This window comes from Macaca mulatta, chromosome 1 (genome assembly GCF_049350105.2).
Source record: "Macaca mulatta isolate MMU2019108-1 chromosome 1, T2T-MMU8v2.0, whole genome shotgun sequence".
NCBI lineage: Eukaryota > Metazoa > Chordata > Mammalia > Primates > Cercopithecidae > Macaca > Macaca mulatta.
The window spans coordinates 149,429,165-149,501,253 of record NC_133406.1 but is presented as its reverse complement, the minus strand read 5'-3'; the positions used below and the strand labels follow the sequence as shown (position 1 = coordinate 149,501,253).

At 42.8% G+C, this 72,089-nt stretch overlaps 1 long non-coding RNA gene across 1 annotated transcript; it reads left to right on the top strand.

Moving 5' to 3' along the window:
* Positions 1 to 43,064: 43,064 nt before the first annotated feature.
* LOC144338435 (uncharacterized) lies at positions 43,065 to 71,806 on the top strand. Its single transcript, XR_013412564.1, has 3 exons — positions 43,065 to 43,314; positions 44,599 to 44,677; positions 70,287 to 71,806. It is a non-coding gene; the product is annotated as an uncharacterized LOC144338435 (long non-coding RNA).
* Positions 71,807 to 72,089: the final 283 nt, after the last annotated feature.

Genomic DNA, 72,089 nt, shown 5'->3' with positions numbered 1-72,089 from the left:
ACAGTAGAGCAGGTATTGTGGTGACAGCAGCTGACCAACTGGGCGTAAAATGTGTCCCCTCTGGGGACACTTGCAGGTGTGGACTTAGGTCATACTATTAAAAAAATGGAGGCAATCAAGCAGTAGATGTAGACCTATGATAATTATAATTACCATTTAGTGACTGCTTGCTATAGGGTACCACGCCCTACATGAATTACAGACAGTTTCTCATTTCACCTATGAATAAGAACTCCTCAAAAGCAAGTAGCTTTGGCTGGCACAGTGTGTGTTTTGCTGGGAGCTGGTGGAAGTGGATGACACTGGGGGAAGAAAATGAAGGAAATGAGTCTTGCTTCGTTCCCAGATCGTGTGTAGCTAAAACCAAGAAATGCCATATAAACCAAATTAGAATTTAAAAAAATAAAGAAAGAAAAGAAAAATGCCGATTTCTACATTTAGCGGGAGAAAATGTCCTTAGGATTTCATTGGTCATTATCATTGCTTTAGCTTGTCAATCTAGGAGAAGTTCTCAAGACTATTTTATCCAGATCCTTCCCACGCATGGATGAAGAAACTGTAACTTGGGTGGAGAGTGTAGTGATGTGCCCATGCTCACAGTCAGCTACTGCGTCACCTGCAGAGAATACCTGCTGGAGAACCATTTGCTTGGCAGGTGGAGGGTCCATCCTTGGTCACAGCCAGACAGAATGTTCTCTACAGCCCTATCAGTGCTCATCAGCATGTTTGTTGCCTTTGAATTCTAGAGCTGGAAAGTCAGGTTTCTCAAGTCTAAAAATCCCACAGTCTATTCTTCATTTCCCCGGCCCTGCCTCAGGAAATAGGCTTCCGACACCTGAACTCTGTTGAGATTGATTTGTAAACAGCAAAGCTAATAATTTACAACCGGATGCAGACTATTTCAGAATCTCTTTACCTGCTAGTAGGTTTCCTTGTGAAATCAAAAACATGATTGGAAGATTATCTGATGGGCAGAGAATTATACAACAGGAAGAATAGGCCTATATCCAATACTGAGGCTGGGAAAATCTACTGTTACCATTTTTATTTCCCCATGGAAAGAGTTGCATCTTGGGTTGAATTCTAACTCTGATGTTATTAGCGATGTGGTGTTGGGCAAGTTGTTTAATCCCTCTGATACTTTATTTCTCCATAGATCTAATGAGAATACCTGCCAAATATAGTGTCTTTCCCTTAGATGTAGCTGAATGCACTGAGACTTAGATTCTCAAATGCTGCTAAAAGGACCATAATTTTCACCATTCCTTTGCCAGGTGAAAAAAGGATAATGTAGAGAGTTTTCTTCCTGCTAAATTCATTAAAATATTTGATGTTTAAATATCCTTTATTTCATTACATGATGGTGATAAAAAATATATTTTTAAAATAGTATCTTTACCTTGCAATATAAGAAGTCGGCCTCTTAATCCGTTCACTCAGGATTTCTGCCAGCATAGCCAGGAATATTTGGATTAGGTGACTCCAGCAAAATTAGAGGTGTATTCTCTTTGGTTTTCAGCTCTTCTATTTGGTTTGTGGTTTCAGTTAATTTAGGAACAAGAACTGAAATGTGTAAAACAGAATATTAAAGTCCATGCTATTCAATCTTGTTCTTATCATTTGTTTCAAGAGAGAACATTAGCATTTGATGGCATCCAGGTTTTTGTGGATTTTCTTCCTCATCTGCCCACCACATCTACCTTTGTTGCCCTTTGATTACTTGGGTGTCTGCTGACATGGGTTACAGGAGACCTTTGATTGCAACTGAACCTGGTTAGAGTCCCTTTTTTTCTGTTTAGAGGTTTGTCCAACAGGCAGAGCCAGGAGAAGGGAACTTTGGAGCCAGCACATCAATGTCCCACTCTGCCCAAGGGTCAGTGACTTCCAGAATCAGCAGGAGGGATGGGTGAGGCAGCTGAGAAAGACTACTTTATATGAAGAGAAAAGCAAAAAGAAAAGAGAGAGTGAGAGGAAGGAAGGGAGGAGGGAAGGAAGGAAAGGAGGGAAAAGAAGGAGGGAGAGAAAAAAGAAGGGGTAATTATCTGAGCCAGACAAGCCATTTTTTAAAAATTCCTATGGCTCTCTGGAGAAAAATACAAAACAGTTAAAATGTGGGAGCTACATTGTGAGGGACACCTGTTGTTGTATTTAGAGGCAGAATTATTTAAATAGCAGCACCCCAGGCACCACTTCAGGTATATACAAGCTGTTATTTTGCACGGAAACTTGAGCCGTGGGGAGGAAGAAGGAAAAAGAGCCTGGGTAAACTAGCTAAATCTAAGGTCGGGTAGACAAAGGGAATGGCTGTCTGCTGCTGCAAGTCTTGGATACCTGGTAACTTCAGCAAAAGGGCCCTGAGTAGGCACTCTCGCTCAGTCTCTCATCCCTGCCAGACAGTCATCTGGTTCCATTTTGAGCCAGCTAGCAAAAGCCGAGGTTTCACCGCTTCATAAGTTTGCAAAGTCTTTAGTAGAACCTGTAGTTGTAGAGCCTGTAACTATTTTGATTCTTGTGAATCTTTTCATGTAAATCAGAAATGGCTAAAAACCCAAGCAGGGCCTTTGTAGCAGCTTTCTGGGCTGCCCGCTTCCTGGAAGAGTTGAGAAGAAATATTATGCCAGAATATCTGAGGTGTTTGCAAACGTGGCACTAGGAAGATGAGCTAATTGTGGAAGAGAATCTCTTTGCCTATCCTTACGGGAAATAGGCCCATGTTTTTTGGACTGGAAGCAAGACTGTGGATGGAAGGGGGGAGATAGCCAGACCTCTCACCCTCATATATTATAGTAATAGCAGGAAAAATCTTGATGATATGCAGTGTTGGTGGTAGTTGTATTTGTGGTGTAGGCAGGAGGTTTTAGTCACTGAAATGCAGTTTGTGACTAAATGTTGGAGTTAGCTCCAGCTGTATGCTCAAAGGAGTGGAAAGTTTAAGCTACAAATGTCTTATGTCTGGAGTAGCCTCCCAAATAGTTTTCTTGCCTCCGGGCAAGAAAGGCTGAAGGCTGCTTTAATGGCTCATAACAGCCAATTGTGCATGCCTCTTCATAACTGTGTTCAGTGACATCAAATTTGCAAGCTTGAAATTGGCCATGGTGGAAATATTTGCACTACAGAAATTGGCAAGCACCATGAGTCAAGGCATTTGGTTTTCCCTGAAGATCTGATTTGTCAGCACAGCACTTCACTATGTGCACTCCCACCCCCCTACATTTTATTCCACAGCTGCAGTGATCTATCCAAAGATAAAGCTGATCGTTGTCACCAATTGTTTAAACCGTTCATTGTCTTCCCATTGCTCTGAAAAAGCCCACAATCTTTACCACAGCTTATGAGACCAGCCTACACGATCTGGCCCTAGAAGTCTCCTCAGCCTATATCTGCATTACATTTTTTTAAAAATTACACTTTAAGTTCTAGGGTACATGTGCACAACATGCAGTTTCGTTACATATGTATACATGTGCCATGTTGGTGTGCTGCACCCATTAACTCATCATTTACATTAGGTATATCTCCTAATGCTATCCCTCCCCCCGCCCCACCCCACGACAGGCCCTGGTGTGTGATGTTCCCCTTCCCATGTCCAAGTGTTCTCACTGTTCAATTCCCACCTATGAGTGAGAACATGAGGTGTTTGGTTTTCTGTCATTGTGATAGCATGCTGAGAATGATGTTTTCCAGCTGCATCCATGTCCCTACAAAGGACATGAACTCATCCTTTTTTATGGCTGCATAGTATTCCATGGTGTATATGTGCCACATTTTCTTAATCCAGTCTATCACTGATGGACATTTGGGTTGGTTCCAAGTCTTTGCTATTGTGAATAGTGCCGCAATAAACAAACGTGTGCATGTGTCTTTATAGCAGCATGATTTATAATCCTTTGGGTATATACCCAGTAATGGGATGGCTGGGTCAAATGGTATTTCTAGTTCCAGATCCTTGAAGAATCGCCACACTGTCTTCCACAATGGTTGAACTAGTTTACAATCCCACCAACAGTGTAAAAGTGTTCCTATTTGTCCACATCCTCTCCAGCACCTGTTGTTTCCTGACTTTTTAATGATCGCCATTCGAACTGGTGTGAGATGGTATCTTATTGTGGTTTTGATTTGCATTTCTCTGATGGCAAGTGATGATGAGCATTTTTTCATGTGTCTGTTGGCTGCATAAATGTCTTCTTTTGAGAAGTGTATGTTCATATCCTTTGCCCACTTTTTGATGGGGTTGTTTGATTTTTTCTTGTAAATCTGCATTACATCTTATCTCACTATATGTGCTCCATCAGTTCATTCAATGGAACTACAGTTTCTCACCACACATTCTTTGCACATAGTGTTTACAGCCATTTGTGGCTCACCAAATATTTGTCTCACATTTTCTAGCCCACTTGCAGTTGGGTGGGGCCATGTGACCAGTTCTGCCAAGTGAGCAGTGAGTGGCAGTGACACACAGAAGAATATTGAGTCTTGTGCCATCTTCCAGCTTTGTCTTTTGCAGCTGTAATCGTGAAGGCTGTGTGTTCAGACAGCAGAACTGCACAGTGGAGTAACCCGGATTGCTGACTCAGCATGTGGAAGGCAGCTGAAAGTTGCCTGATGGTGTATGAGTGGGAAATAAACATTTGTGGTGTTAAACCACTGAAATTCAAGACACCTTTGTTACTGCAAAACAATTTATCCCAGTAGTTCTCAAACATTTTCGTCTCAGGATCCCCTTAAACCCTTAAAAATTATTGATGATCCCAAAGAGCTTTTGTTTATGTGGGTTACATGTATCAATATTTCCATATCAGAAATCAAAACTGAGAAAATTTTAAGATGTGTATATATTAATTTTAAAATAACAATAATAAAACAATTACAGTTTAACCTAAATATTTTTATGAAAAACAGCTAGCTGCCATAACAAACCCATGGCAGTGTTTTAGATTTTTGCAAATCTCCGGATTAATTGAAGACAGCTGAATTCTGATATCTGCTTCTGCATTTAATCAATTGCAGTCTGTTTTGTTGTTGTTTTTGTTGTTGAGCTATATGAAGAAAATCTGGCCTCACACAGATAACATAGTTGAAAAGAAGTGTATTTTAATAGCCTCTTCTGATAATCATGGATATTCTTTTTGGATACTGCATCAAAACTCTTTAAGTGGTAGTTCCTTTTTTTTTCTTTCTTTCTTTTTTTTTTGTCTTGTCTTTTTTTTTTTTTTAATTGAGACAGAGTCTCACTTGGTTGCCCAGGCCGGAGTGTAATGGTGCAATCTCGGCTCTCTGCAACCTCTGCCACTTGGGTTCCATCGATTCTCATGCCTCACCTCCTGAGTAGCTGGGATTACAGGTGCCCACCACCATGCCCGGCTAATTTTTTTGTATTTTTAGTAGAGACAGGATTTCACCATGTTGGCCAGGCTGTTCTCGAACTCCTGTCCTCAGGTGATCCTCCTACCTCGGCCTCCCAAAGTCCTGGGATTACAAGTATGAGCCACCATGCCTGGCCAAAGTGGTAGTTTCTTAAAAGTTAGTTACAATGTAGAATCTGAAATCATGTCAATGAACTTTTCATGCTCTGCTACATTAAAATCTGTTAGGCTGTCTTGCACTTTGAAAGGATCCTTTATCCATACATGGTCTTATAACCTCATGATGGGTTATTTGGAAAAGATTAGTTCACTGAGTTACACAGATCTTCCAAATGTTAACATATTTCCTTATACAATATTTTTAAAAATCACATTAATTAATATCACCATCAATCTTATTGGAGTCTTTAAGTACTGGAAGCTGTCTAGCTGATAGTGGTGGCTACAAGTTTTCTAACATTCCAATTTTTGTTTGAAAGCTTGCATTTTATCTTTAGCAACAAACACTGTCAGTCATTTTTCTTGAAGTGACAGGCTCACTTTATTCATTTTCAAGAAAATGTCTGCCAACTACCCAAGTTTGAATAACTAGAGTTTGTCAGTTTTTTCAAGTAAAAATGTCATTCCATGATAAAAGCAGCTAGTTCCGTTTGCAACTGAAAAAAATCAAACAAGTGCTTTTCCTCGAGACAACCATCATAGTTCGGTATGCAGTAGAAGGGTTTTATGCATACTTCTCATTTGTCACAGAGAATATTAAACAGATGTGTACTCTCCTGGGTAGTGACTTAATGAGAGAAATAACTTTTACACTTAATCAGAGGCATTTTAAAGTAAAACAGGTTTTGTTTTTTTGTTTTTCTCCTGCAAGTGCATGGGGTAAAGAATACAAATACAAAGATAATTAGTGCAGTTTGATTCATGCTCAGGCACCAGAAGTTTTACCCACCAGTGCTTTTGTATCATCAGTGCAAATGTCAATCAAATGAAAAGGGTAGTAACATCTTAGTGTCATTATAAAAACAGTTTTGACCTTATAAAACCTCTGGAGGCATCTCTGGAACTCCCGTGGTCTGAGATCTCTTTGAGAATCACCAATCCAACCCATTCTCACTAATTCACTCACTCCGTTCCTTCTGGCTGGAATGTGCCCCACTCCTGGTGCCCACCCTCTTCACCAGGCCATCACACTCTGTGCCCTAGAGCCTGGGTTCATGATCAGCTTCTCAGGGGTCCTTCCCTGACTTCCTATGTTCCCCCTTTAACATTCTCACATGCCTCATGTACATCTTCTTACTGCAACAGTAATTTTAAATTGATTATCTATCTTCCTTGCTAGATTTTAAGCACCACTAGAGATTTTTTTTGGCTTACTATTTCATTTCCAGTGTCTAGGATGGTGTCCAGCGCATAATAGGACTCAAATTTTGAATAAATGTAGGGGTCTGGAGCGATCCTGTGAAAAGGCCTAATGAGCTCAGTGGGAAGCTCTTGTTAATTTGGGACTAACTAGAGGGACTCTGGGGCCTTGCTTAAACTTAGCTCACCCAGGTGTTTCTACAAACAGGTTCTGTATAAAAAAAAAGGTAGCAGGCCTGTGACTGGTGTGTAAAATATCTATGTTTAGCTCTTTCCGGTTTTGGAAGGTGTGTGTGTATGTGTGTATGTGTACCACATATGTGAATGGATCTAGAGAAGGGATATTGATAACTCTTTATTACTTCTATAATGGGGCAAAGCACCAATAATCCTTCAAAATGTTGTGAAATATGACATTTTTATCTCACCCCATGGAACCTTTAATATGTGCTATAAATAAGTAGGAAACTGATTTCCATACCACTGCATTTGCTTTCCCTAGGGAAGGTTAGTAAGCTCTTTGAGGATAAGGATCATGTCTTTCTCTTCCTTTCTTTTTCCTAATGGTGCTCAGCCCAGTGCCTGGCATATAGAAGACATACAATAAATGTTCATTAAATTGTCACATGGCAAGAAGTAAGGCAATGTGACAGGAAGAAGGAAAAGCAAAGGCCTTGTGTTGGGAGCTGAAAACCTAGGATTATCAACACCAGCATGTTCCCCGTTCCTTAATAAAATTGGGCATGTTGGGCTACCCAATGGTTGCTCTTGGTCACAGTTAGCAGTTCTCAGATTCACCTCCTTCTGTTCCATTTTCCATATCCAAAATGTCCAGCAGGACCAAATCACTCCATCTGCTACAGAATCACCCAGCCGGAGAAGGATGGGGGCCACACCCATGGTTCTCAACTTGGGCTGCACATTAGGTCCTCCCAAGGAGCTTGTGAAAAGTACCATCTCTTGAGGGAGGGGCCCAAGAATCAGTATTTTAAGAGTTCCCTAGGTTATTCTGAAATGCAGCCAGGAAACAGAACTACAGGGCTAGACAGGGAGTGGGACACTCAGGTGTTCATGGGACTCCCCTTTCCTCTATGGGGACAAGTTAAAAACCAGGTGATGCGTCCCTAGAAAATTAACATATGGCAGCCCATGGCCATGATGACTGTCACTGCTAGAGAAGAGTGCATGGGATTGGAACCAGCTCCCAGTCTGCTTCCTGAGCCATGGAACCATCCCAGAGTGGTCTCAGCCCTGTGCTGCTTGGGGGCTCTTTGCATAATCTACTTTTAAAGCACTAGGATCTCAAAATCAGTTGTTCACACCTTTCAGTTACTTGAATAAGAGGCAAGTGGAGTGGCACGATGCCCTAGAAGGACAGGTGTGCAATTAAATTCTGCTTACAGTGAAACTCCCAAAGGAGATCACATGCTGAGAGTACTGGGAGTGGTGCTTATAACAAGCCCTTGTTTATAGTGCAATCAGAGTTCAACAGCTTACAGACACCTATGTCCCCCTTCTGCTCCCCAGCTTCCCACCCAATGGCTTCCCCTAATAAGGTTCTTTAAGCTACTCTGTAATGGTGGGTTGGGTACACAACCAGTTATACTTTAATGGTGTTTACACAGTCAAAGCAGCTCAGCTTGTTAGACCATCGAGCTGCCAGGACAGCAGAGCATCAGTTCAGGGCTCTGTGAAATTAACCTTTAGTCAGTTTGCCCTAATTGATCCCATGCTTCAATCTCAGGGCATTCTAAGTATTTAAAAGCATGTAATGAAAGATCTGACTAGCCTGTAACCATGGTGGTTAAGAGAACTGCTACAGTATTCCTTTTGAAATATCCCGGTGAATTAGAAGTTATTTAGAAGATATTTGACTGAACATAAATTATTTCATTTTGGGTGAAATTAGTCTCTAAACTTAGGCCAAATATGTATTTACATAAAAGAACTTCTTTTACACTCAAGGAAGAGTTGAGGCAATGCTGATGTCTTCACTTGATCAGAATGCTGGTGGGAGTCGGTATCCCCCGCAGGTTATATTAATAGAGGAGCACACTTGGTGACCTTTGCCTCAACATGTCAACAAATGGAGGTTAAACTTCAGAGGTGTGTAAACTTCAGAGAACTGTTGCAGGCTGTAATTGGGTTTCAGCTCTGGCCAGAATTTTGCCAGTCAGAGGACGATGGAGTGGACAGCATAGGATCTGGAATGGAAAAGACCCAGGTTAAAATCTCAGCTCTCACATTTCCTGGCTTTGTGACCTAGGTCAGTCTCTTAATGCCTTTAAGCTACCTTTTCACATCTGGGAAATGGAGATGATAATAGTACCTACCTCTCAGAGTTGCTGTGAGATTTAGCACAGATAACACGTGCCAAATGCTTAGTACACTATTTGGCAAGTAGTAAGTATATGATAAATATTAGCAAAACAAAATGAAACAAAACAACAAAAGCAGGACAAGAAGCCCTGAAGAGCTTGTAAAGTTGTTTAGCTGCTTGACACTGCCTTTTCACCCTTGTCTGCAAACATGCTAATTACAGTGAATGTCAAAGAAAGTTATATTTAAACAAATATGTTATAGAGACTTAAAGTTCAAGTGCTCATAGTATGCTTAGGACAAAATTGCAATCTGGGAACTAGTCCCAGAAAATATTTCTAGAACTTGTCCCGGAATAGACTTCTAGAACTGACAAATGTCTATGAGAGCTCTTCTTCCTGAGCACACAGTTTGACAATGTCTCTTCAACCTCCTGTGCAATTAGATGTAGCCACCAGATTGAGTTCTGGACAGTGGAAATGGGTGAGAGTGAGGTGTGCCACTTTCAGGCCTGGCCTGTAAACCCCTCTCAGTATAATCCTGCCTCTCTTTTTTTCATTTACTGGTGAAATAGAATACCAAGGACACCAAGAGCCTAAGAGAGGGCCGGCCCAGAGGGAAGAGAAGAGGTTCACCTCTTTCCCTCTTCCCTACATCAGACTGTGATGTAAATGAGAAATAAATTCTTATTGTGTCAAGCTACTGATACTTTAATTAAATAGTTGTGGTGGTGGTTGTAGCAGCTTGCCTATTCTAATAGGTACAATGAGCTTTTCCAGGTTATGCTGGTCTCTGAAGGTTTACTAAAGCATCAGATAGGCTGTCAGGAGAGCTGCTCATAGTCTGGGCTCTACCTGTCTCTTTCTGATGGATCTGAATACCGTTAAAAACATGAAGAGCATTTAGAGAGTCTAAGAAAGTCAGGCTGAGCATGGTGGCTCACACCTGTAATTTCAGGACTTTAGGAGGCCAAGGCAAGAGGATTGCTTGAGGCCAAGAGTCAAGACCAGCCTGGGTAAAATAGCAAGACCCTGTTTCTACAAAAATAGAAAATTTAAAAAAGGGTGGCTGGAAAGATGACCAAATAGGAACAGCTAGGGTCTGCACCTCCCAGCGAAATCAACACAGAAGGCAGATGATTTTTGCCTTTCCAGCTGAGGTACCCAGCTCATCTCATTGGGACTGGTTAGACAGCAGGTGCAGCCCATGGAGGGTGAGCTGAAGCAGGGTGGGGCATCACCTCATCTGGGAAGTGCAAGGGGTCGGGGAACTCCCTTCCCTAGCCAAGGGAAGCTGTGAGGGACTGTGCTGTGAGGAACAACGGTGCACTCTGGCCCAGACACTATGCTTTTCTCATGCTCTTTGTAACCCACAGACCAGGATATTCCTTTGGGTGCCTACACCACCAGGGCCCTGGGTTTCAAGCACAAAAATGGGTGGCCATTTGGGCAGACACCAAGCTAGCTGCAGGAGTTTTTTTCTCATACTCCAGTGGAGCCTGGAAGGCCAGCGAGACATAACCATTCACTACCCTGGAAAGGGGGCTGAAGCCAGGGAGCCAAGTGGTCTAGCTCAGCAGATCCCACTCCCACAAAGCCCAGCAAGCTAAGATCCACTGGCTTGAAATTCTTGCTGCCAGCACAGCAGTGTGAAGTCAACCTGGGATGCTTGAGCTTGGTTGGGGGAGGGGCATCTGCCATTACTGAGGCTTGAGTAGGCGGTTTTTCCCTCACATTGTCAACAAAGCCCGGGAAATTCGACCTGGGCGGAGCCCACTGCAGCTCCGCAAAGCCACTGTAGCCAGACTGACTCTCTAGATTCTTCCTCTCTGGGCAGGGCATCTCTGAAAGAAAGGCAATAGCCCCAATCAAGGGCTTATAGATAAAACTCCCATCTCCCTGGGACAGAATACCTGGGGGAAAGGGCGACTGTGGGTGCAGTTTCATCTAACGTAAACGTTCCTGCCTGCTGGCTCTGAAGAAATCAGCGGATCTCCCAGCACAGGGCTCGAGCTCTGTTAAGGGACAGACTGCCTCCTCAAGTGGGTCCCTGGCCACCACGCCTCCTGATTGGGAGACACCTCCCAGCAGGGGTCGACAGACACCTCATACAGGAGGGCTCTGGCTGGCATCTGGTGGGCGACCCTCTGGGATGAAGCTTCCAGCGGAAGGAACAGGCAGTAATCTTTGCTGTTCTGCAGCCTCCACTGGTGATACCCAGGCAAACAGGGTCTGGGGTGGACCTCTAGCAAACTCCAGCAGACCTGCAGCAGAGGGGCCTGACTGTTGGAAGGAAAACTAACAAACAGAAAAGGATAGCATCAACATCAACAAAAAGGACATCCACACAAAAACCCCATGAGAAGGTCACTAACATCCAAGACCAAAGGTAGAGAAATCCACAAAGATGAGGAAAAACCAGCGTAAAAAGGCTGAAAATTCCAAAACCAGAATACCTCTTCTCCTCCAAAGTATCACAACTCCTTGCCAGCAAGGAAACAAAACTGGACAGAGAATGAGTTTGACAAAGTGACAGAAGTAGGCTTCAGAAGGTGGGTAATAACAAACTCCTCCGAGCTAAAGGAGCACATTCTAACCCAATGCCAGGAAGCTAAAAACCTTGAAAAGTGGTTAGAGGAATTGCTAACTAGAATAACCCCTTTAGAGAAGAACATAAATGACCTGATGGAGCTGAAAAACACCGCATGAGAATTTCATGAAGCATACACAAGTATCAATAGACAAACTGATCAAGCAGCAGAAAGGATATCAGAGATTGAAGATCAACTTAATGAAATAAAGTGTGAAGACAAGACTAGAGGAAATAGAATGAAAAGGAAGGAATGAAGCCTCCAAGAAATATGGGACTATGTGAAAAGACCAAACCTACATTTGATTGGTGTACCTAAAAGTAACAGGGAGAATTGAACCAAGTTAGAAAACAATCTTCAGGATATTATCCAGGAGAACTTCCCCAAACTAGCAAGACAGGCCAATATTTAAATTCAGGAAATACAGACAACATCACAAAGACACTCCTCAAGAAGAGCAATCCCAAGACACGTAATTCTCAGATTCACCATGGTTGAAATGAAGGAAAAAATGTTAAGGGCAGTCAGAGAGATAGGTCATTCTCAGCAAACTAACACAGGAACAGAAAACCAAACACCGCATGTTCTCACTCATGCGTGGGAGTTGAACAATGAGAACACATGGACACAGGGAAGGGAACATCACACACTGGGGCCTGTTGGGGGATGAGGGGTAGGGGAGGGATAGCATTAGAAGAAATACCTAATGTAGATGATGGGTTGATGGGTGCAGCAAACCACCATGGCACATGTATACCTATGTAACAAACCTACACATTCTGCACATGTATCCCAGAACTTAAAGTATAATTAAAAAAAAAAGAAAGAAAAGAAAAAAAGAAGGTCAGTGATTCCGTCCTCTCCGATGATGACATAATTGCCTCTCTGCCTATGCAGAGACTTGGCCAAGAAAAGGGATTTGCTAAGCCCTTGGAGGGACATGGCAGCCACCTTTCCCTTCCTTTTTCTCCTGGAACTTAACTTATGAGTAGGCTCTGCAGTTCAGCACACTGAAAATATGATTTGGTTATCATTTAAACTAATTTTATTACTTTGGTCAGTGTTCCTTAACCACTTTGTGCATCAGTTTCTTTGTCCACATAAGGGGAACAATGATGCACCTACCAAATAGAGTTCTAGTGAGAAGTAGAAATAGTTTCTGTAAAGCGTCGATCACAGTGCCTGGCACTAGTAGTTCACACAATAAAGGGTTGTTGCTATTAAATTCGTGTGCTCAATACTTGATTTATTTCGCAAACATTTGTGGAGCTCTTGCTATGGCCAAGCAAATTGCTAGAATTACACAGACAGAGTGGACAAAACCTCTGCCCTCAATGTATTTAGGCTTTAGTCCTGGCATCCTCTGACCTCCTCTTGCCATCCCTACCTCTCACCCCAAATACACACATAGGCACGACATGGCAATATGAAGTGGAAAACAAAGAAATGAATTTTGGAAAGGACAAATGCAAAAAGAGCCTGGGGCCGGACTTCTGTTCTTCCTCTAGGTTGTTACATGGGATCAGGTAGTCCTTCCTTAAGGAATTTCTCCCTCTAAGTCCAAGGGTTGGCAAAATTCTGTAGTTAGACCCTGGACAGGAGAAGTCAAATCTCAGAGGTCTCTTAGGAGAGAAGCGAATCTTCAGCTGAAGCTTCTGCCTGACTCCCATGGGCTGAAGGAGCCTGGGGAGAAGGGAGAGGTCAGAGTTCAGATTCATTGCTCTGCTTCTCTGGAGTGGAGATAAGGGAAGCTGAAGTCTTACAAAGTGTTAAGAAGGGGCACAGATAATTAATTATATGTCCACACACGCATTGCTATTCTGATTGTAAAATCTCCAATAGTCATTCCACACACAACACAGCAAAGCCTTTAAGGACAAGCTTAAGAAGGATTACTTTACAAATACCCAACAACTGGAAACCTCTAAAATCGCCTAAAGGAAAAAATGACACTCAAAATCACAGAGTTTAAGAGCTGGAAAGACCCTCAAAGGTCATCTAATGCAGATTCTAAAATGCCAATCTATGACGAAATTTCCACTGGTCCATGATGAAAACAATTAACAATTTTTTGTCTTTCCATGCAATACCTTTTATTCATTTTAAATGATTTATCTTTTATTCTAACATTATGGTCATCCTAGTTTTTGGGTGTTGAAATATTCCTTGTATTACAGAATGATGATAGTATCTTAGATGGTAGTTTGTTTTTATTTTTTATTTTTTGTACATGGATTTTTAAAAATCTCTACCTTTAAAACCAAAAAGTTGGTAATTCTATATCATCTCCAATTTTTTTGAAATTTTATTGTTTGCTGAAATTCAAAACCTAGAAATGACTCATCAAACACAACCACCATGTATAATATACTAACCCTTATCTCGTTTGCCCTGAAAATTCTTGCCGTGACACTTGAGGCTGCTCCATTTACCCTGAGATAACTTTGCCACGAAATATCTAGGTTTTAGTATTATTTTAGTATTGCTCTAGTACATGAATTTGGAAAAAAAAAAAGACATCGTTCTATTTATAGCATTCTGGTTTTAGCAGTAGTATTTCCATTTACAAAATACAGTGATTCTCGATTGCTAAAAATGTCAAATCCTAGAAAACATAGCATTTCTATATACGTGATGTTAACATGGTTCTCGAACAGTTGTTGATGGAAGATTCATTTTATGAATCTGATTTTTCCAAAATAGACGATTTTGATGTTAGTTCTGTTTAGAAATAACTCCAATAAAAGTTTTTATATTTTATTTTCACATTGAAAATTAGTCGAACTTGCTTCAGCCTCAAAGAGTGTGTTTATGTAAAATTAAGTGAGCACTGGCAGCGAGCTGCACTTTTTTTTCCTAAACGGGAAAAGATTAAGAAATTAATTCCTGAAAAGTTACATAATTTCTCCAAGTTTTGAGAATATATCTGAATATGGAAGCTGGCTTTGATAAATGAAAAGAAGAAACAACTCCCTCAAGGAAAATGAACCTGGTTTTCATTGTTGTCTGAAGATAGCATTTCTGCAGATGCTAATAAAAGTGACCTAAAAGATATAAACATATAAACTTATTGTGATGGTTAACATTAGGTGTCAACTTGACTGGATTCAGGGATTCCTAGATAGCTGGTAAAGTCTTGTATCTGGGTGTGTCTGTGCGGGAATTTCCGGAGAAGATTGACATTTGAATGGTGCACTGGGAGAGGAAGACCCACCCTCAATGTGTGTGGGCTCTATCCAATCGGCTGCAAGCGCGGCTGAAACAAAGCCAGCGAAGAAGGGGAATCAGCCTGCTTGCTGCATCTTCTGTATCGCTGTCTACCGGAGCTGGACTCTTGCTTCCTCTCCTCCTGCCCGTGGACTCCAGATTCTTCGGCCTTTGGACTCTGGGACTGCACCAGTGGCTTGCAGGGGGGTCTCAGGCCTTCACCACTGACTACAGACTGCACTGTCGGCTTCCTGGTTTTGAGGCTTCTGTTTCCTCAGCTTACAGACGGCTATCCTGGGACTTCACCTTGTAATTGTGTGAGCCAGTTCTTCCTAATAAACTCATATCTATATCTATCTATATCTGTCTGTCTGTCTATCTATCTATCTATCTATCTATCTATCTATCTATCTATCTATCGGTCTGTCTCTCTGGAGAACCCTAATACACTTATAAAGTATAATAGAAAATCCCTGAAATGAAAGCAGTGTCGTGGTTCTAGTCCTTGTTGTGCTCTAACAGTATTTGCAATCTGGGTAAAATCATTTCACTTGCCTGGGCTTCAGTTTCTCCATCTGTGAAAGGAGCCAGTGGGGGCAAGTTGATCTTCTAGGCCATTAGTTAGCGGTTAGTCTAGTTAGTGTTAATGGCAGAAATTTGAGGCTGTAGAAGAGACACCCTGGTTTGAATACTGATTCTGATACTAACTGACCAAGGGACCTTGGGTAAATTACTTAATATCTCTGTGCCTTAGTTTCTTCATTAATTAAGTGGGGATAATGGGGAAACATGCTTCATGAGGGCTAAATTAGATAAAATTTACAGAGCACTTAGCATAGGGTCTGATATTTTAAAAACTCTCAATAAATGCTAGCTAGTATTAGTAACAGTCTATGCTTTTTCTAAATGAAATGTTTTGTGCTCATCTCTTGGTAATATGATTGTTCTGCATAAATTGGACTACAGCACAGAGCAGCCTGCTCTGAAAGGATAAGCAGCTCAGGAGATTGCCAAGAGGATTTCAAATGGCGAAATATAATAATACATACATTATTTTTTAGACTGGACACAGTGGTTCATGCCTGTAATCCTAGTGCTTTGGGAGGCTGAGGCAGGAGGATCCTTTGGGGTCAGGAGTTCAAGACCAGCCTGGGCAACTAGTAAGATCCTGTCTCTACAAAAAGTAAAAACATTGGCTGGGTATAGTGGCACATGCCTGTAGTCCTAGCTACTCAGAAAGCTGAGGAGGGAGAATCTCTTGAGCCTAGGAGTTGGAGGCTACAGTGAGCTATGATCATGCCATTGCACTCTAGCCTGGATGACAGAGCAAGACCCCGTCTCAAATAAATAAATAAATAAGCTATTCAGAACACTTTACATATATTTAGTCCTCACAACAAATCTCTCAGATAAGTAGAATATGTTGGTTCCTTAGCCATAGTCCAAACCAAAAGCTCATTACAGGCAACCCTCCACTTTGCCTGCATCATGAATCTCCTCTCTTGAGGGTTGAGGGTAAGGGATGGAGTATTGAGAGGGTAGAGCAAGGGGTGCTGGCAAATTACAGCCAGCAGAGAAGACACCTCTTCCTCTGAGCAGTAGGTGCTGAGCCACAGCAGAGCGGGTCATGGGAAAGGGGAAGCTGGCCTGGGGCAGGTGGTGGGAACTGGAGAATGGAGCCAAGGGATTATGGAAGGCCAGCTGGAAGTCAGTGTAGGTGGAGAGCTGTTACTGGAGCTGTGGACCAAGGTTGTTTTTTAGGTACTTCCTATGTAAGTAGGCCTGCCCCATTTAAAGGGCTAGGAATGGGGTGGACACTGGGCAGCAGCTTATAGATCTAGGAATAGGTAAAACAAGTTTCTAAAAATCTCTGATATCGTTCTAGGATAGTGCTTGAAAGATCACTATAGGACCAGGTGTGGTTGCTCACTCCCATAATCCCAGCACTTTGGGTGGCTGATGCAGGCGAATCACCTGAGGTCAGGAGTTCGAGACCAGCCTGACCAACATGGTGAAACCCCATCTCTACTAAAAATACAAAATTAGCCCACATGCTGGTGGTGCACATGCCTGTAATCCCAGCTACTTGGGAGGCTGAGGCAGGAGAATCACTTGAACCCGCGAGGCAGAGGTTGCAGTGAGCTGAGATTGCGCCACTGCACTCCACCCTGGGCAACAACAGCAAAACTCTGTCTCAAAAAAAAAAGCAAGATCATTGTGAATCCTCTGCCTTACAACATATGAAGCACGTAAGAACTACGGTCTTCCATCTTCTGTCCACAAAAGTAATACTCACAGGGCCAAACTTAGAAACTTGGTGCATCAGAGATATCTGGCAAGATTCCCCCCCGGCCCTTTATGCCCTTATGAAGGGCATCTGCCCTCCCACACGATTCTGTTGTAGAAAGCAGTGTCTTAGACAGGGATTGAAACAAGGGTGGCCACTGGAGTGGACCAGTTTGGGGCAGCCAACAAAGGCAGCCAATCCTGGGATTGGGCACATGTGTATGAGATAGTCCTATCTGAGGAGCTCTGCCTGGGAGACTACTTCAAGCAAGTTTGAATGGAGAGTTAGAGGAAGAGCCAACTGTCGGTAGGGAGAAGAAACTGATGTTGCACACAAAGATACACAGGGCCAGAGAGTAGGAGGCGCCCTAGCAAGAGAGCACAAGAATGGAGATCTTGACATCTTGTAACTGAGGAGGGTGACAAAACTACTCAGATCCGAGGCCTGTCTTGGATCTTGAATGGGAGGGAGCGGGCTGCTCTTGATTTCTATGAGATTCTTCACCTGTCTCTTACTCCCATAATTATGTTACTAACAAACTCCATTACTTAAGTGGTTTGGAGGAATTTCTATCCCTTGCAACCAAAAGAACATAACGAATGTCAGTCTTGGTCTTAGTGTGTATGAACTGGAACCGTGTGGGAAAATGTAATTTACCAAACCATGTAAAGGAGAAAGTCTCTTCCAGGGGACACAGCTGATGCAGGAATAAAGACACAGAAGGCCAAGGTGAGGCCAGAGAGTGGTGGGAAAATCAGTGTGACCAGAGGGAAGGATGGAGGAGGATGACAGACTGTGAGGGTGGAATAGCAGGATCCAGATTGTCGGGGGTCTGCTTGTCATGCTGATGCTTGGACAAGATGCTTAAGCCGCGGGGAGGATGGGCACATGATCAGATTCACCTCTGCTCATTCCCTTCAGGTTAGTTACAAAGAGCAGTTAATGTTAATAAAGACACACACTGAGAAGGAGGCCAAGAATGTATCACATCAGCTGTGTATTCAGGTCTTGTGGAGAAACAGAATGTCAGTCAGGACACAGTTAACAGCTCTAGGGAATTTAAATTGAGGCTTTAAAAACAGTATTTTAAATTCTAAATGATGCCATTTTGCTTTTCACAACTTGGCATTCCAATCACAGAATTGCCCCCTTGCACCATTTTCCTACTTAAAGTTTCCAGGGCTTGAATGAAAGACGTGTAAGGAATATTTTCAAATTGTCTTTTACACTTAAATTCAAATGTTCATGTTTAATGAACCACAGACCACTGATCTAAACCAGAGAGCATTAATTGTTCTAGGGCTAGTGTGAAGTCAGCATTAGTGTGAGGCAGGGAATTCATTTGATCACACTGTTTAAATTATAGGCTGTTTGTCCTTCATGAAGCATGGCAAGAAAGGCCTGGGTAATATGTGGTAATTAAAATAATCATAAAAATGTTTTCTTCGTTTTCTAGTTACTAAGCACTGTGGCTTATAAAGACTGAATCACTCTGTGATGTGATGGACTTCTTATTTTTATGATACTACAGGAATGATTTTAAAAACATAGTAAACTTTAAGGGCTAGAGAAAAAAAAATGATCTGTATTGGGCCCCAAAAGCTTAGTTTCGTAAGCTTTAAAGGAAAACACTCTAAGAAATAATTTAATCTAATGTCTCAAACAAGGGCAATACACACAGCAGGTTGCTTTCCCACTGTAGTTTCTATGATGAAAATTGTTTATAACTTCTAAAAAATCGCTGTTTGCAAAGCTCCCACAATGCTGGTCAGTGTTGTAAATTGGTGCATACTTTCGGGAGGGCTATTTGATGATGTGTACCAGAGACCTTATAAATGATCACATACTTTAACTTAGACATTCTACCTCTAGGAATAGTATCCTAGGGATCCTAATCAGAGAAATTTCAAGATTGTTATCCAAGGATGTTTATAACAGCATTATTTATGCTAGAGCCAAACTAAAAACAACAAAAAGATCCAAATAGAGGGAACTTGTCACATAAATGATGACAGAGTGATACGATGAATGTTAAGAAGTCATAAAAATGTTGTTTCAAAGAATATTTAATGTCATGGAAAATTACAACACAACTTTGAGAAAAGAAGGACATAAAACTGCATACGCATATATATATACACATATGCAATAAAGTTTTGAATATGCATTTATATATTTTTAAAAATACTTTAAAAGAAAACCTGGAAGAAAATAACACCAAGTTGAAATAGGAAATAATCAAAATGTTAACAGCATTTATCTGTTGATAGTAGGATAAGATCTGTTGATAGTACGATAAGTGTTTTAATATTTTCTTTTTAAATTTCAAAATATTTAGCAATGTGTATATGCTATTAATAATCAGAAAAAAGTATATTTAAGCCACATACTATATATGTGTATATATATAAATACATATATATATATATATATATATATTTTTTTTTTTTTTTTTTTTTTTAGATGAAGTCTCACTCTGTCGCCCAGGCTGGAGTACAGTGGCACAATCTTGGCTCACTCCTACCTCAGCCTCCTGTGTAGCTGGGATTATAGGCACGTGCCACCATACCCAGCTAATTTTTGTATTTTTAGTAGAGATGGGGTTTCACCATGTTGGCCAGGCTAGTCTTGAACTCCTGACCTTAAGTGATCCGCCTGCTTTGGCCTCCTCAAGTGCTGGGTATTACAGGCATGAGCCACCGCGACCAGCCTACAGAAAATGTTATTTAGGTTAGTCTTTAGTTGAAAGGATAATTATATTCAGAAAACAAAGAACAGAGACAGAGGTTTTCACTACTTTCAACCTATTGACACAATTACAGGGAACAAGCAGGTGACCTGATTTGCATTTCTGTTCTTTTTCCAGCTTACTCCTTGGGAGAGGTGACAAAGGCAAACCCAAAGTCAGTTTCACTAAAATCTTCAAGGCCTTCTCTTTGTCATCACCATTGCTAACAGTTAACAAGCTTGTACCAGGTGCCAGGCATGGTTGGAAAGGTTTTGGATATATTGCCAATCAACCCTCGTAACAGCACTTTGAAATAGATAGTATTATTTTTCCTATTTTACTGATGAAGAAGCCAAGAAATAGAGAAACTTGTTCAAGATCACACAGTTAGTAAGGGGTGGAGCTGGATTCAGACCCCAGGCAACCTGACATGTTGGAATACAATGCCCAATGCCACATGCCTCTGAGAAAGCAACACAGAATATTGGAATTTTGGAATTACAGAAGACCACAAAAGTTTTGTTTTTTGGGGTTTTCTGAGACAGAGTCTCTCTCTGTTGCCCAGGCTGGAGTGCAATGGTGTGATCTTGGCTCACTGCAACCTCCACCTCCTGGGTTCAAGCAATTCTCCTGCCTCAGCCTCCTGAGTAGCTGGGATTACAGGAACCCACCACCACACCTGGCTAAGTTTTTGTATTTTTAGTAGAGACAGGGTTTTGCCATGTTGGTCAGGCTGGTCTCGAACTCCTGACCTCAGGTGATCCACCTGCCTTGGCCTCCCAAAGTGCTGGGATTACAGGTGTGAACCACCGCACCCAGCCATTGTTTTAAGAAAAGGAATTTTTTTTCACATCACACTCTGTGTAATTCCAACATGTAAAACTTTTTAAAAGGAGGATTTACTTCCAGTCTAGCTTAGGTAGAGACTGTGCTTCTGCCTCATTTCCTATCGAGGTCACTGTGGTGCCTTTGTTTTGTGCAACTCTTCTGGGAAACTATTGTCCCACTCCAATCACTTCTACTTAGAGATGAGAAACCTGGGCCCGGAGCTTTAAAAGACCCTCCCCAGGGCACCCATTTAGTATGTGCATAAGCCAGTGCTTTTCTAGTACTACCTCATGGTACACATATACATTATTCAGAACTCCTTTTGTTATAAGAAATAGAAACCCAACTCAAATGTGCTTAGACAGAAAAAGGAACTTATTAGTTCAAAATAACTTATTAGTTCAAAGAAGTAGATTGTTCAAGGACGATCTGGGTCAGGTATAACTAGCTCCATGAGCCCAATATTAAGAACACAAGAGGTTCTGTTCTTCCTACCATTTGTTAGCTGCGCCTCCCTATGAACTGACTTCATTCTCAGATGAGTTCTCAACACCGTGCACCTACGCCAGAACAGCACTAGATGTGCAGGATCCCTGAATGGGGAACTGAATAGTCACTATCATCTATGTATTCTTCCAGTAAGGAAGATTTGGTTGGCCTTTATTTTTGTTGATGGTGTAAGTTAGGTCACCTGCTCCCTTGCCCCAATTTAAAAAAAATAAAAGAAATGAACACGTAGTGTTCCATAACATGGACTACTATCCTTGGCACATCTGATTTAAGAGTGAATTCCTGGAATCCAGGCAGTCTGTTCCACTGATCTATAGGTTTGTCTTTTTCCCCATCTATATCACACCATCTTGATTACAGTAGTTTTACCAAACTCAGGTAGAGAAACTTCTAGATGTTGTTGTTCCTGCTCTCTTCCTCCTTTTTTCTTTTTCCTCCTCCACCTTCTTCTATTAGATTTATTGATATATAATTTACATATAATAAAATTCATCAATTTTAAGTGTGAAATGTGATAAGTGCTTATAAATAATAAAGTCTCCTAATCATCACAGTCATGGTATAGAACAGTTTCAACACTCTGAAAACTTTCCTTGTGCTTCTTTGCAATCGATGCCGTTATCAACTTCTAGGCCCTGGCATCTACCTTCTTTCATGTAATTAGAGTCATATATATGTTGCCTGTTGTGTCTGTTTCTTTCACTTAACATAATGCTTTGAGATTCATTTCTGTTTTTGCATTTATCAGTAGTTTGTACTACCTTATATGAATATGCCAACTTTCATTTATTCATTCACAAGTTCAGGTACATTTGCATTTTTTCTAGTCTTTTGCTATTGCAAATAAAGCTTCTATGAACATCTGTGTACAAGTTTTTGGGTGAAAAAATGATTTCATTTCTTTTTTCTTTTTTTTTTTTTTTGAGACAGAGTCTCCCTTTGTTGCCTAGGCTGGAGTGCAGTGGCATGATCTCAGCTCACTTCAACCTCCACCTCCTAGGTTCAAGTGATTCTCCTGCCTCAGCCACCCAAGTAGCTGGGATGACAGGCATATACCACCATGCCCAGCTAATTTTTGCATTCTTAGTAGAGACAGGGTTTCACCATGTTGGCCAGACTGGTCTTGAACTGCTGACCTCAGGTGATCCTTCTGCCTTGGCTTCCCAAAGTGCTGAGATTACAGGTGTGCACCACTGCTCCTGGTCACTTTTCTTTCTTTTTGGTAAATATCTAAGAGTGGAATTGCTGAACTGTATGGTAAGTTGATTAATTTTAAAGAAATTTCCAATTTGTTTTCCAAATTGGCTGTACTATTTTACATTCCTGTCAGCGGCTTATGATGGCTCTAATTTCTCCACATTTTCCCCAGAAGTTGATATTTTCACTCTTTTTTATAACAGCCATTTTAGTGGCTGTGTGGTGGTGTCTTATTTTAATTTTAATATGCATTTTCTAATGTCTAATGATGTACAGCAGTTTTTCATGTGCCCGTTTGCCATCTGTTTATCTTCTTTGGTGGAGTCACTGTTCAGACCCCATTTTTTAATTGTGTTGTTTGTCTTCCTAATATTGAGTTATAGAAATTCTTTATGTATCATATTAGGTTGGTGCAAAAGTAATTGCAGTTTTGGACCGTGAATTTTAAATCATTGTAACTAGGCTCAAACACATCTTTATTAATCAAGATAGGAACCATTGCAATCAACACATTTTTGCCAACAAGAAATAAGTTTGTTTGTTCCTGCAGCGTAAAAATCCATGCTTCGGAATTTGATGCACTCTTGGAAGGCATTTTCTGCATCCTGCTGGTTGTGGAAGTGTTTTCCCTGCGAAAAGTTGTCAAGATGCTTGAAGAAGTGGCAGTCAGTTGGTGAGGTCAAGTGAATATGGAGGATGAGGCAAAACTGCGTAGCCCAATTCACTCAACTTTTGACGCATTGCGGTAAGGAGTGGTTGTGGAGAAGAATTGGGCCCTTTCTGTTGAGCAATGCCCATTTGGGTGTTGTAGTTTTAGGTGCGTCTCACTGATTTGCTGAGCATACTTCTCAGATATAACGGTTTTGTTGGGATTCAGAAAGCTGTAGTGGATCAGACTGGCAGCAGACCACAAACAGTGACCATGACCGTGACAAATTCTTGTGCAAATTTGGCTTTGGGAAGTGCATTGGAGCTTATTCTCAGTCCAGTCATTGATCTGGTCATCACCGGTTGTCATATAAAATCCACTTTTTGTCACACATCACAATCTGATCAAGAAATGGTTCATTGTTGTTGCATAGATTAAGAGAAGACGATACTTCCAAATGACGATTTTTTTGATTTTCACTCAGCTCGTGAGGCACCCACTTACGGAGCTTTTTCACCTTTTCAGTTTGCTTCAAATGCTGAATGACCATAGAATGATCAACACTGAGTTCTTCAGCAACTTCTCGTATAGTTGTAAGAGGATCAGCTTAGATGACTGCTGTCAGTTGGTCGTTGTCAACTTCTGATAGCCGGCCACTGCGCTCCTCATCTTCAAGCTTCTCCTCTCCTTTGCAAAACTTCTCAAGCCACCACTGCACTGTATGTTGTTAGCGGCTCCTGGGCCAATTGCGATGTTGATGTTGCAAATTGTCTCTGCTGCTTTACGACCCATTTTGAACTCGAATAATATCATTTCCATAGTCTAAAATAAACATAAACAGCAAGTGATAAGTTATTAGCAAAAAACATAAACTGAAAAATGCACATTAAAATGATGTATAACATAACCACATTTGTTTAAGAATGTATTCCAATATCAAATGGCAAATTCCAACAATGCAAAAACCACAATTACTTTTGTACTCACCTAATAGATATGTCTTTTGTTGGATGTATGCTTTCAAAATATTTTCTCCCAGTCTATGACTTGCCTTTTTATTTTCTTAATAGTGCCTTAAAGGAGCTAATGTGTTTAATCTTGGTGAAGTCCAATTTTTAAATTTTTCTTTTCTTTCTTTTTTTTTTTTTTTTTTGAGATGGAGTCTTGCTCTGTTGCCAGGCTGGAGTGTAGTGGCATGACCTCAGCTCAATGCAACCTCTGCCTCCCGGGTTCAAGCGATTCTCCTGCCTCAGCCTCCTGAGTAGCTGGGACTACAGGTGCGCACCACCATGTCCAGCTAATTTTTGTATTTTTAGTAGAGATGGGATTTCACCATGTTGGCCCAGATTGTCTCTATCTCTTGACTTCATGATCTGCCCACCTCGGCCTCCGAAAGTGCTGGGATTACTGGCATGAGCCACTGTGCCTGGCCAATTTTTCTTTATATGTTATGCTGTTTGAGTCATACTTAAGAAATATTTCTTAAACCTAAGACCATCAAGTGTTTCTGTTGGTTTTTGTTTCTTGTTTTTTCAGACTGAGCCTCACTCTGTTGCCTTGGATGGAGTGCAGTGTTGCAATCTCAGCTCACTGCAACCCCCGCCTCCCAGGTTCAAGCAATTCTTCTGCCTCAGCCGCCCTAGTTGCTGGGACTACAGGCATGTGCCACCATGCCCGGCTAATTTTTGTCTTTTTAGTAGAGATGAGATTTCACTATATTGGCCAGGTTGGTCTCAAACTCCTGACCTCATTATCTGCCTGCCTCGGCCTCCCAAGTGCTGGGATTATAAGCGTGAGCCACGGCGCCCAGCCTGTTTTCTTCATTTAATTTATTTCTGCTCTGATCTTTATTATTTATTTTCTTCTGCTGATTTTGAATTTGGTTTGCTCTTGCTTTTCTAGTTATTTAAGATGTATTGGTAGTGTATTTATATGACGATTTTCTTCTTTTTTTGATGTGGGCACTTATTGCTATAAACTTTCCTTTTAGTAATGCTTTTGCTATATCCCATAGGTTTGATATGTCATGTTACCATTATCATTTGTTACAATAAAATTTTTAATTTCCTTCTAATTTCTTCATTGACCCACTGGTCATTCATGAGCATATTGTTTAATTTCCATGTTTGTATAGTTTCCACAATTCCTCTCGCTATTGATTTCTAGTTTTATTCCATTGTAGTCAGAGAAGATGTTTGATATTATTTAAAATTTTTGAATGTTTTAAGATTTGTTTTGTGACCTACCACATGGTCTGTCCTTGAGAATGATCCATGTGCTGAGGAGAAGATTGTGTATTCCGCAGCCATTGGATGAAATGTTCTGTAAATATCTATTAGGTCCATTTGGTCTATAGTGCAGGTTAAGCCCAATGTTTCTTTGATGATTTTCTGTCTGGAAGATCTGTTCAATGCTGAAAGTGGGCTGTTAAATTCTCCAGCTATTATTGTATTGGGGTCTATCTCTCTCTTTAGCTGTAATAACATTTGCTTTATATATCTGGGTGCTCCAGTACTGGGTATATATATATTTTAAATTATTATATCCTTTTGCTGGACTAACCCTTTTATAATTATGTAATAACCTTCTTTGTTTCTTTTTATAGTTGTCTTGAAATCGATTTTGTCTGACATAACATAAGTATAACTACTTCTGCTGCCTTTTTTTTTTTGGTTTCCATTTGCATGAAGTACCGTCTCCAGCCCTTTATTTTCAGTCTATGTGTGTCTTTATAGGTGAAGTGTGTTTCTTGTAGGCAGGAGATCATTGGGCCTTCTTTTGTTTTTATCCATTCACCTACTCTAAATGGATAAAAGTCCATTTACATCAATATTATTATTGGCAAATAAGGACTTATTCCTGTCATTTTGTTATTTGTTTTCTGGTCTTCTCTTCCTTTTCCCCTTCCTTTCTGTGTTTCTTTAGTTGAAGATGATTTTTCTCTGGTGGTATGATTTAATTTTTGCTTTTTACTTTTTGTGTATCTGTCATATTTTTTGTTATTGTTTTTTTGAGATGAAGTCTTACTCTGTCACCCAGCCTGGAGTGCAGTGGCACAATCTCGGCTCACTGCATCCTTTGCCTCCCAGGTTCCAGCAGGTTCTCCTGCTTCAGCCTTCTGAGTAGCTGGGATTACAGGTGTCCGCCACCATGCCTGGCTAATTTTTGTATTTTTAGTAGAGACAGGGTTTCACCATGTTTGCCAGGCTGTTCTTGAACTGCTGACCCCAAATGATCTGCCTGCCTTGGCCTACCAAAGTGCTGGGATTACAGGCATGAGCCACTACATCCGGCTTGTCATATATTTTTTGATTTGAGGTTACTATGAGGCTTCCAAATACAATGTAACCCATTATTTTAATCTGATGACAACACAGGTTGCATAAACAAGCAAGCAAAAAGAAAACTAATAAAAACTCTAACTTTATCCTCTTGCTTTTTAACTTTTTGCGGTTTCTATTTATATCTTATTGTACTATCTATGTCTTGAAAAGTTGTTGTAGTTATTATTTTGATTGGTTTATCTTTTAGTGTTTCTACTTAAGAGTAGTTTACACACTAAAAGTATAGTGTTAAAATATTCATGTTTTCCTCTGTACTTACTATTACTGGTGAGTTATGTACCTTCAGATGACTTCTTATTGCTCATTAACATTTTTTTTTTCTTTCTTTCTGATTGAAGAACTCCCTTTAGCATTTCTTTTCTTTTTTTTTTTCTTTAGATGGAGTCTCGCTTTGTTGCCCAGGCTGGAGTGCAGTGGCACGATCTCGGCTCACTGCAAGCTCCGCCTCCCAGGTTTACACCATTCTCCTGCCTCAGCCTCCCCACCACCACACCCGGCTAATTTTTTTTTTTTTTTTTTTTTTTGTATTTTTAGTAGAGATGAGATTTCACCATCTTAGCCAGGATGGTCTAAATCTCCTGACCTTGTGATCCGCCCGCCTCAGCCTCCCAAAGTGCTGGGATTATAGGCATGAGCCACCGTGCCTGGCCCCCTTTAGCATTTCTTGTTGGAAAGGTCTAGTGTTGATGAAATCCCTCAGCTTGTGTTTGTCTGGGAAAGTCTTTTTTTCTCCTTCATGTTTGAAGGATATTTTCACCTGCTATTCTAGGGTAAAAGTTCTTTTTCTTCAACATTTTATCATGTCACCGTCTCCTGGGCCTGTACAGTTTCCACTGAAAAGTCTGCTGCCAGATGTTTTGGAGCTCCATTGTATTGTTGTTTTTTTTCTTGTGGCTTTTAGGATCTTTTCTTTATCCTTTACCTTTGGGAGTTTGATTATTTAATGCCTTAACGTGGTTTTCTTTTGGTTAAATTTGTTTGGTGTTCTATAACCTTCTTTTACTCGAATTTGGTATCTTTCTCTTGGTTTGGGAAGTTCTCTCTTATTATCCATTTGAACACACTTTTTACCCGTATCTGTTTCTCCACCTCCTTTTTAAGGCCAGTAACTCTTAGATTTGCCCTTTTAAGGCTATTTTCTAGATCTTGAAGGCATGCTTCATTCTTTTTTATTATTTTTTCTTTTGTCTGCTGTGATAGTGTATTTTCAAATAGCTTGTTTGAAAGCTCACTAATTCTTTTGCTTGATCAATTCTGCTATTAAGAGACTCTGATGCATTCTTCAGTATGCATCATTTTTCAACTTCAGAATTTCTGCTTGATTCTTTTAATTATTTCAATCTGTTTGTTAAATTTATTTGATAAAATTCTGAATTCCTCCTCTGCATTATCTTGAATTTCTCTAGGTTTTCTCACCTCTCCTCTCTCCTCAAGCAGAAGGAAGGAGTCATTTTTGTTGTTGCAAGCTGTGCTCCCTGTGGATGGGGGAGGGGTGGCACAAGCACTTCCTTAGCTGCCCCAGCTGGTGTCTTATTAGGTCATGTGCCCCCCAATCTACTGACTTTAAGCCCAGTACAGCACTAGGAATTGCCTAGAAATTGCAGTTTTTGCTCCTAGACAGCCTTTCAAGTTTATTTAGGATCCTGAAATATATTCAAGTTTGTTTAGCCCATGGTGGTGAGGCTTGCCAAAACTTCAGTTTTGACTGCTGGGATGGGCGATTTCTCTCTAGTTAGGGCTGTTCTAAATGCTCCCTCTGTGCGTGGGTGTCAGCTGTGTTAAGCCCGGTTTTGCTTTTCACTCTGACAGGGCAGCACTGAGCTCAGTGCAGTGTCCCACAATCACTGTGCTCTCCCTTCCCCAAACTCAGCGATTCTCCATGTCACCTGGCCACTGCCATGGAGGTGGGGCAGGTATGGCAATTAAAGACTGTCTTTTTTTTTTTTTTTTTTTTGAGACAGAGTCTCACTCTGTCATCCAGGCTGGAGTGCAGTGGCGTGATCTCAGCTCACTGAAACTTCCGCCTCCCAAGTTCAAGCAGTTCTCCTGCCTCAGCCTCCCAAGCAGCTGGGATTACAGGCGCCTGCCACCACGCCTGGCTAATTTTTGTGTCTGTGTGTGTGTTTAGTAGAGATGGGGTTTCACCATGTTGGCCAGGCTGGTGTCGAACTTCAGACTTCAAGTGATCCACCCTCATCCTCCCAAAGTGCTAGGATTATGGGCTTGAGCCACCATGCCTGGACAAGACTGTCTTTCCCACTCTCTTCAGAGCTTCTTTCAGACATATGAAAGAAGGTTAAGACCAGGTACTGTAATTGCTCATCTGATTTTCGGTTCTTATGAAGGTGCTTTTTTTGTATAGACTGTTGTTAAATTTGGTGTTCCTGTGTGGGGGATGATTGATAAAGGCTTCTATTCAGCCATCTTGCTCCAATCCCCTCCTATTCATATATGAGAAACCCACAGCCATCATGATACTCAATGATGAACACTGAAAGCTTTTCCTCTAAGATCAGGAACAAGATCATTGTTCTAATTTCCTTCAAGAACTTTCCCTTTGCATTCACAACTTGGCTAACTGTTCTGTGCAGGAGGCCTATCTTTCAGCCTATCTTGGCTTTTAGCATGCCTTCTCACTGAGTTTAATCATTTCTGGCTTTTGAAATGAAATGAGAGACATATGACTCTTTCACTTGAACACTTAGAGGCCATTGTAGGTTTTTAAATTGGCCTAATTCCAATATAATTGTGTCTCAGGGAATAGAGAGGCCCAAAGAGAGAGAGGCAGATGAAGGAACAACTGGTCTGTGGAGCAGTCAGATATACACAACATTGATTGATTAAATTTGCCATCTTAATCAAATTAAATATAAGTACAGTAAGTGGCAACCCAAAACAGTGATAATAGTAACATCAGAGATCACTGATCACAGATCACCATAATAAATATGGCATTAATGAAAAGTTTGAAATAGTGTGATAATTGCCAACACGTGACACAGAGACACATAGTGAGCACAGGTTATTGAAAAAAATGGCAACAATAGACTTCCTCAACATAGAATTGTCACAAACCTTCAAGCAAAGTGCAATATAATGAGGTATGCCTATATGTTTCTAGGAGTTTATCTGTTTCTTCTAGGTTATCCAATTTGTTGGCATATTAAATTTTCATGATAGTCTCCCATAAATCTTTATATTTCTTTGGTATCAGTTTTATGTCTCCTCTTTTGTTTGTAATTTTATTTATTTGATTTTTGTATTTGTTTAGTTTAAGGTTTGTCTATTTTTACCTTTCCTAAAAATACTTAGTTTCGTTGGTTTTTAAAATTGTATTGCTAGTCTATTTCACTTACTTCTCTTCTGACCTTTATTATTTCATTCCTTCTGCTAACTTTGGGCCTGGTTTGTTCTTCTTTTTCTGTTTTCTTGAGGTATAATGTTAGGTTGTTTATTTGAGTTTTTCTTGTTTTATAGTGTGGGTGTTTATCACTATAAACTTCCCTCTTAGAATTATTTTTGCTGCATTCCATACATTTTGGTATTTTGTGTTTCCATTTCCATTTGCCTCAAGATTATTTTTTATTTTCCTTTTAAGTTTTTGTTTGACTTGTTGATTGTTAAGGAGTATTTGTTTAATTTCTACATATTTGTTAATTTTCCAGTTTTTCTCATATTTTCTTATTTCATACCATTGTGATCAGCAAAGATGCTTGATATGATTTCAGTATTCTTAAACTTAATAACACTTGTTTTGTGGCCTAACATATGATGTATCCTGGAGAATGTTTGTGTATTTGTGAAGAAAGTGTATTCTGCTGCTGTTTGATGGAATGTTCCATATGTCTTAGGTCCATCTGAAGTCCACTGTTTCCTTATTGATTTTCTATCTGGATGATCTATCCATTGTGGAAAGTGGGATGTTGAAGTCCTCTATTATTGTATTTGTGTCTGTTTTTCCCTTCAGTTCCACCACATCTGGCTAACTTTTAAAAACTTTGTGTAGAGGTGTGGTCTCATTATGTTGTCCACACTGGCCTCAAACTCCTGGCCTCAAGAGATCCTCCTGCCTTGGCCTCCCAAATGCTGGGATTACAGGCATGAGCCACTGCACCTGGCCCAGATTATGTTTCTTATAAAAGTTCTGTGATGTGGCTGTGATTATCTTCTTGCGGATGAAGAAACTGAGGTTTACCAAGACCAGTGTCTTGCCTAAGGTTTCAGAACCCATCAACAACTGAGTTTAGAATATGGGCCTAAGTCTTCTAATTCTTGTCTTCAGTATGCTTTCCATGACACCAATTACTCTAATCTTTTGGGGGCACTAGGACCTCATTTTAATAGTTAAAATATGTTTATACTACCTCCTACCACCACTGTAGTTTCTAATGAGCTAAAACAAATGCATAGGTTTGCATTGTATTGTTCACAACAGCTTCTGAAAACACTTTTAAATGGTCATAAATATGTATACAATAGGTATTAGGTATTTAAGACTACAAATTATGCTTGGATTTGAGTTCTCTCATAACAGCTCCAAAAGCCCTAGAGGTCTGAAGCCTTGGGACACAGCCCTGCAATGCAGTGGCCATTAAGATGACTGTGGCTACAATGGTTTAGGGTACTTGTAGGCAATCATTTGATCATTACTAGAGTCACAAAAAGAGGAACTGCCATTTCTTAGTGTAATGTATTATGTGACATGGGTGCTATGATTTTATTAAATTCTAGGTTTCTTAGAAAAGAAACTGTTGCATCCAAAAGCAAAAAATGGGTCACCATGATGAAAATAACTAAAAGGGTAAAAGGCCTATTTTAGCAGAAAGGCTTCACGTAAAATTAACTCTAAATAAATATCTGCCTGTAATCCCAGTACTTTGGGAGGCCAAGGTGGGTGGATCACCTGAGGTCAGGGAGTTTGAGACCAGCCTGGCCAACATGGTGAAACTCTGTCTCTACTAAAAATATAAAAATTAGCCGGGCATGGTGGCAGGTGCCTGTAATCCCAGCTACTTGGGAGGCTGAGGCGGGAAAGTCGCTTGAATCCGGTGGGCAGAGGTTGCAGTGAGCCAAGGTTGTGCCACTGCAATCCAGCCTTGGTGACAGAGTGAGACTGTCTCACAATACATAAGAATAAATAAATATCTGGAAAAAAATGAATAAATTTCATTTCAGGGCTGGAAAAGAGGCTGGCACACTCCTTGGTTTTGCCTGTGCTCAAGTAGATGGAGGAATTCAAGTAGGGCACTCAGGAATGTTCAGTGCGCACCTCAGCTGCTGAGATAAGATGGAAAGTATGGCTGCCATGGGGATTCTCTTGATCCATTTCATCTTCCTGATTTCCCTAGGCCCATCTTCAGGCTGAGAGTGATGACACTGACCTCCCCATTGAGAATATATGTGGAAAGAAGAAGCAACTACATTGATTAAAAGTAACAATGGTTTAAGGAAACAAAGAGGCTGGAACTCTGTCTGCCACAGGGAGAGAAATGCTGGGAAGCCTGGTGGAAGCAGGTTAGAAACAGACTTGCAGTCCCAGCCCAGATGCCTGCATTTAGGTGATGAGCGATATTCTTTGTGTGTTTTGTCAGTCCTGAGAGAGGCTTCTTTCCAAAAATAATTATTCTATCTTTGTAGCAGGAAAAGCTTTTATGTTTGGTTTAAATTCACATCTTCATCTGTGTTGTGGAAGCCCTGCCCTCACTAAGCCTTTGGCTTAGAGATGTTGACTGTCCTCTCTGCCACAGTCAGATATTCTTCAGGACATTTTAATCAGTAGTGACTTTGGAAAGAGAAAGGGGGCCTGGGATCCCACGATGAAAAATATTGAACAGAAACAGAGAGAAAAATCTCTGTGGTAACTAGGAGAAAGCATTATGTAAGCATTATGTAAGTTAATGGACCAGTTTTCTTGAGAAATGGGCTTTTGTCTGTTCACCTGCCTGGGCTCCCCCGAAAGCAGAGCCTGAGACAAAGGATTATGTACAGGTAGGTAACTTGAGATGTGGTCCCAGGGGGGCAGGGATGGGGAATGAGAGCCAATATAAAGATGTATTGTTGGGTTGGTTACAGCCATAGGCAACTAGAGCTTGACTCAGTGAAACTTTCTGTGAAGCCAGATGAGATGTGTTTCAGAATATCCACTATGGGAATGGAAGAGTAAAACATCTATTTATCAGCTCTCATCTGCCACTGGTCAAGAGCGGCCCCAGGAGGTTAACTCCCTATGTTTTGAGTTGTCCTGTAGAAATGTTGTGCTGTGGTGTCCCATGGTGTGACATCAGAGAAGTCACAGGGCAAGAAGTGACAGGATGGGAGACACAAGATGAGGCAAGGCACTGCCTGCTTACTTGTGCATGAGGCAAACTGAAGCCTGCACAGAACCAGTTGCATTTTCCATGACTGGAAGAGGTAGGGCTGAAGGGATTTGGAGTGGTACTCATGACATGTCAATAAATCAACCAACTGCAATGTAATATCCTTAAGATTCTAGATGACTCCCATGATCTCTTTGTTTCTCATTCATTGTAAGGGAGAAATAGGGTGATTTTGGCCTTCTTCAATCCTAGGTTTGAATCCTGGCCCTATCATTTATGAGTGTTGTTCCCATAAGCGACTTAACTTCTTTGAGCCTTAGTTTACTTTCTAAAATTAAGACAGTATATCTATCTCATCCTGTTGTAGGGAGAATGACCTGAGATACTGTATGTTAAGTTCTTAGCACCTAGCCTGGCGCACGGCAACGGCTGAAGTCATGTCAGCTTGTATTATTGTGATTTGACATCACAACAGCAGTAGTCATGAGGCATAAAGGAGCATAGAAAGGGGGCTGTTAGGGACTAGGACTGGAGGGAGGATGAACCAGGTAGGCTACCAGTAGGAATGTGGGGAGGGGATTGTGCCTCTGTTTAACAAGTCAGGATACAGCTTCTGGGATGGAACTGACCAAAGTTTGATGAGGTATCAAGACTTCCATTAAGGGGGCTGAGGTCTCAGAAGGGAAACTGGAATGCTACAGAGGAAATAGCAGCAGCTATGAGCAGTTACATATTCTGGGAATTGGGGGACTGCAGAAGGGTTCAAGGAAGTGCCCAGGCAGCCTGATGGGTGCAGAGACGCTTCCAGGATGTCCCTAAGCCCATTCCCAGGCTTACAGCAACTTGACTAATCTCATGCCAAGCATCGAGTCCCTTTGAGTTTACTGTTTTGGCCATACACATGGTGTGATTCCCAGGCTCAGAATGCGAGAGGGCTATGCCTACAAGTTGAGAGTATTGGTGCCATCAGTTAGGGCTGGGGGTGACAAATGAGAGACTTGCCTGACTCTCAGCTTAGCTTCAGCTGAGCAGGAGGCCCCTGCCATAGAGGGGCTGGCACATGACCCCTGACCCCAGCCCTGGTCTAACATATCCAGGCACTGGACCCTCAGATCATAGGTTAACTAGGCCTCCTTGTCTGGGCTGATGAGGTGACTGCCTTGTCATTTTTTTTTTTTTTTCTTTTTTTTTTTTGAGACGGAGTCTCGCTCTGTCACCCAGGCTGGAGTACAGTGGCCGGATCTCAGCTCACTGCAAGCTCTGTCTCCCAGGTTTATGCCATTCTCCTGCCTCAGCCTCCCGAGTAGCTGGGACTACAGGCGCCCACCACCTCGCCCAGCTAGTTTTTTTGTATTTTGTAGTAGAGACGGGGTTTCACCGTGTTAGCCAGGATGGTCTCGATCTCCTGACCTCGTGATCCGCCCGTCTCGGCCTCCCAAAGTGCTGGGATTACAGGCTTGAGCCACCGCACCCGGCCGACTGCCTTGTCATTAACACTCAATCCTTTGAGGCCCAGACCAAACTCCCAGGCAGAACAAGTAGCTCATTGGGCCAAGACAATGTAAAAAACCATGTATCCCAAACCTTAACTCACAGTTTCTCTGTTCAAATCATTTTGGGAGAAAGAGCCATACTTTATTATGATGGCCTAGTCCTTTAATCTTACATATGTATGTTTTCACATGGTAACAATGTAACCAAATTCATTCCTACAAACTCTCCATTTTAATATTTTTAATATTAACACCTTTCTTTTATGTCATTCAAAGAATTCACTCAGATTCCCTAGGTTTTCGTGAAGAAAAACACGATTAAAATCAACACATTGAATTGATGTTTTTGATTGAAACAAATATGTCTGGAGCAAATTTAAATTAAATGTGGTTTTACATGTAGTTGGTTATGTGTAGCAATCAGTAGGTTAGCATACCTTTATTTTCTTCAAAGAAAAAAAAAATTCCAATTGAATGATGTTTTGAAAATAGCTAACTGGAAGCGTGAGGGACTTGTTTAGAAAGTTGAGGTGACAACTGAAAGTCAAGACTACACATGCTCATGTGTTTTCAAGGGAAAAAAATCTCCAATTTAAAGAGATGTGGGTGCTGCTGTTATTTTTTCAGATATAATACATAGGGATGGAAAATATGGCTTTTCTTAAGGAAACATTAGTTGTAAATTGAAGAAAAATGAGTATAAAAAGTGAGATTGTTTTTTGTTCTGAAGATTTTCCTCTTATCTCTTCATAGTTTTATTATGCAGAGATTTGATATTGACATCTTTAACTGTGTGCTTAAACACACTCATCTTTCCAGCAGCACACGGGGACATAGCGATGGTTTGTCTTTAGGAAACAGAAGTCTGGCCTCTGCCCGTGGGCTCCTCACCCTTGGTCTATTGCCATTTCTGGTGTGCTTCCCCATCTCTGAGGTCCTGTCCTTAACATCCTGTGTCCCATCCTCAGCTCTGTCCTCATGCAATCCCATGTCAATGCCTCTCTTCCCTGTTTATGGAGCTGCATTGTCCTGGCCCCCTTTCTCATTTCCCGGCTACCTAGTCACCATCTTTTAAGATTAATCACGCAGTACAGAGTTGATGAGTAGTCCGAGTTCTCAGATGGGTTACATTTGGATCAAGGTGGAAAACTGCAATAATTGAGTTGCTGCAATCAAATACATTTTGCATCAACCTAATACAGAAATAGGCACTTATCCACCAGGTATCCTTTCAGTATTTTTAGCTCTTGAACACTATGATAAAAATCAGCAGAAAGTCTAAGCGACAATTCAAATAGCTGTCACAGAATCTACGTAACTTTATTCCTTTGATTACATTTAACAAACAGTTATTGAGTATTTTCTATCTGCCAGATGCTGTCCAGGTTGGTAGAAATACAGAGATGAATAATTTATTTCTCTCCCACCTTGTTCCAGAAAGGATGTGAGGCAGCTTGTAGCAGAAACATATAAAACAAAACATCCAAATGCAGGTTTTTAAAACTCAGGGCAAGGGAAATATAAATTAAAATAGGTCAAGTCCAGAGGGAAAAGAGGACACAGATACACAGCCCATGCAGGCCTTCCTAATTGTTATACTTGAGTTGGATATTTTACCCTAAGCGCATTAGGGGGCCAGGGAAAAGGAAAACATGTTCAATACACATTCCCACTGTAGAAACAGAGAAATTGTAGAGTTACTTACAGGAAAAAGTGTGAATAAGACCTGGTTCTTAATGACAAGGAATTCAGAACTCAACAGGAAAGACAGATCTGTAGCAAACATCTGTAAACCAAAACGTATTATGAGGGTCTGCATAAAGTGCTAAGGAAATAGGGGTAGAAGAATACTTATTTGGCTTATGAGAAAGAAAAGAGGCTACATGAACAATGCTTCAAAAGGAGGCAGTCAAGAAGGGGGAATGGCTAGGGAGACACAGGGGGAAAGAACATGGTGGCTCTAGGTGAGTGACCTCAGCTGTAGTGAGCACAGAAATGGTTTCCTGCACTTGCTGATTCTGATTCAGAGGGACTGACATTTTTTTACAAGAACCCTGGGTGATGCTAATTCTGGTGCTCAAGGACCTACTTTGGGGAAAACTGTCATAGATTCCTGGGTGTGTGGAGCAGTGAACAGTGAGGTTGGAAAAGCAGGCTGGGCCCATGTGGGATGGACTTCAAATGCCATGGTGAGAAACTTGCACTTTATGTCAGGGGGAGCCACTGGATGCTTTAAGGCCTGAGCAGGTGAATGACACTATCAGATTTCTGTGTTTTTTTTTTACTCTTCTTTTTCCTGATTACAAGAACAGATCAAGGATGAAAAATGGAAGGAAAGAGATTGAGGATATGGAGCCACCTAAAAGAGTGTTGCATGGTCCAAATCAAAGAGAATAAGGACATGATTAGGGCAGTGGTGGGGGACATGGAGCAAGGTGAACACTTTTTTGTAGTGAGCATGAACCTGTTATTTTATTATCAGTCACAGATTTACTTCCAATGTTGTTGTTCATGTCTCTCCAGCTAGGACTCTACTTCAATTTCTGCTACCTGGCATCTGGGCTACTCCAACTGGCAGGGGAGACGGTCTGTGCCAAGCTGGCCTGGTTCCTGTGTGGGTGGTGGAGCTGGGTGGAAGGTCTGGGAGCGTTGCTTGCTCACTAAAGTGTAGGGGAAGCAGCCTACAGTGAACTCACAGTGAAGGCTGTATTAGTCAGGGATCTCTTAGAGGGACAGAACTAATAGGATGTATATATACAAAGGGGAGTTTATTAAGTATTAACTTCCATGATCACAAGGTCCCATAATAGGCTGTCTGCAAGTCTGAGGAGCAAAGAGAGCCAGTCCGAGTCCCCAAACTGAAGAACTTGCAGTCTGATGTTTGAGGGCAGGAAGCATCCAGCACAGGAGAAAGATGTAGGGAGGGAAGCTAGGCCAGTCTCTCTTTCCACGTTTTCCTGCCTGCTTTATACTGGAGGCTGATTAGATTGTGCCCACCAGATTAAGGGTGGATCTGACTTTCCCTAGCCCACTGACTCAAATGTTAATCTCTTTTGGCAATACCCTCACAGACACTCCCAGGATCAATACTTTGTATCCTTCAATCAAGTTGACACTCAGTATTAACCATCACAAAGGATAACACAGAATATATGTTTTCATTTGTTGTACAAAAGTAGCCAACAATGTCCAGTTGAGTCGATTCTGGGAACACAATCTTTCCTCTCAAAAATAGCAGAAAATACCAACACCTTCCACTGTCATATATAAGAACCAGTGAGCCTGGAGCTGGATGGTGTCCATGCAAAGACCAATCGTTTTGAGTCTACTCTCGTGCTGGTAGGGTGTTTGCGAGCAACAGGCCTGTGGTCTAGGACATTATTTCATTTATGGTAGGGGGCTACTGACCACAGTCCCACGACAAGGTCAAGTGAAAGTCATTTGGCCAGGATCTGCTGTCTAATCCTGTGGTAGGCAGAATAATGGCCCTGTCCCTGCAAAGATTCCAATGTCTGAATCCTCAGAATCTGAATATGTTACCTTACGTGGCAAAAGAGAGGTATTAGTTTGCTAGGGATACTGTAACAAACTACCACAAACTAGGTGGCTTAAATGACAGAAATTTATTGTGGCACTGTTCTAGATGCTAGAAGTAAGAAAGCAAGGCGTCAGCAGGATTGGTTCCTCCTGAGGGGTGTGAATAAAAGATCTGTTCCAGGCCTCTCTCCTTGCCTTGGAGATGGCCGTCTTCAACCTGTATCTCTTCATCTCATCTTTCCTCTTTGCATGGGTGGGGGTCCAAGTTTCCCCTTTTTATAAGGATGCCTCATTTTGGATTAGGGCTTACTGTAAGATCTCAACATAACTAATTACAATGGCAGCAACCCTGTTTCCAAATATGGTCCCATTCTGGGGGTTAGGACATCAATATATGAATTTCTGGGGGACATGATTCAACTCCTAACAAGGGACTTTGCAGAAGATTAAAGTTAATAACTTTGAGATGGGAAAATTATTCTGAATTATCCTGGAGGGGCCTAATTTAGTCACTCGAGACCTTAAAAGTAGAGAATCTTTCCCATCTGCAGTCAGGGAGAGAGTGGTGACAATGGACTGGTCAGAGAAATGCAACATTGCCAGCTTTGAAGACGGAGGAGGGTGCCGGGAGCCAAGAAATGCTGGTAGCCTCAGAGGCTAGAAAAGGCAAGGAAGCAGGTTCTCCCCTGAAGCTCCCAGAAAGGAATCAGATGCCGTGTTCCTAGTTCAGTGGCCTGTGTTGGATATCTGAACTACAGAACTGTAAGATCATATATTTGTGTTGTTTTAAGCCACTAAGTTTGTAGTAATTTGTTATAACAGCCATAGAAAACTCCTAATACAAGCTCCCTGAGCCACAGCTCCTAAGTTTGCCATGTGATCTCTCATCCCCCTATAAATAATGCTTCTACGCTGAGAGTAAGTCAACACAGAAGTCCCACCCCTGCTGTTACTGGCGGTGAATCCTTATGGGTCTGCAGCAACCTCAATTCTTGCCTCCACAGAAGAAAGAATTTGACCGAGGGGCATGAGGCAGAAGGAGAGACTGAAGCAAGTATTCGAGCAGGAGTGAAAGCTTATTAAAAAGTTTTAGAGGCCAGGCGCTACTAGTAGTTCACGCCTGCAATCCCAGCCCTTTGGGAGGCCGAGGCGGGTGGTGGAACACCTGAGGTCGGGAGTTTGAGACCAGCCTGACCAACATGGAGAAACCCCATCTCTACTAAAAATACAAAATTAGCCGGGCGTGGTGGCACAGGCCTGTAATTCCAGCTACTCCGAGGCTGAGGCAGGAGAATCTCTTGAACCCGGGTGGCGGAAGTTGCGGTGAGCCAAGATCGCGCCATTGCACTCCAGCCTGGGCAACAAGAGCGAAACTCTGCCTCAAAACAAAACAAAAAGCTTTAGAGCAGGAAGGAAAGGAAGAGACGTGTACTTGGAAGAGGGCCAACCGGGCAACTTGAAAGACAAGTGTGCAATTTGACCTTTTAACTTGGGATTTTATATGCTGGCATGCTTCTGGAGTCTTGCCTTCCTTCTCCCCTGACTCTTCCTTTGGGATGGGCTGTCCGCATGGCAGTGGTCTGCCAGCGCCAGGGAGGGGAGCATGCGCAGTGTGTTTACTGGAGTTGCGTGCATGCTCAACTTGAGGTGTTTTTCCCTTACCAGCCAAATGTCACTGAGATCATATACCGGTTAAACTCCACCATTTCCCCTCTTAATGCGCACACTTGAGTTCACTCACTCAACTCCTGAGATCTTATCAGGAAACTGCTGATTATGTTCAGGTTTTTTTTTTCTCTCTATAGGGGGACTGCCTTGCCCTGGCGCCAGCTGCCACCAACAGTTATTTTAGAGAGACAGTGTAACAACTGCCTGACCATCACCTGATGGTCACCTGGAACTCCTGGTGGAGTAGGGAGGCCCTCTCTTGCCCTGTTCATGTCTGATTCGCTACCTAGTGTAACACTGCCACAGCCACTCATCAAAACCAAGTCGTATGAAGTGGCAGATTCCTCCTAGGGTGTCTGGCCAGCCGTGACCTGCTCCTTTGGTCACCTCCCCAACTCCAGGATGAGTTTCAAGAGCCACATGTCTATAAGACCCTCCTACCTGGACTTAGCTGACTACAGCAGGAGGGACATGAGATCCAAGCTGGAGCACACAGCATCTCTCTCCTGGGATGTGGAGCTGAGAGACACTGAGATCAGGAGACGGGAGCTGATTCCTCTTAACGACAGGTCTGGAGCAAAGGTCTGTGCATCAGTGCTGTTAAGTTTCTCAGGGCTGTGCTGTTTTGTTTAAGCCAGTTTGTAGTGGGTCTGTGCGACTTGCTAAAGAGCCTCCAGTACTTAAGATTTGCTAAGCCAGGGAGTGCCCTCGGGACCGCGCGGCAGCGGCCTGAAGGAGGCAGGAAGGGAAGGAAAGGCCCAGGGCAGGCGCTGCTACCAAAGGGCCCGGCTTGGGAGAAGGCTGCCGCTCCTGGCAAAAACGAGTCTCAGAGGAGTTTCTGAGTTCATTGTCACAATGAAATGCTGTCAAAGGACCCTCTGCTTTTCCTCAGAAACTAATATTCAATTTCTGGAGGCCTAGTTTGCTTCTAGAAGAGGGAAACCGCACATCTTGTTTTAGGTGGTGGCTGGTTCTTGTATCATGGGCATGTTATCGCTTTTTACACAAAAGATTGCAATATGTGCAACTGCTTCTCTGTGCTTTTGTTTTCTATTGTTTTGTTTTGTTTTAACATGTTTGATTTCTTTAAAGCTGTTAAGCCCAAGATTGGAAGCTCTCAGATGATCAGATCTCTGGTGTCAGGATGCAAACACGTTAGTCCCTGCTTAAACAAGGCTCTAGTCTTTTCTTTGTATCTATTCCATCAGGAACTGCTGGAGATAAAAGCAAATGTCTTAGAAGAGCAAGTGTGACATGTGGTACGCTATCAGGAATAAATCTCTACCTGCCAAGCTAGACTGTAAGGCAATCTGGAACCAGTTACTATACAAACTTGTTTTATTTCAAAACAGAATCACCTGACTTACTTTTCTATTTATTTCTTGTCTTGAATTCTTTTGTTGATATCAAGATGCTACTAATGAAACACAGTGGACCCGAATTTTCAGGTGAATTGAGAGAAAGGGGTTTGTAAAAAGGACTTAAAGGGAAAGAGCCCTCATTTCCTTTAGATTTTGAAAGGATGGTGTTAACAGCAGAGGCTGAAAAAGTACCATGGAAATTTAGCCTGGGAAGGGAACGGAAGGGCAGGGAGAGTGAGAGAAGGAGGCAGGGGAGGGAACTGGTGGTGTTCTGATGCCAAAAACCCCACCCTTAGGAGTTGGCTTAAGGTGTGACAAATACGCAGTGCGTTATGCACTGATGTGCACCGTGGAATCCCATACCTGTGGGGCTGCTGTGCGGTGTGTGGGGGGCGCTCAGGCGAAAGGGCACTGGAGAGCAGGCCTGTGCCCACAGAACTTGCTCTCAACTGTGCCACACCCAGGCAGGGACTTTGCGAAAGCCCTGAGGTGACTGACAGGTGATGGAGGTACGTGGTAGCTGCCTGTGTTTACCAGATAGTGCCCCAGCACCCTGGCTTTTCCAGGTGCTGGTGTCTTCCCAGGTGAGAATGCAACATAAAAAACCCTGGAGATTCCAGTTGGCAGGGGAATCCATACATCCTCAGTGCAGGCACAAAGACTGCAGGTAGCAGGCCTGTGGTGAAGGGCCAGCATTTGTATCATGGTCTTGACATTTTCTCACATACTTGGTGTGTTTTTTTGTTACTGTTTTGTTTTGTTTTTGAGACAGAGTCTCACTGTGTTGCCCCTTTGTTTTTGAGACAGAGTCTCACTGTGTTGCCCCTTTGTTTTTGAGACAGAGTCTGCAGTGCAGTGGGGCTCACTGTAGCCTCCAGCTCCCAGCTCAAGCGGTCTTCTTGCCTCGAGGAGTTGGGACAACAGGCTTACGCCATCACACTCGGCTATTTTTTTTTTTTAAGTTTTTTTTTTTAACTTTTTTTAACTTTTTAACTAAAAAAAAACCTTTTTTTTAAACTTTTAACTATTTTTTTTAACTTTTTGTAGAGACAATTTTTTGTGTTGCACAGGCTGGTATCAAACTCCTGGACTCAAGTGATCCTCCTGCCTCAGCCTCCCAAAGTGCTAAGATTACAGGCATGAGCCACAGCACCTAGCCTCTCACACACTTTGATATACATGATCTCATAACACTCTCCACAGAAACCCAGAAAGGAAGCTGCCATTTTTCCCATTCTACACACGAGGATGTGGAGGCTCGGTGGCTGGTTGACCTCCTAAGAGCTCTGAGCTGTTCAGCGGAAGAAGTCAGCTGTTCATCTGACTCTGTGGCAGGGGTCTGAAACTCAAGTGCTCAGGAGAGCAGTGGAGTCATTTCAGTGAGAGCAGCGGCCTGGAGACCACTCATCCCATCCAAAGGGGCAACCGGCGCTCAGTGCTCGCAGAGTGCTGCCGTCCAAAAATGCAGGCCCAAAGCTGCTAGAGCCTTCTGTTCTTCAAGAGAAACTAAAATATAGATTTTTGTGTGAGAGCGCAATTTATTCAAAACAATTTTTTTTTAACTTTAAAAAATAAAAACTTTGTGTGGCCCCAGACAACATGCCTCACTGCCCCGTCCCGCTTCCCTGCCAGTATGCAACTCCTGCTGTGGCACATTTCACGTTTATTGGGCACCTGCCATGTCCAGGAACTGTGCCGAGTGCTGGGGGACAGGCACAGCCCCTGTTTGAACGAAGCCTGCCTGCTGCTGCAGGGCTTCTCTATCCATGTCCACTCAGTCGATATCCGTTCGGCTTCTATTCCTGCTCCTGCGCTGACTGCTGTGGATGTTTTAAAAAATACCACATGGATGTACAACAATGTGCGCGGACTTAATGCCACTGAATTGTGCAGTTAAAATCAGTGAAAATGGTTAACTTTTACGTTATGTATATTTTACCAAAATTAAAAAGTCAGTATACAAAAGACATGTAATTTTTATCCTCAAGAAAGATAAAACCTAAATGAGAAGAGAGAACATAGTGCTATCAAATATTTCAGCTCAATAGATATTTGAGTCCCCATTGTGTATCAAGCACCATCCTAGGTGGGCACATAAAGTTGAGGAAGTTAGTTCCTGTTTCAAAGGCACCTCCTACTCTGATGAGAGCAATGTTGGGAGCAGCCTTGGTTTTTGCGGTTAGCAAGAGCTGCCCTTTATGGAATGCGAAATCTCTGCCACGCCTTTAGTAATTGTTTTATGTGCACCGTCAGTCTCACTGGAGCCTCACAGCAAACCTATGGGGCAGATGCTGTTATCAACCCCATTTTACAAAGAGGGCAGAAGCTCAGAGAGGTTTAGTAACTTCCCCAAAGTCACGCAGAGTTAATAGGTAGAGAAGCCAGGGTTTGAGCCCAGGTACACTTTACTCTAAACCCCATGGGCAGAAGGATGCAAAGAGCCTTGGTGTAGCCAGCTCAGAGGGGATCAATGTGGGCTTGAGAGACAGGAGCTCTTGAGGAGGCTGGGCCAGAGGAGCTGCAGGACCTGGGTGAAGGCACCACACCTTCAATCCAGGTGAGTCTCCTGTTCCAAATACAGGAGCAGGTTCACAGAGAAGGCCATCAATGCTGATTCCTAAAGGATGACAGAGGGACAAAATGGGGAAGGACATTCTGGCCACACAGAACAGGCAAGAGGGGCCCACCGATGTCATTGAGCCCTCGGTGCCCAGAGCTGTGGCTCAGTGAAGGTGATATCACACGATGTAGGTGGACTCTGAGGGAGATGGCAGCTGTGGCTGGGCCCGGGTACCTTCATGGGCTTGGCGGGCCTCAGAAACCTTAGCACAGACACTCCACTGGGAATTGGACTGGAGGAAACTGCCAGGTACCACATGGCTGCTGAATGGACTAAAATAGAAGAATATTGAAATAGTGAGAGAGTGGGCTTTTACGAGAGACTGGAGGTTCTCCCAACATGCACAGTGGAGATGAAGGCTGAGACGGGCAGATGAGATGATGTTAGAACAGGACCAGATCATATTTGGCCTTGTCAGCTCCAGAATACAAATGCACATGTACCGTGGATGTGGGGGAGCAGCCTCAACGCCGCCTCAGCGGGTAAGAGGGTCCTGGACTAGGTAGAAAGGGGCCAGGGAAAGCCGGCCTGGCTATATGGTGAACTCCGTGAGGTGGGCTGTCAGTCCACAATGCTGTGTCTAGAGAGATCTGGAAAATTCAAGCCTGGTTCGAGAGAGCATGGTCATGCAGAGAGGAGCATGGCTGTGGACATCCAGGAGGGAAGAGGGCAGCCAGGTCAGCCCCCAGCTGGTGGGTTGAATTTGGGGCAACATAGGGAAAGATCCCTGGAGGAGGGGCCCGCTGGAGCTGGGCAGGTATGTCAGGGCTTACCGGTAACAGAAGCCAAAGTCCAGGAAGCATCTAAGTCACACCTTAGCAGACTGAAGGGGGGTTGTAGTGGCGGGAGGCTTTTGTGCGGAGGGGTGATTGTCTGGCACCAAGCTCAGTCCCAGATGGAGCAATGGCAATAAGGCTTGTTTGGGCGCCACCTGCTGGTAGACTGAGGCTACTGCTACCCTGGCTCTGGGCAGGTCTACCTCAAATGGAGGCCAGGAGGGAATTTGTAACAGCACTCGACGGGATTTTTATTATTTTAGTTTTGGTTGAGGCATGAATACAATAAATGCTAAATTCCGAAGGGGCTACTGTGCAGAAATTTCAAAGTAGTATTAAGAACAGGGTAAACACCTTTTAAATTCCTGAACCATTAGGAAAAGGCAAAGAGGATTTGCAAAGAGAATTTTTAAAGTGAGAAGCTGTTAAATCCCCTCTCTCCCAGGGTTGGTAGGAGGGGATCTGTGGCAGCGCCCTGCATGAAGTCTGGAGAGAGACTCTAAGGAGAATACTTGGAAAGCTTGGTAAGTTTTTCCTGAATAAAAAGACACTGGACTCAGGTCAGACTTCTGCCTAGAAAATCTGACAGGTAAGAAATGGGCTGGCCGACTGCCCCAGAAACGGAGTTAAGGGGAGGTGGTTGCTGCTTCAGGCAGAGTTAGTAGAGGCAAAATACGTGCATGTGTGCTTCCAGATGTGCTTGTGCAGAGAGAGAAAGGAGGGCTTTTTTGTGGTGGTCGTTGCAGTTGTTGCTTTTCAAGGAAATGTCAGGTATTGATGAATATAACCAAGTATAATAAACAAATGCCACAAGATATGCAATATTATATTTGTGAAAGTGACTGTCCCTATTTTATTTTTAAAAATAAAACTCCCAATCAAAATTCAAACAGCTCAACAATATACATTAGCAGAGAACGAATTTCCCCTTAATTGTATTCCCCACGCTGACCTCTAACGCCTTTTTCGGCATTAATGCGCGCCATCTGCTTTCTAGAGCACATTCTGCTTTGCAGCCAGCAGGTGGCAGCGCACCACTGCTTTAGGGGGACCCAGAAAGGAAGTGGATTTGGGAGGCAAGTCCCATAGAGCAAAGAGCTTTGAAAAATGGTTTTCATTAAAAACAACTTTTAAGTTTTCTAAAATAATGTCAGGAAAACCCTGTGGTTTTGTTTTTGAGCTGTTTAGAACTGGTCAGTTCCAACCACTGTGATCTAGGGGAGACATTATTGCCCCTGAGCTCTGAGCTTTTGCAAGCAAGAAAAACAGTTTTAGAAAACAAAGGGGGTATATTGGTTCCTGTGACTGAAAAGTCCAGAGGTCTGTTCTGTGGGGAGGGAGATCCCATTTTGATCCCATTTGATTCACCCCATCGTCAGGGCCTCAAACCATTTTTCTGATGTTTTCTGCTATCCATGGGCCAGCTTTGTCCTAGGCCTGCCTTCCCTCATGATGGAAAATAGCTGCAGCAGTTCCCAGCCTCACATCTGCACATTTCACTTTCTAGAGCCCCCAGCAAAATGTTGCCATGAGTCTCAGTGGCCTGAATGGAATCACTTGACCACTCATTTTTTGTTTTTTGTTTTTTTGAGACTCTGTCACTCAGGCTGGAGTTGGAGTGCAGTGGCATGATCTCAGCTCACTGCAACCTCCGCCTCCCGGGTTCAAGAGATTCTCCTGCCTTGGCCTCCTGAGTAGCTGGGATTACAGGTGCGCACTATCATGCCCAGCTAATTTTTGTATTTTTAGTAGAGACGGGGTTTTGCCATGTTGGCCAGGCTGGTCTTGAGCTTCTGACCTCAGGTGATCCACCTGCCTAGGCCTCCCAAAGTGCTGGGATTACAGGCATGAGCCACTGCACCTGGCCACTTGACCATTTTTAAAGCAAATACTATGACCAGAGGGATACAGTTGTGCTCATTCACTTAAGCGTAAGCCTCATCCCCATTGGGTGCAGTAAAGTGTCCCCCATGAGTACATGGGCTGTGTTGGGGTGAGGGAATACCCGGATAATTAAGGACAGTTACCACAGGGTGAGGGGTAGATATTTGGTGGCACATGTGGAATGTCATTGTGAGCCTGTTGCCCTCGGTCTCTAGGAAGCCCTGTTGTTCACTAAGGAAGTGGTAAACCCAGGCGTCACTCAGGGAAGCCAGTTGAACGTCTTCCAGGTCTGTCCACTCCAATCCATCCTCTCCCAGTCAGCCCCCAAGTGTCTGCACATTTACACAGTTCCTCTGCGGAAAACCCTACTGGTGGCTCCCATTATCCAAGCTAAAGTCCTGTTCCATTCAGGAACATAAGCCCTGCACCCTGGCTCCTGGTCTCTCTGGCCTCGTCACTCTCCCCTCTCTCTGGCACCTTAGCCCCCATCCACACTGATCTGCTCGTTAACTCTCTCTACTCTTACCTGGAGGGTCTTTTCATTTTTCTCTCCTAGATTTACTTCTCTTCCTCCTTTCAATCTTAGCTCAAGTGTCACCAACTCCTGGAGAGCACCTTCCACACATAACCCAGGACTGGCTTGGTGCCCTTGCCCTTTGCTTCCCCACAACCCTGTGAATACCCAAAACATGGCTCTAACCACACTGTGTTGAGACGATGTTCACCGTGGGCCTCCCTCTACTAAACCGTGAGGTTCTTAGTGGCACAGGACTGTGGTAGGTTGGTAGATGCTCCAGGAGTGTCACGGAACTGCTGGAATACATCCTCAGTCCTCCCTTATGCAGCACAGAGCTGCATTGTCTGCATTTGGCTCTGGGAGGCAGGTAGTGGATTTTGCCTCTCAAGAACAGAACTCCCTCGGTCAACTGTCTTTCCCCTGGACCTCATGATTCATTGGCCTGAGTGATGTTGTAGGGTCCTTCCCAGTCTTAAAGTGTGTGATTCTCACTGGCAGTAGCATTGGAGAAACTGAAGAAGAGAGCAGGTCCTACTGAACTAAGGTGGTGCCTCCCTGAGGGCCTTCCTCTATAGGAAGTCAAATCGGACCATGAGGGAACAGCCCCAATTGTGGATCTACTGGATTCCTAGTAAATCATATAACTACTCATGGTGTGTAACCTCTCCCCTCAAAAGACATTTTCATTCTTCAGAGATTTCTAATTTTTTTTTTCTTCTGGCTTCCTGGTTGACCTGCCAGGGTGGAAAGGACCCAGTGTTCTGTGTGTGTGTGTGTGTGTGTGTGTGTGTGTGTGTAATCTGTGTGTGTGTGTAGACACACAAAGAATATATGTATATATTCATATATATGTGTATATATACATGTATATAGTATGTGTGTGCACATGTGTGTGTGTGTTGTGTTGTGTGTCTTTTTTAAGAGACGGGGTTCTCTTTTGCCCTGGCTGGTCTCGAACTCCTGGCCTGAAGTGATCTTCCCACATCAGTCTCCTGAGCAGCTGGGATTACAGGCATGCACCACCAAACCCAGCAGACCCAGTATTCTTTGAGTGAGCAGAGAGGTCAATGGAGTTGGGCCATTTGGAATGACATTACCATGATTGATAAACCCAGCTCACAGTTTCTGAGTGCTCACTTTGTTAGCTATCATTTTAAACAATAATACATACATTAAATCATTCAGTGTTTACAACATCCTACAAGGTAGGCAACAATATCATCCCATTTTACAAACAAGGAAATGGATACAGAAAATTTAAATTTCTTACCTGAGGCCATGAAGCTAGTCAGTGACCGGGACAGGATTCAAATGCAGGTCTCTGGCTTCCATACAACCACTCTCCTTTACTGCTAATCTTATCCAGGCTGTGGAGGAAAGATGAGGGAGAGAGGCCAGTTTGGACAGGGGCATCCAACCTCATGGGACTCATTCTACCATCGCTACCACAGCAGCTAGCCCCCGAGACAAAACCTAGTTCAGTTCTATCCCAGGAGTCTTTAAATCATAAGTACAATTATTATATGTAAAATGCTTGCTATTAATTTATCACATTATAGATCTCAGAACACATCCCAAGCCTTACTTCATTAGAGACTGACAATGGCTCTGTGACATAGCTGTATTAGCTTCATTTTACAGGAGGAGGGGCTAAGGCAAGGCTAGGTGACCACCCAAGGCCCCAAACAGATAGACAGAGAGCTAGAACTTGCTCCTTTGTCACCTGCCTATGGATTCAGGACCAACATCACACAATCGCTTCCTTTGCGGGTGAGGGCCTCTGGATTTCGGGAGTCTCCAGGGAAATGGCTCTAGGGTGTCTCATTCTTTCTTACTCTTCCGTTCCCCATCTCCTGCAGACAATACTCAGATAGTTGCTTCCCCAGCTCACAGCCCCTGCTCAGAGGGCAAGGCAGGTCTGAGGATGGAGACACCTGCCATCAGGACTGGGGCAGTTTTGCACATCTATCTGCCCCCCAACCCATGCCCATGTCCATTCTCTCAAACATGCCCTTACCCTTTTGCCTAGAAATGTTTAAAGCTCTATAGTTTATGCCTCCAAAGTCAATAGGGGGCCTTGGATGGTGACCAAGTCTTCTCCCCACCATCTGCACAGGGCAGGGCTTGTTGCTTTCCAGGGCCGTGGCTCCCTGTGCCCTTCAAAGTCCTTCCTGGGTCTGTAGACTTTCAATGACATTAGAACCTGAAGCGCTGTCCAAAGCCAGATCCAGACATCACCACCTTTTCCAGGGTCCATCAAGGACTCCTTAGAGGTGGCATTGGGGTGGAAAGAAGCATGAAGGTCCTGTTTCCAGTTTTCCTTTTAAGGAGCAGACATTGATACAGTCATTCAAAGTGCTAAGGGAAGCACACTCCCAGAAAAAAAAAAATCCCTATTTACTTTACCAGAATCCCTGAGGCCCCAGCAAATAGCTCCTCTAAGTAAACCCAATAATCATCACTTTTTTACACAGAGACTTAGGCTGTAGAAGGAAGTTCAATGGAGTGGGCCATTTGGAAAGGCATTATTATGTCTAGTAAGGACAGCTCGTATTTTTTGAGAACTCACTTTGTTAGCTAAGACGTATTGAGCTCTTACTAGTGCAAGCTATCATTTTAGCTTTTAGTTTATATAATAGATATATACACCATTCACTATTCATCACATCCTATGAGGTAGGCAACACTATAATTCCCATTTCATAGACAAAAAAAAACTTAAAGAAAGGTTCAATATCTTGCCTAAGGTTTTGAAGGTAGACGGTAGTGTGAATAAGACAAGCCAGGAATTAAAATCATTCCCTGTTCCATCCCCAGGCTCCCCAAGCAGGTGGACGTTCACTCATTCATCTCAAGTGCCTGAATAAGTGCCGAATTCAGGTCATACAAAGACAATAAGGCCTAGGCTGAACATCACCACCCCTTCCGGGTCCATCGAGGACTCCTTAGAGATGGCATTGGGGAGGAAGGAAGCATGACGATCCTGCTTCCAGTCTTCCTTTTAAGGAGCAGACATTGATATTTAGCCATTCAAAGTGCTAAGAGAAGCACACTCCAGAAGTTCAATGCCCAGTAGTGAAGACAGATCTGTAAGTTATAGTACAGTGAAACAAGTGCTGAGAGAGAGGTAGGTGGGAAGTGTGTAGGAATGAAATGGGGAGTTCACTGATTGCAGAACTTTCTTGAACCAAAGTTCAGAGCCCCACCCCTCCCCCCCACAAAAAAAAGATGTCCTTCCTGGGGAACTGCTCAGTGATGCATAGACTTGCTGGGCCCCCTTAGGCAGGGAGGGTGGCACATTCGCCAGATAGCTGGATCGCCCCCCAGACTCCCAGTCATGGGCCAAATATCCAATCGACCCTTTCTGTGGAGATTCAATGTTGAGTGATGGGAAAAATGGGGAAATTGCCAGGAATCTTTCATGACAGCGTAAGTCCAACTTGCTGGGTTCTCTTAAAATGCATGCCGTGGCTTTCTGATGTTTTCCATATGCCACAGAATTTATGAGTCTGATCTCACAGAGCAGCCAGAAAGCTCAGAGGCAATTGATGATGTATGTGGACCGTCTGGCTCCTCTGAGAAAGGATTCAATTCTATCTCTTAAAGTGATTTAATCCTAAATCTTAGGCTGGAACAAATAGAAAATGCAAAGCTGTCTTCCTTGTTTAAGGATTTTGTATTCTTTGATAGTTTCAAAACAATCATGCAGAGGAAAAAAACATATCTTAACAAATATATCATATTGGAAAGTGTAGATGCTTTGACAAATTACAAAGCCAACCAAGTCAGATACTTCCTTGTCAACTTTTGCTTCCAGCTGGCAAGCATTTAAAATAATATTCCAAGGAGGTTTAACATTCATGATTACATTGTTTGATTATTGCACTTTCTAGATAATGGTTTTTCAAAATTGTATCTTGCAGCTAAAAATTAAATAGCGACTTCTGGGCATGCATGACATTCTTTAATAAAATGAGACCCAATGTAATATTCTCAGAGGCTGAGCAGTAATATAGAAGAGATTTACTGTAGTCCAAATGAGTGAGATCACTGATCCTATAGGATTCTTATTATTTTCTCAAGCTAAACTCCAGAGAATGCTGGGAATGGAGCCACAGACTCTGTTCACGTCTAGCGGGATCCTAGATGGGCTTTCCTTTCCTACGTGGATATCTAAAGAATTCTTGGGGTCTTTGGGCTGTGGAAAAATGCCTTTTAGGAGAAAGCTATGGACAAAGTTGTTTATTTGTGTCCACTGTTGGACACAATTACAATTTGTGTCCACCAACAGTGGTAAGTTTGGGCACAATAGTGGGTCTGATGGGCTTTTCCATCTGGAATATTTATTCAATAAGAAAATCATTTACAAATGTACTAGAAAGTATGGAGCTGGCTGGATCCCCAGAGTGAAAACGTCCTGGGTGGTGCGTGCATCCTGTGTTCATGCATCAGAACAAAGAGGACAGAGGCACCTGGGGATGGACTCCATGGAGTGCTGGCAGCATGCTGACTCACTGGGCTTGCCTACCCTCAGGCGAGGCTGGGCTAAGCATGGCAAGAAACAACTGCAAAACCTTAGTGACTTAACACAATAAAAGCTATTCTTCATTCACACAAGGTCCCATGTGAATGTCACAGGTCAGGCAACTTTAAGTCATGAATTCAGGGGTTCAGTTCCTGACATGGCATGTGGTTCTGACTTCTCAGGGTCCTTTGCTCCAGGAACACAGCTGGCAAAGAGAGGGACCACAAAAGAGCTTGCAGGGCATTTTAGGGGCCAAGCCTTGAAGTACATGCTCTGCCCACATTGGATAGAACCTAGTCATGCTGCCCCTCCCAACTGCAAGGAGGCTGGGAACAGAGGAGCCTGCGGTCTCAGTGAACACCAGCAGTCTCTGCTACACACAGTAGGGACCCATTTCTGCTGGGGACAATTTTAAAGCTCAAAGATCAATTTTCATACTTTCTAGAGATTTTCTCTTCCATTTACCAGGCCTTTTGTTTTCTATGTCCAGCATCATTAAATCAGAGCCCCTTTAGCACAGGTGTCCTGCGTGATTCACTTCCTGCCCAGAGCCACAGGACAACCCTGTACAGTGGGATAGGAATGTATGAGGGGCAGCCTCTTCATTTGTCAAGAAATGGATACTAATAATGCAAGAAATGCAACAACATAAGCAGCAAGAGTTCTGTAAAGGGAACTAACTAATAAGGAAGTCAAAGCCACCCTATTATTCTGTGGAAACACAAATAAGCCCAGAGGATATGGCATAACTTGAGTTGTGGGTTAATCTTAAGTTTTCTGATCATTATTTACGATTATTTGTCACTAAAGATCTGTTGTATTAAGTCGTTTTAGAAAAAGTTATAATAGCTAAGTGTGGTGGCTCACACCTGTAATCCTAACAGTTTGGGAGGCCAAGACTGGCTGATCTCTTGAGCCCAGGAGTTCACGACCAGCCTGGAGAACATGATGAAACCCTGTTTACACAAAACTACAAAAATTAGCAGGGCATGGTGGCATGCACCTGTAGTCCCAGCTACTCAGGAGGCTTGAAGTGGGAGGACTGCCTGAGGTGGGGGAAGTCGAGGCTGCAGTGAGCTGTGGTCGTGCCACTGTCCCCAGCCTGAGTGACAGAGTGAGACTCTGTCTCAAAAAAAGAAGAGAGAGAAAGTTATAATAATGAACTCTGTTAAGCTTAAGGGAAAATACAGATATTTCTCTTTGTTACTTTGGGTCATTACATTTTCATTCAAAAGAATTTTGCTACTAGAGATCTCGAAGCAGAGCCTACAAAGAGGAAGTGTGTGTGCATGTGTTTTCACACTTGTGCTGTATACTGGTAACTGTGAAAGTCCAACTCCTTTTGTAGTTTCAAGTATGCTATGATGATGGCGCCCTTATTTGTGTACTTGGGGCTTTAGTAAGGTACTCCCTCACCTCACCCTGCTTCCCTGAGAACCAGAAATAAGACTGCCCTTTGAAAGCCAAACAACAAGACCAATATCGGAAAGAAGCAAAGTTTCTTGATGAAGGCAAAATGGCTCCAGGGCCTCTAAAACCCCATTAGCAATCCAGGGAAGAGGTAACATAGATAAAGGAAGAACATGCCCATTATAAGAAAAGCTAGTCAGCTTTGGCAGCCTAGAGGAAGAAGAAGTACCAGGGCATGTGCTAGTGGCATAAGCAAAGTGCATTGAATCCCAGTGCAAAGGAATTGCGGCTGGATCCCAGAGGCCGTGGGAAATCAGGGAAGAGAATCCCACCCTATTGAGGTCATGGTTCTGGTCCCTACTTAATTACTGATTCTTAATTATAAATGGTTATCATATATGCTCATGTATAAGATGAGGATTTTGTTTTTAAGCATCCCTTGGTAAAGAGGAAGTAGCCTTACTTTTAAGACTTCAAAAATGTTTTCCTGAGAATGCTCTCTTGATTACTTTATTGTGAATAGCAAAGTGCCATTTGGGGAAGATTCACTTAAAGGAGGTTAAAAGAGGTCACACTCAACAAACGGAGTCACTCCCTCTCATTGGCAAAAGTATCCTTAATGTGAAGATGAATGTGGAGGGGTAAGGCCAGTTGAGTTCCAGTCTTCTAGCCCCAGTTAGTTCTGTCGCTAAATGGAAGGACTGAGTGGTATTAGTTTTATTTCACTAAATATTCAAGTCATCTAACTCTTCTTTTTCTGATGATACACTTCCCCAGGAGTCTTCTGATCATGACTTGGAGTGGGCTTCAGGAAAATAATGTGCTGGTCATGTAGACTTTGGAGCATTTCAGCCCCTTTGACAGTTACTTCTCATTGCTAATTAGTACCCTGGCATAGTGCTTTTATCCTTCAATCTCACTACTTAGCTAATGGGTCTCTCTCAGAAAAGTGGATCTACTCTTGGTACATTGTCTAAGTTCTGAATCCACAAGGCTGAAGTCCAACGTAGCTCATGGACAATTTGCAAAGGCCATGAAGTCCACCAGTCAAGGCTTCCCAGCAGATGGGCTGCTGATATTGTTCTTCAAGAAAACTTTCTGACTTGTTGGATGCGTGAAAAGAGAGCTAATTTTTTCTATTGTCATATAATCCGAAATTTTCCATCTCAAATTGCAAGATTCCAATTTTCATCTCTGCACAGCTTCAGGTTGCTTCTCTTTTGTGCCCTAAAAATGAATTTTGCAAGTAATACCCAAAAGTTCTATGTTACTGGCAATCTGGGGAGCAACAAATGTGTCAGTTCTTACTAGCAATTCCCAAACATCACAGAACACTCAACATGAAGTGTTTATAAGAGCTAAGCTGATGCCAACTATGCCCTCAAGATCTGAAGACAAACTCTGAAGCCAATAAGATTGACACACAATACTTTCTCATTTTGGCTTAAACCCCCCTCCCCAAGCTCCTTAGGGAGTCCATTTCTTGGCAGGCACTTCTGTAAGGTACTTCTTAAACTTTAAGGGATGCTTGAGTTTGCTACCAGTTTTTGTTATTGTTGTTATTGTTTGACAACTCTATTCTAGAAATGTTAGGTTGGCTTTCTCTAAGGGAGGCTTATTTAGAACATGGATTTTAAATAAAAACTGAAAACATCAGGAGCCACTGACTACATAAGAACTTGGGAAATGGGAAAGCTTCCCTGGAAATGGGAAAGCTTCCCCTGTAAGACAGGAAAGCAGAGGTCTGCATCTGTAATGGAATAAACTAAGTGGGTAATTCTGGTGGACTGCTTCTAACTCTCTGGAACACGCTTGCATAGTACCCTGGCCTCTCTTTCATAACTTTTCACCATGGTTGTAGTCGATTATGTAATTATTGGGTTAATGTCTAAATTCCTGCTACATTTTAAGTTCCAAGAAGGTGGGCTTTTCCCCTCTGAAAACTCAGCACCTACTACAGTGCCTTGCACATGGAAGATGTTTAGTAAAGATTAGATGAACATATGATATACCATCCAAGGGACTAGGTTTTTTATCTTGGAGCCACTAATGCCTAGCAGAATGCCTGGCAGGAACTCAGTCATCAGTTGTAAAAGCAAGGAAGGAAGGAAAGAAGAAGGAAAGAAGGGAGGGAGGGGTCGTCTCCATCCCATGGACTCAGTGTAGTTGGACTTGAGGTTTCCTGATTAATGCCATCAAAAGGCAAATCCCCTTCTGTTAGCAAAAGATATGAAAAATAAACAGAATGCCATCTAATTTAATTTGAGCACCAAAGAAAGTGACTAACGAGGCATTTTTGTATTTGGGTAGGAGGAGAATACTCTAAGTGCTATCTGGAAATGGCTTTAGTTACTTTGGTGACTGTTATAGTCTTGTGAGAATAATCTCCTCTTAATAAGGACAATTACTTAGATTTATTACTCCTCCGTGGTCTTGTTAAAGATCTAAGAAGAATCCTATTTAAATGAAAAGGACAATAGGAGCTTTTTAATAGAGAGCAAGGTTTAATTAAAACTCCAGCATAGGATTGGTACCTCTGTGGCTAAGCAGAAAAACTAGGTTAAAAAAGAAAAAGAGGAGTAAATAAACAATGGCACCTACTCTACCTGCTTTTCGGGGAAAAAAGTCCATTTTCAATGAAAAGTCTCAAAAGAGAATGTGTATTCAGGTTACACAAAGCATCCCTTTTGTGAGGATGGCCTTTTGGAATCTAGTCCTCCTTCCTCATTCAATGAAAAATCCTTTAGACTTGAGATAATGAGCTTCCTGACCTGCTGGGAGCCCGATTCAAGAGGGAGAATTGGGATGACTGATGGGAATCGCTGGAACAGTATGCAGTGGTACTTAAAAAGTACTTGATAATGTTCCTAGCAAGAAATAGGAACCCAGAATGCTCCCAGGGAAACGCATTACTCCGGAGAGTCCCAACCCACAAGTAGAAGTGCAGGATTCTTCCTGCTTACGTAAAATAACAAGAGCTGTTTAGAAGTCCCAAAAGCTCTGGCCCTGGAGAACTGTCATTAAAAAGAATTAATATTACATAAACCCCCAAAACAACAATGCAGAATGAAAGCAAGCAAGTGGAATCACACGTCGGATGGATGGCTGCTAAGTGAAGGGTGTGCGCTGTGGCCAAGAGGCAGCGAGCGTCTTGGCTGCCTGATGGAGCTGGTGCTTCTAAGTCGGAGTGGTGCATATAAATACAGCTGTCTGTTTGTAGCATTTTTCTTTTGTAAATAAATAACCAACAACAGTCAGATGGATGCATTTTGGGTGACAGTGGCACATGGGAACTCATGTTATCTAATCTAAGCTAGAAATATTTCCACATTAAATTATATTATTGAAAACAATGCAGGAGCAACCATGGGGTGGGATAGGGCTAGAGGGGCTCTTGCTTGGCTTCTGGGGTATGTTCTGACTTTATGTCACCCTAGTGGTCAACAAATGTCATACCAAGAACAGATGAGCACTAAATGAATCTCTTCTTGTGATGATTATAACAAGGCTGTAAAATGGAAAATAGTAAATATAACTCATCCTTATTAAGACTCACTGGTATTTGTTTCCAGCTAGAGCTCCTAACAAGAGAGTAAACAATTCTTGGTCTCCTGTGATTGCTAATTAAAATGCAATAAATTATGGAATCAATTTAAATTCTGGATCAGCTCTACAGTGGGTTCAATAAACCTCCTAAATTTTATTTTCCCCATGGGGTTCCTTTTCCTTGAGGTAGGGAGGTGTGTGTGCATGGCCTCTCTTTTGTTTGATTTTTAATTGCTCCAGCAGCTTCTTTCAGGGCAAGATGGCCAATAGTGGGACAAATCCCAAAATCCTGGCATGCATTTTCCTGGCTCCAGGTTACCTTGGACAAGACCAGGACAAGACTTGGAGTTGCTGCCCAAAGTTGTTCATGGTAGTGGCCTTGGCAACACACTTAGAACAACCAAATAGCGTGGGGTCCCTACAGCCTTGTCAAGAACAATGGGGACCAGGTATTCCCTTTCATGCGGTCAGTGTATGAAGGAAGAGTGTTTGTCAGTAAGGCCCGTAGGAAGCCACTGACATACATGCATGTGTGTATTTGGAGGCTATTTTAGGTCTAGTAGGCTCTACAAGAAAAAAAAAAAAAAACACACATTCTAAGAAATATTCCCTGGGGAGGCCATTATATACACTAATTAAGGAAACTCAGAAAGCCAATACCCATTTAGTAAGATGGACACCTGAAGCAGAAGCAGCTTTCTAGGCCCTAAAGAAGGCCCTAACCCAAGCCCCAGTGTTAAGGTTGCCAACAGGGCAAGACTTTTCTTTATATGTCACAGAAAAAACAGGAATAACTCTAGGAGTCCTTACACAGGTCCAAGGGATGACGAGCTTGCAACCCGTGGCATACGTAAGTCAGGAAATTGATGTGGTGGCAAAGGCTTAGCCTCATTGTTTACAGGTAGTGGTGGCAGTAGCAGTCTTAGTATCTGAAAAGTTAAAATGATACAGGGAAGAGATCTTACTGTGTGGACATCTAATGATGTGAATGGCATACTCACTGCTAAAGAAGACTTGTGGCTGTCAGACAACCGTTTACTTAAATATCAGGCTCTATTACTTGAAGGGCCAGTGCTGCAACTGCACACTTGTGCAACTCTTAACACAGCCACATTTCTTCCAGACAATGAATAAAAGTTAGAACATAATTGTCAATAAGTAATTGCTCAAACCTACGCCGCTCGAGGGGACCTTCTAGAGGTTCCCTTGACTGATCCTGACCTCAACTTGTATACTGATAAAAGTTCCTTTGTAGAAAAAGGACTTCAGAAAGTAAGGTATGCAGTGGTCAGTGATAATGGAATACTTGAAAGTAATCCTCTCATTCCAGGAACTAGTGCTCAGCTGGCAGAACTAATAGCCCTCACTCAGGCACTAGAATTAGGAGAAGGAAAAAGGGTAAATATATATACAGACTCTAAGGATGCTTACCTAGTCCTCCATGCCCATGCAGCAATATGGAGGGAAAGGGAATTCCTAACTTCCGAGGGAACACCTATCAAACATCAGGAAGCCATTAGGTGTTGCGGGAAGTCAGGGACCCCAAGCAGAGGGATCAGCTGAAGCCGCGGCAGAAGAACATAAATTGTGAAGATTTCATGGACACTTATTAGTTCCCCAAATTAATACTTTCATAATTTCTTATGCCTGTCTTTACTGCAATCTCTGAACATAAATTGTGAAGATTTCATGGACACTTATCGCTTCCCCAATCAATACCCTTGTGATTTCCTATGCCTGTGTTTACTTTAATCTCTTAATCCCGTCATCTTCGTAAGCTGAGGAGGATGCATGTCCCCTCAGGACCCTTTGATGATTGTGTTAACTGCACAAATTGGTTTGTAGAGTATGTGTGATTGAACAATATGAAATCTGGGCACCTTGAAAAAAGAACAGGATAACAGCAGTGTTCAGGGAACAAGGGAGATGGCCTTGGACTCTGATGCCAGTGAGGCAGATGGAACAGAGCCATATTTCTCTTCTTTCAAAAGCAAATAGGAGAAATATCACTGAATTCTTTTTCTCAGCAAGGAACATCGCTGAGAAAGAGAATGCGCCCCTGAGGGTAGGCCTATGAATGGCCCCTTGGAGGCGGCTGTCTTTTACAGTAGAAGCTGAAGGAGTGAAATAAGCCCCAGTCTCCTGTAGCACTCCCAGGCTTATTAGGACAAGGAAATTCCTGCCTAATAAATTTTGGTCAGACAGGTTGTCTGCTCTCAAACCCTGCCTCCTGATAAGATGTTATCAATGACAATGCAAGCCCGAAACTTCATTAGCAATTTTAATTTCGCCCCATCCTGTGGTCCTGTGATCTTGCCCTGCCTCCATTTGCTTTGTGATACTTTAGTACCTTGTGAAGCATGTGATCTCTGTGACCCACACCCTATTCGTACACTCCCTCCCCTTTTGAAAATCGCTAATAAAAACTTGCTGGTTTTACCGCTCAGGGAGCATCACGGAACCTGCCGACATGTGATGTCTCCCCCAGATACCCAGCTTTAAAATTTATCTCTCTTGTACTCTTTCCCTTTATTTCTCAGACCAGCCAATGCTTAGGGAAATAAAAAAGAACCCACGTTAAATATCAGGGGTGGGGTTTTCCCTGATAATTAGGAGATTATTATTGGCAGTACAGAAACTGAAAAAGGTGGCAGTCTTACGCTGCCGGGGTCATCAGAAAGGACACTTTGGGAGGCTGAGGTGGGCGGATCACGAAGTCAGGAGATCAAGACCATCCTGGCTAACATAGTGAAACCCCGTCTCTACTAAAAAACAAAAAACTAGCCCGGCATGATTGTGGGCATCTATAGTCCCAGCTACTCAGAAGGCTGAGGCAGGAGACTGGCATGAACCCGGGAGGCAGAGCTTGCAGTGAGCCGAGATTGTGCAACTGCACTCCAGCCTAGGTGACAGAGCAAGACTCTGTCTCAAAAAAAAAAAAAGAAAAAGAAAAAGAAAGGAAAGGAAAGGGAAATAAAAGGGGACCGCCAAGTGGATATTAAAGCAAAAAGAACCACAAGACAGGACCCTCCATTAGAAATGCTTATAGAAAGACCCCTAGTGTGGGATAATCCCTTCTGAGAAACCAAGCCCCAATATTCAGCAGAAGAAATAAAATGGGGAACCTCATGAGGACACAGTTTCCTCCCCTCAGGATGGCTAGCCACCAAAGAAGGAAAAATACTTTCACCAGCAGTTACCCAATGAAAATTACTTAAAACCCTTCACCAAACCTTTCACTTAAGCATTGATAGCACCCATCAGATGGTCAAATCATTATTTACTGGACCAGGCCTTTTCAAAACTATCAAGCAGATAGTCAGGGCCTGTGAAGTGTGCCCCCCCCCAAAAAAAAACTCCCCTGCACTTTAGGCCATACATTTCAATCCCTGTATCTTTAGCCTCCTTGTTAAGTTTGTCTCTTCCAGAATCAAAGCTGTAAAGCTACAAATCATTCTTCAAATGGAGCCCCAGGTGCAGTACATGACTAAAATCTACCGCAGACCCCTGGATCGGCCTGCTAGCCCATGCTCCAATGTTGATGACATCAAAGGCACCCTCCCGAGGAAATCTCAACTACACAACCTCTACTACTCCTCAATTCAGCAGGAAGCAGTTAGAGTGGTCATCGGCCAACCTCCCCAACAGTGCTTGGGTTTTCCTGTTGAGAGGGGGGACAGAGATAGGACTAGCTGGATTTCCTAGGCCAACTAAGAATCCCTAAGCCTAGCTGGGAAGGCAAACACATCCACCTTTAAACACGGGGATTGCAACTTAGCTCACACCTGATCAATCAGGTAGTAAAGAGAGCTCACAAAAATGCTAATTAGGCAAAAACAGGAGGTAAAGAAATAGCCAATCATCTATCACCTGAGAGCACAGTGGGAGGGACAATGATTGGGATATAAACCCAGGCATTCAAGCCAGCAACAGCTACCCTCTTTGGGTCTCCACGCTTTGTATGGGAGCTCTGTTTTCACTCTATTAAATCTTGCAACCACAAAAAAAAAAAAAAAAAAAGAAAGAAAGAAAGAAAAGAAAGAAAAGAAAAGAACTATTCCCTGAGGAGCTGGGTACAGTGGCTCACACCTGTAGTCCCAGCCCTTTGGGAGGCTGAGGTGGGTGGATCACCTGAGGTCAGGAATTTGAGACCAGGCTGACCAATGAGGTGAAACCCCATTTCTACTAAATACAAAAAAGTAGCCAGGCATGGTGCCTCATGCCTGTCATCCCAGCTACTTAGGAAGCTGAGGCGGGAGAATTGCTTGAACCTGGGAAGTGGAGGTTGTAGTGAGCTGAGATTGTGCCATTGCACTCCAGCCTAGGCAACAAAAGTGAAACTCTATCTTAAAAAAAAAAAAAAGGACTTGTATCAGCTGGGGGCAGATAAAGTGTAGAGAGGAGTGTGTGTGTGTTCCAGCTGGAATATAGGCTGTTCTTGTCCTCTGAGCCAAGCCTGAGATGCAGTCCCAGGTAATACTAGGACTTACGTCAGAGCTGAGGCACAACCGAAAACCGTGTAGAATATGCCTAGTCCCTTGCTGCCTCCTTCAGACATCAATAGTTTCACTCTTTGCTACTTGGGAAGCAATGCTTGACATAGTAAAAATACATGCCACCCTCCCAGTTGTTAGCCAACTACAACTCACAAGAATTAGCTTCTGTCTCATCTGAATGTGGGAAGAGTTCTTAGCCCCGATCTCAGTGCTGCCCATCTAGTCAATATTTGATAAACACTTCTTGGTTATTTGTGAGTATCTTAGTCCATTTGTGCTGCTATAACAAAGTATCATCGACTGGGTAACTTATAAATAATAGAAATTTTTTCTCATGGCTCTGGAGGCCAGGAGGTCTAAGCTCAAGGTGCCAGCAGGATTGGTGTCTGCTGAGGGCTCCTCTTTGCTTCCAAGATAGTCCCTAATTGCTGCATCTTCCAGAGGGGAGGAACACTGTGTTCTCACTTGGCAGAAGGGGCAGAAGGGCAAGAGAGAGCTTCCTTCAATTGTGAGCCCTTTTATAAGGTCACTAATCTCATTCATGAGAGTGAAGCCCTTGTGACTTAATCACCTCCCAAAGGCCACACTTCCTAATACTGTTGCATTGAGGATTAAGTTTTAACATGAATTTTTGTGGGGACATCATCATTCAAACCATAATGGCCAGGCAAAAGACATTTTCACCTTATAGATGGGCCCTTTGGTTGCTTTTAAAGTCATCATGATGTAGTGGGCTAAGCATGGGCATTAGAGTAAGGCAGAGTTGCTTAAAAACCTCTGTTTTATCTCTTATTAATGGCATATTTTTAAAAAAGTTACTTTGCCTTATATATAAAGTAGAATTAATAATGCCTACTCAATTGGGGCTATTAGAGAGCTTAACCAAGTTCTTGTATATGAAATGCCTAGAATAGTAAACATACCCAATAAATATCTAGTAAAAACTATTTAAAATGCAGTTTTATCTATTCTATTAACTTTCTTTTTATATTCATTTATCATTTTTTATTAAACAATCCATCAAGTATAATCTCCTCCATTGCCCACTGCCTCAGGCTGTTTCCTTAAAAGAATAGCATTACAAGATATATATACATATTTTTAAATTATACTTTAAGTTCTGGGATACATATCCAGAACATGCAGGTTTGTTACATAGGTATACATGTGCCATGATGGTTTGTTGCACCCATCATCCCATCATCTACATTAGGTGTTTCTCCTAACACTATCCCTGCTCTAGTCCCCCACCCCCTGACAGGCTCCAGTGTGTGATGTTCCCCTCCCTGTTTCCATGTATTCTCATTGTTCAACTCCCACTTATGAGTGAGAACATGCAGTGCTTGGTTTTCTGTTCCTGTGTTAGTTTGCTGAGAATGATGGTTTCTAGCTTCATCCGTGTCCCTGCAAAAAACATGAACTCATCCGTTTTTAAGGCTGCATAGTATTCCATGGTGTACATATGCCACATTTTCGTTATCCAGTCTGTCATTGATGGGCATTTGGGTTGGTTCCAAGTCGTTGTTATTGTGAATAGTGCTGCAATAAACAAATGTGTGCATGTGTCTTTAAAGTAGAATGATTTATAATCCTTTGGGTATATACCCAGTAATGGGATTGATGGGCCAAATGGTATTTCTGGTTCTAGATCCTTGAGGAATTGCCACACTGTCTTCCACAATGGTTGAACTAATTTACACTCACACCAACAGTGTAAAAGCATTCCTATTTCTCCACATCCTCTCCAGCATCTGTTGTTTCCTGGCTTTTTAAGGATCACCATTCTAACCAGCTTGAGATGGTATCTCATTGTGGTTTTGATTTGCAGTTCCCTAATGACCAGTGATGATGAGCTTTTTTTCATATGTCTGTTGGCCACATAAATGTCTTCTTTTGAGAAGTGTCTATTCATATCCTTTGCCCACTTTTTGATAGAGTTGTTTGTTTTTGTCTTGTAAATATGTTTAAGTTCCTTGTAGATTCTGGATATTAGCCTTTGTCAGATGGATAGATTGCAAAAATTTTCTTCCATTCTGTAGGTTGTCTGTTCACTCTGATGATAGGTCCTTTTGCTGTGCAGAAGCCCTTTAATTAGATCCCCTGTGTCAATTTTGGCTTTCATTATCATTGCATTTGGTGTTTTGGTCATGAAGTCTTTGCCCATGCCTACGTCCTGAATGGCATTGCCTGGTTTTCTTCTAGGGTTTTATGGTTTTTAGGTCTTATGTTTAAGTCTTTAATCCATCTTGAGTTAATTTTTGTATAAGGTGTAAGGAAGGGGTCCAGTTTCAGTTTTCTGCATATGGCTAGCCAGTTTTCCCAACACCGTTTATTAAATAGAGAATCCTTTCCCCATTGCTTGTTTTTGTCAGGTTTGTCAAAGATCAGATGGCTGTAGATGTGTGGTGTTATCTCCGAGGCCTCTGTTCTGTTTCATTGTTCCGTACATCTGTTTTGGTACCAGTATCATGCTATTTTGGTTACTGTAGCCTTGCAGTATAGTTTGAAGTCAGGTAGCATGATGCCTCCAATTTTGTTCTTTTTGCTTAGGATTGTCTCGGTTATACAGGCTCTTTTTTGGTGCTAAATGAAATTTAAAGTAGTTTTTTCTAATTCTGTGAAGAAAGTCAAGGGGGATAGCATTGAATCTGTAAATTACTTCAGGCACTATGGCCATTTTCACAATATTGATTCTTCCTATTTATGAGCATGGAATGTTTCTCCATTTATTTGTGTCCTCTCTTATTTCATTGAGCAGTTGTTTGTAGTTCTCCTTGAAGAGGTCCTTCACATCCCTTGTAAGTTGGATTCCTAGGTATTTTATTCTCTTTGTAGCAATTGTGAATGGGAATTCACTCATGATTTGGCTCTCTGTTTGTCTATTATTGGTGTATAGGAATGCTTGTGATTTTTGCACATTGATTTTGTATCCTGACACTTTGCTGAAGTTGCTTATCAGCTTAAGGAGATTTTGGGCTGAGATGATGGGGTTTTCTAAATATACAATCATGTCATCTGCAAACAATTTGATATCCTCTCTTCCATTTGAATACCTTTCATTTCTTTCTCCTGCCTGATTGCCCTGATCAGAACTTCCAATACTATGTTGAATAAGAGTGGTGAGAGAGGGCATCTTTGTCTTGTGCTGCTTTTCAAAGGGAATGCTTCCAGCTTTTGCCCATTTAGTATGATATTGGCTGTGGCTTTGTCATAAATAGCTCTTCTTGTTTTGAGATATGTTCTAGCAATATGTAGTTTATTGAGAATTATTAGCATGAAGTGGTGTTGGATTTGATCAAAGGCCTTTTCTGCATCTATTGAGATAATCGTGTAGTTTTTGTCATTGGTTCTCTTTATGTGATGGATTATGTTTATTGATTTGTGTATGTTGAACCATCCTTGCATCCCAGGGATGAAGCAAACTTGATCATGGTGAATAAGTTTTTTGATATGCTGCTGGATTTGGTTTGCCAATATTTTATTGAGGATTTTCACATTGATGTTTATCAGGGATATTGGCCTGAAATTTTCTTTTTTTGTTGTATCTCTGCCAGGTTTTGGTAACAGAATGGTGCTGGCCTCATAAAATGAGTTAGGGAGGAGCCGCTCTTTTTCTATTGTTTGGAATAGTTTCAGGAGGAATGTCACCAGGTCCTCTTTGTACCTCTGGTAAAAATCGACTGTGAATCTCTCTGGTCCTGGGCTTTTTTTTTTTTTTTTTGGTTTGTAGGCTATTAATTACTGCCATAACTTCAGAACTTGTTATTGGTCTATTCAAGGATTTGACTTCTTCCTGGTTTAGTCTTGGGAGGGTGTATGTGTCCAGGAATTATCCATTTCTTCTAGATTTTCTAGTCTATTTGCATAGAATTATTTATAGTATTCTCTGATGGTAGTTTGTATTTCTGTGGGATCAGTGGTGATATCCCCTTTATCAGTTTTTATTGTATCTATTTAATTCTTCTCTCTTTTCTTCTTTATGAGTCTGGCTAGCACTCTATCTATTTTACTGATCTTTTCAAAAAACCAGCTCCTGGATTTATTGATTTTTTGAAGTGTCTTTTGTGTCTCTATCTCCTTCAGTTCTGCACTGATGTTAGTCATGTCTTGTCTTCTTTTGAATTCATTTGAATTTGTTTGCTCTTAGTTCTCTAGTTCTTTTAATTGCAATGTTAGGGTGTCAATTTTAGATCTTCCTGCTTTCTCCTTTAGGTATCTAGTGCTATAAATTTCCCTCTAAACACTGCTTTAGTTGTGTCCCGGAGATTCTGGTACATTGTGTCTTTGTTCTCATTGGTTTCAAAGAACTTATTTATTTCTGCCTTAATTTTGTTATTTACCCACTAGTCATTCAGGAGCAGGTTGTTCAGTTTCCATGTAATTGTGTGGTTTTGAGTGAGTTTCTTAATCCTGAGTTCTAATTTGATTGCACTGTGGTCTGAGAGACAGTTTGTTATGATTTCTGTTCTTTTACATTTGCTGAGGAGTACTCTACTTCCAATTATGTGGTCAATTTTGGAATAAGTGTGATATGATGCTGACAAGAATGTATAATTCTGTTGACTTGGGGTGGAGAGTTCTGTAGATGTCTACTAGGTTTGCTTGGTGCAGAGCTGAGTTCAATTCCTGGGTATCCTTGTTAACCTTCTGTCTCATTGATCTGTCTAATATTGACAGTGGGGTGTTAAAGTCTCCCATTATTGTGGTGTGGGAGTGTAAGTCTCTTTTTAGGTCTCTAAAGCCTTGCTTTATGAATCTGGGTGCTCCTGTGTTGGGTGCATATATATTTAGGATAGTTAGCTCTTCTTGTTAAATTAATCCCTTTACCATTATGTAATGGCCTTCCTTGCCTCTTTTGATCTTTGTTGGTTTAAAGTCTGTTTTATCAGAGACTAGCATTGCAACCCCGGCTTTTTTTTTTTTTTTTTTGCCTTCCGTTTGCTTGGTAGATCTTCCTCCATCCCTTTATTTTGAGCCTATGTGTGTCTCTGCACGTGAGATGAATCTCCTGAACACAGCACACTGATGGGTCTTGTCTCTTTATCCAGTTTGCCAGTCTGTGTCTTTTACTTGGGGCATTTAGCCCATTTACATTTAAGGCTAATACTGTTATGTTTGAATTTGATCCTGCCATTATGATGTGAGCTGGTTATTTTGCCTGTTAGTTGATGCAGTTTCTTCACAGTGTCAATGGTCTTTACAATTTGGTATGTGTTTTGCAGTGGCTGGGACTGTTTTTTCCTTTCCATATTTAGTGCTTCCTTCAGGAGTTCTTGTAAGGCAGGCCTGGTGGTACAAAATCTCTCAGCATTTGCTTGTCTGTGTAGGATTTTATTTCTCCTTCGCTTATGAAACTTAGTTTGGCTGGATGATATACTGGGTTGAAAATTCTTTTCTTTAAGAATGTTGAATATTGGCCCCCACTCTCTTCTGGCTTGTAGAGTTTCTGAAGAGAGATCTGCTGTTAGTCTGATGGGCTTCCCTTTGTGGGTAACCCAACCTTTCTCTCTAGCTGCCCTTAACATTTTTTCTTCATTTCAACCTTGGTGAATCTGACGATTATGTGTCTTGTGGTTGCTCTCCTTGAAGAGTATCTTTGTGGTGGTCTCTGTATTTCTTGAATTTAAATGTGGCCAGTCTTGCTAGGTTGGGGAAGTTCTCCTGGATAGTATCCTGAAGTGTGTTTTCCAACTTGGTTCCATTCTCCCCGTCACTTTCAGATACACCAATCAAACGTAGGTTTGGTCTTTTCACATAGTCCCACATTTCTTTTTTTTTTTTTTTTTTTTTTGAGACGGAGTCTTGCTCTGTCGCCCAGGCTGGAGTGCAGTGGCCGGATCTCAGCTCACTGCAAGCTCCGCCTCCCGGGTTCACGCCATTCTCCTGCCTCAGCCTCCCGAGTAGCTGGGACTACAGGCGCCCGCCACCTCGCCCGGCTAGTTTTTTGTATTTTTTAGTAGAGACGGGGTTTCACCGTGTTCACCAGGATGGTCTCGATCTCCTGACCTCGTGATCTGCCCGACTCGGCCTCCCAAAGTGCTGGGATTACAGGCTTGAGCCACCACGCCCGGCCAGTCCCACATTTCTTGAAGCCTTTGTCATTCTTTTTTCTCTAATCTTGTCTTCACACGTTAATTCATTAAGTTGATCTTCAATCTCTGATATCCTTTCTTCCACTTGATCAATTCGGTTATTGATACTTGTGTATGCTTCTCGAAGTTCTTGTGCTGTGTTTTTCATCTCCATCGGGTCATTTACATTCTTCTCTAAAGTGGTTATTCTAGTTAGCAATTCGTCTAACCTTTTTTCAAGGTTCTTAGCTTCCTTGCATTGGGTTAGAACATGCTCCTTTAGCTCGGAGGAGTTTGTTATTACCCACCTTCTGAAGCCTACTTCTGTCAATTCATTACACTCATTCTCCATCCAGTTTTGTTCCCTTGCTGGCGAGGAGTTGTGATCCTTTGGAGGAAGAGGCATTCTGGTTTTTGGAATTTTCAGGCTTTTTGTGATTTTTCCTCATCTTCATGGAGTTATCTACCTTTGGTCTTTGATGTTCATGATCTTTGGATGGGGTTTTGGCATGGACGTCCTTTTTGTTGATGTTGATGCTATTCATTTCTGTTTGTTAGTTTTCCTTCTAACAGTCAGGCCTGTCTGCTGCAGGTCCACTGAAGTTTGCTGGAGGTTCACTCCAGACCCTGTTTGCCTGGGTATCACCAGTGGAGGCTGCAGAATAGCAAAGATTGCTGCCTATTCCTTCCTCTGGAAGCTTAATCCCAGAGGGGCACCTGCCTCATGCCAGCAAGAGTTCTCCTGTATGAGGTGGCTGTCGACCCCTGCTGGGGGGTGTCTCCCTGTCAGGAGGCAGGGACCCACTTGAGGAGGCAGTCTGTCCCTTAGCAGGGCTCAAATGCTCTGCTGGGATATCCACTGCTTTCTTCAGAGCTGGCAGGCAGGAACATTTAAATCTACTGAAGCAGTGCCCACAGCTGCCCCTTCTCCCAGGTGCTCTGTCTCAGGTAGATGGGAATTTTGTCTATAATCCCCTGACTGGGGTTGCTGCCTTTCTTTCAGAGATGCCATGCCCAGTGAGGAAGAATCTAGAGAGGCAGTCTGGCTACACAGCTTTGTTGAGCTGCAGTGTGCTCCACACAGTTCAAACTTCCTGGCAGCTTTGCTTACACTGTGAGGGGAAAACTGCCTACTCAAACCTCAGTAAAGGTGGATGCCCCTCCCCCCACCAAGCTGAGTACCCAGGTTGACTTCACACTGCTGTGCTGGCAGGGAGAATTTCAAGCCAGTAGATCTTAGCTTGCTGGTCTCTGTGGGTGTGGGATCCACTGAGCTAGACCACTTGGCTCCCTGGCTTCAGCCTCCTTTCCAGGGGAGCAAACTGTTCTGTCTTGCTGGCACTCTAGGCACCACTGGGGTACAAAAAAAAACTCCTGCAGCTAGATTGTTGTCTGCCCAAATAGCTGCCCATTTTTGTGCTTGAAACCCAGGGCCCTAGTGGTGTAGGCACCTGAGGGAATCTCCTGGTCTGCAGGTTGCGAAGATCATGGGAAAAGTGTAGTATCTGGGCTGGAGTGCACCATTCCTCAGGGCACAGTCCCTCACAGCTTCACTTGGATAGGAGAGGGAGTTCCCTCACCCCTTGCACTCCCTGGGTGAAGTGATACCCCACCCTGTCTAACCAGTGCCAATGAGATGAGCCGGGTACCTCAGTTGGAAATGCAGAAATCACCCAGCTTCTGCATTGATCTCGCTGGGGGCTGCAGACCGGAGCTGTTCCTGTTTGGCCATCTTGCCAGCCACCTGTACCTTGACAAGGTATTTTAAACAGCAAAATATTTTTTTCTTGTCTAAGATGACGCACATGCACACAGAGCACAAAGAACATACACATAGCACACACACACACACGCGCGCACACACACACAGGCAGATGGATGACTTTCTAAAGCATCCAAGCTTGGGATTGTCATCATAATTAATAAGGGGACATGTTCAGGGTGAGAAAGCACATGGGAGCCGTTCATGTGCAGTGCGTCATGTGAGACGGATTCCTCCCTGACCTGTTTTTAAAAATCTGTTCCAACGAGCCCAGCGGGAGCAAGGGGCAGGCCCAGCTGCCCGCAAGTCAGGGCAACCAATGTCATGTGCTTGTGTTGGAAGAAAGAAAGCAAACCCAAGAACCCAGCCATCACTTGCTCTGATCCAACTCTGTGGTAGCTACTCATGAACATTTAATGGTGATTAGTTTGTTCTTCCCTGGAATCTCTGATAGGAAACCTGTTGGCAGAGCTGCAAACAATAGCTTAAAAAGACTACACCTCTAGAGAGAACAGCCTGGCCACTGAAGGGGTTTCTTCTCTCTGTCCTTCTGATTAGCCTTGTATTTTCCATCTGACAGTGTTGCGTACAATGTGCCTTTTCTGTTCCTGCTCATTCTTGGATGGTGTGTCAGTCTGTTTTCACACTGCTATAAAGAACTACCCGAGACTGGGTAACTTATAAAGAAAAGAGGTTAAATTGACTCAAAATTCCACAGGCTATACAGGAAGTATGGTTGTGGAGACCTCAGGAAACTTACAATCATGGTGGAAGGGCAAAGGGGAATCAAGCACCTTCTTCACAGCTTGACAGGTGAGAGAGAAGGGGGAACTGCCACACACTTTTAAGCCATCAGATCTCCTGAGAACTCACTCACTATCATGAGAACAGCAAGGGGGAAATCTACCTCTGTGATCCAATCACCTCCCACCAGGCCCCTCTGCCAGCACTGGGGATGATAATTCGACAAGAGATTTGGGTGGGGACACAAGAGCCAAACCATGTCAGATGAGTAGTCAGTCAAGCACCATCTTCCCGTTTGTTTCTTCTGCCAGATGATGTTTCTGCTGTTAGTATTGCTTGAAGACAGATGGGGTTCCTGGAGAGCCAGTGTCCAGTTGGTGGTCAGGAAGTGGGGCCCAGAGAATGTGGGCCAAAGGGTAGAAGCCCTGGGCTGGAGAAAGGTTATGGGTGACACTGTGCCCAGAGAGGAGAAGGCCCTCAGAAAAATTCTGTAGGAAATCCAATGCTTCAAAGGGCTAGAGGAACACAAGGGAATCCTTTCATCACAGAAGGCTATCAATCTTATAGTTTTTTTTGTTTGTTTGTTTGCTTGTTTTTTTAAAGGCCAGGTGTGGTGGCTCACATCTGTAATCCCAGCACTTTGGGAGGCCAGAGTGGGTGGATTGCTTGAGGGCAGGAATTTGAGACCCGCCTGGGCAACACGGCAAAACCCCATTTCTACAAAAAATAAAAAAAAATAGCTGGATGTGGTGGCGTGTGCCTGTAGTCTTGGCTACTCCAGAGGCTGAGGTGGAAGGATCTCTTGAGCCCAGGAGGTCAAGAATGCAGTGAGTTGTGATCACACCACTGCCCTCCAGCCTGGGCAACAGGAGACCCTGTGTCAAAATTAACTAACTAATTAATTAATCAATATATGAAAAGAAAAAAAAAAAGGTTGGAGGAGACCCCAGAAGGAGGAAGACAGTTGACTTTTATTTGTTTTAAAAATTAAAAACAAAGAATGCAAAATATTGGCTTTAAAAAGTCTAGTTTCATTTATGGCTGGTTAAGGAAGTGGCTGTGAGGAAAAGGAAATAGACGTTAAGATGTTGGGAAAATGTGACAGCTTGTGAAGGATGAGCTCAGTTCGGGCACACATTGGGCAATCCCATGAGTCCCAAACACATCTTTACTTTCAGGACCTCGAAGAAGGCAAGTGCAGCACCTGCATGAAACAGAAGGAATCTTTGTAAGCTTTGGCGTTTTCAGAGCAGTGCAAAAGAAAGAAGAGCCTGGCTCAGGACAGAGGCCTGGGAGCCTGCAGTCAACAGGTCAGAAGGAAAAGTGCCCCAAAAGCAGTGTAGCCCAGGGCCAAGGCTGGAAAGGTAACTATGTGAGGGTGGACTCTGAAGTCCAGTGGGAGTGCTCCCTGCCCCAGGCCCACCCTCACCCCGTGCACCAGAACATTCACACCCTCTTCACCTCCTTGGTCTTGGTCCCTAGAGGTCCAGCATCCTTATGCCTTTTTCCCTCTTTACCTCTGTCCCCATGACAGGCCCCAAACTCAGAGACCATTCCTCATCTTCTGTCCTCTTATGCACATTCTATTCAGAATGTCACATTTTCCAGCCCCACCTCCTCTTCTCCCCTGCTTCTCTTGAAACTTCTGTGCTCTCTGGAACTCACTGCCAGTCATCAGCAAAATCCCCAACTCTGCACTTTTTCCCTGAATGCTCCCTTTCCCTTGCTGAAACTTGCTCTGCTGAGGACAAGCAACGGCCTGTTCAGTTTCTTAGTATGGTAGTGACTCTCCCCACCCTCCACTACCAAATCTAATAATTCTTTTCCCTTTTTGCTGTCCCTTAAACCCCTCATCTTCTCCTTTCCCAGCCTAAAGTCCATGGTCAGTCATAATTACTCCCCAGTCTGCATCTCAAGCTCGGAATTCTTTCCTAAGCTAGAACCAAGTATCCAATTGCCTACTTGACATCTCCACTTGGACATCTGATAGGTTCTTCAGACTTCAGCATGTCCAAAGTCAAGCTTATGCTCTTTCCCATCAGCTTTTCCTGAAGTCTCCCTGGTTTCAGTAATTGCTCAGGTCAAGACACTTGATGTCATCTTTAGGTCTTTTATATCTAACAATCTGTCAACAAATCCCATTGGCCCCACCTTAAAATATATCCTGGATTTGACCACATCTCTCACTCTACCATCACACATTGGTCCAGGCTACCAATATCTCTTGCCTGGGTTCCATAGTAGCCTCCTGCTCTTTTATGCTATTCCCATAGCAGCCAGCCACCTGCTAAACTAAGACATGCCATGTTTCCCCACATCTCAAAACACACCCGTGGCTTCCTGCACCACTCAGAGGAAAAGCCAGGTTCTTCCTCTTCCTGCAAGGACCTAGCTGGTCTGATTTCCAGCCCCACCCCACTCTGGGCTCACCTCTGTCTCTTTCTCCCTGCACTCCACTGCAGCCACACTGCTCCCCCCTGCTCTTGCTCGTGAGGTCAGGAGTGGACCTCCACCCCTGGCTTTTGCGCTTGCTTTTCCTGCTGCTGGGATCCTCTCTCCAGTCCTTCCTGTCGTAAACCTTCTGAAAGACTCCTGGCCTGGCTGGACCACCCCTCAGACTACCTCTCTTCTCCCCTGCTCTGTTGTTTCTCTTTGTCACTGCCCAACATGCTGTATCTGCTACACGCTGTATCTTGGCTGCATTTTATCCTAGTTACTGTTTTTCCATCCACTCTAAGAAGGCAGGGATTTTAATCGATTCTGTTTACTGCTGAGTCCCCATTGCCCTGAATAGTGCCTGGCACACAGTTGTTGAATAAATGAATGAATACCTGAGGCTCTGGGAGGGTCATTGGTGAAAGTGCAGAAGAGGAAGGTGGAGGGGTCATGTAAATGTGACAGGACTGGGCTTCAGAGGGAGTGGGGACACAGAGGAGAGCCGGGAATCCCGGCTGTTTGAGACCAGGACCAACTTTCTGGTT